This window comes from Rhipicephalus sanguineus, chromosome 1 (genome assembly GCF_013339695.2).
Source record: "Rhipicephalus sanguineus isolate Rsan-2018 chromosome 1, BIME_Rsan_1.4, whole genome shotgun sequence".
NCBI classification, from domain to species: Eukaryota; Metazoa; Arthropoda; class Arachnida; order Ixodida; family Ixodidae; genus Rhipicephalus; species Rhipicephalus sanguineus.
The window spans coordinates 250,768,518-250,840,606 of record NC_051176.1 but is presented as its reverse complement, the minus strand read 5'-3'; the positions used below and the strand labels follow the sequence as shown (position 1 = coordinate 250,840,606).

The following is a 72,089-nucleotide window of genomic DNA, read 5'->3' as shown; positions in this document are numbered from 1 at the left end:
ACGACACCACGTGCGTATCGACCTTAAAGAATTCAAAAGTCCCGCCATGACGTATGCAGTGACGCGGCACTAAATAAAAGAGAATCAAAGAGAAACAGTACACACGCCCCGAGACTGTCGCTTCCTCCTCAGTTCGCAGAAAAGAGAGCGCTGTGTGTCGCGTTATCTCGACGGCGACGACTGGCAATGAATCCGCAGTTTTCTAGACGTGGCCACGCCAATGTCTGGCCGTTATAGATGCGCCCGCGATGCATCAAGAGAATCGTGCTTTTATTTGTTTGTGTTAGTTCCTTGCGCTGCCGTACCGGGTGGGATATTGAAGCAGCATTGCTGCTTTCCGAGTTTCTTTTTTCAGCTAGCGGGAACCATTATGTTTGGGTACGAACAGGATATTGTGGTTGCATAATAACCAAATTTCACTTGGGTGCTGCTTGTTCGCTCCTTGCGTTTACCTCAAATTAAAACTGGATAAGTTTGAGAACGCTAGGAATGAGATTAAAAAAAAAAGTTAAGAGATAGTTTTTATGTTGTCTTTCATTTAGTTCTTATTGAAATGTGACTGCCACCGGCAAACTTGCGCCGTCTAAGCGGGTGTGCAAAAATGATACAGTCGTTGAAAGATGATCTTGTACACCGGAAAATGTGAACTTGGTTAGTTTTTTTGTTAGGAATGAACGTATAGTAGAACATATACGACTGACGTGTTGTGTAATAATCTCTAGATCTGCCGTCTATCCCGCTAAAAAAGGCACTTATCTATCATAATTGCATTTCTTCTTTCTCTTTCTTTTTTTTTCCCTTTTTTTCTCACGGTCGACTGACTCATATGCTCGAGGTGATTGTCTTGAATCCTGTTGGCGCAGATACACCAATAGGTTACTCTAATGGGCTGGAAGTTCTCCTGAAGCTCTCCTTTCATGTTCTGTAGGCGCAGTCTCTTTCATCTTGGCACTACAGCAAGCACAAAGTCGATCATGAATCACCTACTGGCCCAATCGTCCACTTTGATCAGCACAAAGAAATTCAGAAGAGCGAATTTTGGCGTTTTTGCGCTGACAACACGATTGTTAATGCAACATAATATAGTAACTATTCCTACAATCTCTCAAATCACTTCTTTATTCTGTATCACTCCTGATGTAGAATACAAAATGCATTTGACTTGCTCAACAACGGGTCACAAGACACATCAGAGAAAAGCGAACCCTTTAATTCCCCTTCTTTCGTTCACCCAGCATATGAAAATTTCTTCAGTTGTGAGTGAGCTCCTTCTGTTGCCACGAAAATGTGCAGGCGTTCCAAAGGAAATCTTAAGCCTTTCTTTCCAGGAGGTTCCCTTAAGAGAACAATGGTGTTTATGCGCACAGGAATTTTGATTAGTAGTTTTTCGCTCGTAGCAATGACTGAAAATACCAGTCTTCAGCCAGATAAAGCCTAGCGAAATCTGCTTTTTCCCTTAATATCTACTGCTTTTCAAGCAGTAGTCTTCTTCCTCTGAAAGCCCAACGGAAAATGACCCATGTCGAATAGAATGATTACAGCTCCGCTCGAGGGTCTTCAAAACCGGAGCTTTTTTTGTACTTCATGATGCAAAATATCAGCCGCGTATTGAATCCTGGAATCTTCTGCTTGATAGGAATGTCAAAGCTGCGAAGACATTCCTGGTTGGGATTCTTTTTTGGCTCAGACGTGTAGGCCCACCTTGAAAGTCCCTTCCACTGTATCGGGTAGTTTTTCTCTATTGTAGATAAGGAAATCATAGTAAAATAGATAGTAAGAAATATATAATTCAATATATAATTTTACTGCAACATAAAAGTTGGCAATAGAAATACGCGCGAAAGCGACTAAGAAAAATTAATATATTTCAGAAGACACGATAACTGGCATGTAGCCTCGACTTTAATAATAGGGATATCTGCACACAGGTGTGAAGTCTGGTTAATGCGCATCAATAGCACAGTGCTATCATAGATGGATGCGTTTTAGAAAACACCCTCTAGACATGGTATTCCCTCTCAGCTTTTTCTGAGTGGAAAATAGCTCAAAGAATTGAATTCCTGTCAATCTGATAACATGTTATTTTTTTTCTTAGATTAGGCTCTAAATCTGCCCTAAATGGTGGCTCTGCGCTGTACAGCGCACACGTGTTCTGTACAGCGCAGAGCCACCATTTAGGGCAGATTTTGTAGTGACGCGGAAAATTACCTCCTTGATAGTGAGAAAGTTCAAATATGTATACACAATAACCTTCTCAATATATACTTATGGACAATATTTGGGATCGTGGAACATGAGGTGAGCATGAGTGAGGTCACGCCTTTTAGAGTAATACTTCTCTATCACTATATATATTCGCGATGTGCTTTCTTAAAGGGACTGACACCGATCGAAATGTGTCACAAGACCCTGGTTGTGAATTACAGTGACATAAACGAGCTTTTTTTTTTTCACCATGTGATTAGGATTTGCATGTTGAATTGCGCTTTGAAAGTCACAACGGCATGTCGCGTTGCCTGACGGGCAAGCCTTCATAGTGCACGAATGAGATGTGCAGAATGCTGTACGCAGTCCGCTGCTTTTACTAAAGAAAAAATGCGTTTAAAATTAATCCGCACGTTATTAGGCATTCTCGATTTATTCTGTGCTTATAAAAGAGTAAAAGGAGTTGACGTTGAGAGGTGGCGTTGCCTTCGCGACTACTAGTGAACGCATGTCGAGCAACGGCGCATGCGCGCGGCGCTTTCTACATTGAATGAACTTCCATGTAGCACACATCAAAAACCGGAAAAAAGGCATTCCATACCGCTGGGGCTGTGGCATGGGCTTCGCAAGACACTGACCTACGTAGGCGGTGTCACGGCTGAAACGTTAGTAAAGGCATTTTTCTTTTTCAGTGAGTACTACCCGCAAGGCATTCTCACACACACACACACACATATATATATATATATATATATATATATATATATATATATATATATATATATATATATATATATATATATATATATATATATATATATATATATATATATATATATAGTGCATTACCAACCACGTTAGTCATAAACCTGAGGCGAACAAGCAAGACGAGCTTGATCTGTTCATTAGTTTGATGAACCTTAATTAGGCTTGGCTCGGGAACACAGTGCGGAGGGCAATCTAGTAGCAGTCGAATACTTGGCTCATTGAATCGGTAAGCAGAACTGTAAAGCGAAAAGCGCTTGTTAGTTTTTGAAGTCTTCTTCCTCGCTGTTTTCATTCACTCTGTTGTACATTGCTGCTAACATGGGTACCTGTTAAGGGAAAGTCATAAGTAAAGACAACATGCATCTGTCCATGCCTGGACTTCCTCTTAGTTACTCCCTCTTATTACTCTTTCAACGGCGTGAAGTGGCGTTGCGGCAACAAAGGCAGTGTGTAATCGGCTAATATTCCTATGAAATTACCTATGCTTTTCAGGAAAGCAGCGTACACTAAGAACGTGTTGAAAGGGTTCGTTTCGCCTCACAAAACAGTCCTGATAGCGTGCATGCCTCTCGATTGCATTATCGCCGCGCGCCCGGCACTTCCAGGTCACAAATGGCATGCACGTTATGAGCGTGAGACAGCATTCTTCATAGGAAGTGGCGATGCCGAGAATTCAAGAAAGGAAACGCAAGCCAGCAGCAAGCAGCCGGTTGAAGATCTCTCCATCGGTTGCTATGGCAACGGCGCGCGCGGGCCCGCGCTCGCTTCCGAGTCTGCTTGCCTACCGTTTCCGCGTCTGTTCCGTGCAACCGCTTCCCCGCCGCCGGCCTGCGCCAGACAGCGAGGGGGGGGGGGTGTTGGGTAAAGGGAGGGGGCACTTGCTGAAGGCCTTGACAGTTTGAGAGAAACACTTATTCTCCATTATTCTTGTCAGTAAACACCGCCTCCGTCAAACTTTTGGGAGGGGAGGCGGGCCCTTGGGACATACCCCCTAGTTACGGGCCTGGCCTCTGGACTCCTAGGTGGCCCCGGTCGGTTGAGGTTAACTAAAATCTGGGTTCCTTTTCTTCGTTATTAAGTAATGGGTTGGTGTGGTAATAAAAAATAAAACATTAGAAGCTTACTTGCTCTATTTCCAAAAGCGAAACCGAAACGCAGCAAATATCTTGGTTGCAATGCTCCAGCGAAAAAAACAAGCAACTAAATCTTCAACAGCTTTGGTACTAGTAATAATAATTGTTGGAGTTCTACGTGCCCAAAACCATAATATGTTTTATGAGGCATGCCGTAGAGGAAAGGCTGCGGAAATTTCGACCACTTCAGGTTGTAACGTGCATTGGGATTCGAACAAAGGCCCCAGCGATTGCGCGCAAACAGCCAGCATGGATTATCACCCATTCAGCCACAGCGCGCGGCGGCTAGGCCGTGATACGATAACTATTATAAGATACTACGGTCAAACTCTCCTTGCAACGCTCCTTGCAAGTGTCCCCACCTTCCAAAGAGCAGGAACGGAATGCAAAAGTGAAAAACAGCTGCTTCTGTTTGCAAAAATGCGCTGTAGACCATAATTCGATGTTTCACAGCGCAAGGAACGAGGACGACATTGGAAAACACACACAGCGCTGAACTTAAAGTCGATTATATTTTCAAACTTACAGCAATATATATGCGCTCTTCACCAGGAAAGAAAAAAGAATAGAGCAAATGAAGCATACAAAAAATTCCAGAAAAAATCGTAGAAGCCCAACACTTTGAAACGTGATAAAAAAGTGCACGAGTGCAGCTTCGCTTGCTTTTCGAGCAACGAAAGTGAATTTCTCGTAATCGTAAAATATATGTGAGTATCGATTGATGGGTTGTTGTTTCCTGCGTAACGAGCGACTACAATTTTTTGTACACTAGGCCTGCATTGTCGCGTGACCAAAATCACGTAACATGCACATCTACTTATGTGACTACAATCACGTGACAACAAGCCACGTGACTAAAAAGTCACGTAAAATCAAGTATTAGTCTCTCGCCCTAAATCCCGTAACGTCAGGTAACTATTGACGTGACGTGTTTGGCGCCAAAAAACTTCGGAACAGCCGGGTGGCGCGGGACACAACCTCAGCGTCCTGCACTGGACTCTAATAAAGATGTATCTTCTCTCTCACGTGACTAAGATCCCATCCCGTAACTACTAGTGACGCGATATTTCCCCTTCAGAACCACACAAGAAGTGCGTATATCTGGGGAACCGACACCGAAACCTGAGAGATTGGTTATCCAAGCCTAGCCATATCCTATAATACTATACTAGCAAAAAACTTTGCACCTCTAGCAATAGCTTGGTATTACTAGCAAAACTTAGAAGAAGCTAGGTCGAACGCTAGCTCCGCTTCAGAATTCCAGCCTTGCGCAACCAGCACATGCTGCGCAACATTTTCATTTACAGATGTTTACAATGGCATCTTATTGCGGTACGTTTAGGTGGGCTGCGGGTGCGTGCGAAAAAGCTGCTGAATCACAGGATTTTTCGTTTTGTAACTGGAAGCACCAGTCCCTGGACTTCCCGAAAGCTTTGATCCACACACGTCATATCACACGGACCTATCCGATGCAGCGCACAGTGCTATGTGATGTTAAAGGAGAAGGCATGCTGGTTTTTCTGTTCACGTAGGGACGATAGATATGACAAGAGATGAATAAAAATCCCAGTTTCACCACAAGACGATGCAATGAGTGCGATAGCAACAATGAAGTAAAGCTGCAGGCAGCTAACTCAGATGCAGTCTCGCGTAACTCTACAAAATGGTGCTGTAAGAGAACACAGCCACTCCAGGTAGGAAAGGGGATTTCGCACAGTCCTCTTCGAGTTGAGAGCGCAGCATATAGAAGGGTATATGAGCCGTCCGCTGATGCTTGTCGAGATAGCGATTTTGATTTCATTTAAGTTAGGGCGAAATCATTGCACTGCTGTTTGAAAAAGAACAATAATTTTCATATTCTTTGATTGGCTTAACTATCTGTTGGTTTCGTTAGTAGTGTCTAACAAAAAAAACAAGAACCCTCGATAAATTCCACCTTCGTTCGTGAAGATTACGACAGACACTTTCGTTAGCCTAAAGTAAAAAGCAACTGCAAGAACGTCTAACATTGTCATTTAATTACTATGCTCGCTTGTCTAAGCTTAGTTCGCTCCTTTACGTTGCTGAATTGTAGGTAACTGAGAAGGTCGCAGCGACGTCATGAGAAGGGAGAAATAAGTTTCCACCGCAATACGCGTACAAAAGTTCGAAAGAGCTTTGTTCACCATAACTTGATCGGGCGTTCTGTTCCTTAGGACGTTTATAAAAGAGCAAAGTAAGAATTACAAATGTAGATCTGAACGATGTGATACGCGTGGAGGTGTTTAAACATACACTAAAAAAGTCATATAATAAAGAGAAAAAAAGAAACGGCAGCTCAAGATTACAGGTCAAGAACCGAAACCAAAACGAAAGCTCCTTTTTGTTTCGGCGGCGACATCCTGTGCGAAGCTGCAGAACTAAGTCACTGGCTGAAAAAAAAAAATGCTGATCCGTCGCCAGGAATCGAACCTATGACGGCGCGGCTATGCCACTTGAGCGATTAGCTCGCTCGGCCATGGTGGATGCCTTGTCGCCGGTGGTAAGCAAGGGTTTATCAATTTACCACAAACATTTGACGAACCGCGCTTCATAAAACGCGGTTAGGGAACAATGTTATGCCAATTGCGGCAAGTTGAGATTGGCCTTCAAACGAAAGCTGATTGTCAGGACTACATGTGATTTCCTGACCATTACCATACCTTGCTTAGTTTTACGACAGTGACCGTTTTTGTCTCGAAAAACAGGCCACATTTTTCGCCGTTTCCATAGACTCCCATTGTACAATCTTTAACTGCTCTGGGAACAAAATTGAAGCTTACTGCAACATGATCGCTGCAGTCTTCTCGTCCGTTTACGTTCCCAGAAGCGCTCTGTGGTCTGCGTTTTTCAACATTCACCCTCTACACTTAATTATTCGGGAAAAACTCGCCAGTTCCATTGAAAACGCGCTAGCTTCGCGCCGGGGCCGCCAGGGGCGCTGGCTGTGATGTGTCCACAAAAGCTGGATATGAGACAGGAAGAGAGCAGAGTGGGTCAGGGAACAAACGGGGGTTAAGGATATCATAGTTGAAATCAAGAAGAAGAAATGGATATGGGCCGGGCACGTAGCACGTCGGCAGAATAACCGGTGGTCATTAAGGGTAACTGACTGGATTCCAAGAGATGGCAAACGCGTGAGGGGGACACAGAAAATTAGGTGGGTAGATGAGATTAAGAAGTTTGTAGGTATAACGTGGCAGCAGAAAGCACAGGACCGGGTTGATTGGCGGAACATGGGAGAGGCCTTTGCCCTGCAGTGGGCGTAGACAAGCTGATGATGATGATGATGAATTCAGCTCGAAGTGGGTGAATATCCAGCTGGAGCTTTGCCAGTTTCCGGCTGGAATTCGGCCATATTCCAGCTAGATATAGCTATATAGTTCTATATAGCTAAATTATCGAACCGGAAATTTTCCGGCTGGAAAGGTTCAATAACCTATCTGAAAATGGAACATTTTTTCATCTGTAAATGCGTTTCAAATTTTAAAGATAATGAAGTTCTGTTCAGAGAGGGTAATGAAAACGGTGTCATGTTCTGCAGGCGTACTATATCATTTATTGGTTTAGTAAGTGAGTAGAAAAGCCTACTATTATCCCTGATAAAATTTGTCACACCTGAGCCAATAATTGTCGAGATATGAACACGCGCGCTCATGATTTACGGATTGGCGCAGCCTTCTGCATAACAAGCGCGCAGATATATATATATATATATATATATATATATATATATATATATATATATATATATATATATATATATATATATATATATAATATATATATATATAACGTATGCCGTTATGCGTTCGCAAAAACTATCATCATGAATGGCCTCTACTTTTCTAGCGCGTGCAACGCAATAACTCAGCCGGCGCGCGTCCTCTTCATCTTCTGATCTTCTGCTTCGCTCCCCGAACATGTGCGCCCGGCGCGCTCTCCCGCTGCGCCGATCTGTCCGGCGTGGGATTCAATAACTCTGATGGGAGAGAGAACGAGTACAGAGTAGTGAGATAAAGAAATAGAGAGAAAGAAAGAGAGAGAAACAAAGAAAGAGATAGAAAGAAACAGGCACAAAAAAGAGATAGAAAAAATAGAGAGCAAGACAGACAGAGACAGAAAGAGGAAGTCATAAATAGAGAGAGAGAGAGAAAGGGAAGAAAGTGAAAGAGAGATAGAAAGAGCGAGAAAGAGATAGAAAAAAAGCAGAAAAAAACAGAGAAAATAAAGATGTAGAAAAAATAGAGGGAAAAAGAAAGAAAGAGAGAAAAATCCATGCATCTCCACGAAGTGAATCTAGACGAGTGGGCGAAGCTATGGGTATCGTGTGGGTGAGTAACCGTACGTTACCCGAGCGTTGCCCCTCATAATGTAAACTGAGGGACATAAAGTGACATAAGGTGACATAAAGAGTCGACGACAAAGCTAGGTCCTAAGGTCCATAATGTCTACGTTGAAGTCACCAACTAGTATAAAGGTGTGTGCTTTCAGGTGTTTTATACTGTCTCATCACAATTATGATTGCTATTAGTCTATTGTTAAACCTGATGTTTCGATTTTACACGGTGCTGTGTAAGCACGGACACGGACGTCAAACGGATGGACGGACAAGCCTCGGCGTTAAGGTGCTTCGCCCCTAAAATAAGGAGAAGCAAGGAATACCGTCCAGCTCCGTTACATGCTTCAGGCTTAGCACCACTAGTGCGAAGCTGCCTGAATTTTTATTTTCTATTCTTTCTCTTTCCACCACAGAGCGACCTTTTAAGTTGATGACCGGCGTTCGTGGTATTTCTTTTGTTGCTCGTGTGACCGTGCTTTTTACGCCAAACGTTCTGAACCATCAATTCTTACCTGTACAAAAAAGGAGTCATATTGGTCCGAAACTTATGTATGGAAACTCGTTGTTCTGAAACTATATAGACGTTGGTTTAATAATCACTGTCGCAAGATCACAGTTCTAGGTTCGCACGAAAAAGTAAGCACAAACGAAGCAGTTCGGGGAGACAGAGGTAGGGCACGTGCTTCGAATTGCGGGGAGCCCAGAAGAAAATTTGCCATAAGTAGTCGACTGAGGAATATGAAAGAAAATGGGCGGAAAACCGAGGCGTAAGTGACGGGGGAGCAAGGATGCGCTCCCCACCTCCACGAACGTGCCCACAAAAAACTTCGCCCCCCCCCCCCCCCCTGCCCTCCGCCAGGCCGCATATCCAAGCAGGCCTAATTAGGGACTGCACTTGCTCCAGCCTTTTGTAGACAGTGGCGCAAATCCAGTTCAACCACAAGGGGGGACACACATCTTGCCATAGCGACCATAATGTTTTTATTTTTATTTATATAAATATTAAAATCATGCTTTGAAATGAAATTTAAAAAAGACTAGCATAGGCTCCCAGCTCATGTCATTGATTGTTCTATTGAGTCTTCTCCGAAAGTGGTCAAGCAGCAGTTGCGATTTCAATGGTCTCACATAGCTGAAGTGTATTGAACACAGGCCTACACACACTACAAAATAAAATTTTTCTGAATTATTTTTCTTTGGGACTTTTATATATATATATATATTATATATATATATATATATAATTAGATATATATATATATATATATGATATATTATATATATTATATATATATGTACACATACTTATACATATACGGTGCATGACGGCGGCGACGGCAAAAACCAGCCGAGACTGTCCATATAATTGCTATCGCAATAAAAGCGCCCTTTCTGTCGGTGGGATCCGAACCCACAACGTTACAGCGCACACAACCGGCGACCGAGTGAAGAAACAGTACACACTTCACTCGGACCCCGTCCGTGCGCGCTGTAACCGCTTCTGTGATGCAGTACCAACTATTGCCCACCGAGCCATCCTCTGCGTACTTTACTCTCAATGCACAATTGGTCAGACTTCAGTTTCCACCCCCGGAAAAACTGGAAACCAAGCTTCCGCGGAAAACAATATATCTACCTGCAAACGAAAAATGTTGATTCAGTGGAAAGAAATAGAAACAGGAAACTAAGAATTATTGCGTGCACGTAGAAACAAATGACTAGACAGGCACAATGAAGAGAACGCCACCCGTGAAGTTACATCGATAAAAAACATTAAAAATTTGCGCAGCTTGCACTGAGTCGCGCAAGGCTGGGGCAGAGCAGAGCTGGTCCGCACTCGGCTGGTCCAGGCTTGACTAGGCACACGTGAATTCATAACGCCGATGCACGAAGTGTTCACGTGATCACAGTGTAAATCACGAGTATTGGGTAAGTGTCGATCGGGTTCGATTGGGAATCGCCTGGCAATGACAGCACCGAGCAGCCTAATTACGTTAATTAGCCTAATTGAATAATTTGCATATTTGAGGCTTGTTCTCGATTATCTTGCATCCCAAGTCAACGTAATAAGCGCATAATTAGCTAATTAGCCGAATTAGCATAAACTAGGCTGAGAATTAGTCTTAATCTTGCCGCTAATCATGGCTGGGTACACCAGAATCTCAACTCGGCTTAATTAGGAGTGATTAGGATTTTACTTAATTAGCTTAATTGCGCTGAGCTAATTACACACCACACAAGGCTTAATTAGGATGGCCATGATTAACTTGGTTTGACGTGGCCGCGTCGGCATGATGATAATTTCTTGCCTACATCGCGAACCGGACAAACGGCGGGCATAAGCTCTGCTGTTCGCCTAAGACGACTCGAAGACAAAAGCCATCCGATGCGGCTATTCCACCGTGCACTTGAGATCACGCGAACGCTACCTTTCTTTTTTTAAGTGCATAACACTTTAGGGGCCCGGCTTGTCGTCCGTAGATCTCATGTGGCGTGTCACGCTCACAATCAAGTGTTCAATACAGGCCCAAAACAAGACTAGCAATGCTCAAAACCGGGTTTAAATAACGAACAAGGTCTGAAATATGATATAATAACATGAATAACCAAGAAGTAATCGCAATAATTAACTTAAAATCGATAAAAACGCTTCGTAAACATGCGGCTGACACCCACGCCGCGCAAGAGAGGGCACCACCGCCTCGCCAAGCGCGCGATTGCTCCTCCCAACGGCGCTTCGTCGCTACATCTAGGGAGAAACAACCTGACGGAACTCGCTGCAGATGACACGTATCTTACCTTCCGTAACAAGCAGGAAGTCGATAAGCGCACCAAAAAGTAGCGTGCATGTCGCACATAGAGTTTGCGAATCTCCCTAACAAGATTCTACTCGTGCCGGAGCAACCGCACATATTTACCGCAAACATAGACGTCATCGGCAGTTTCGTAAACGCAGCAATGGGAACTCTACGAACGGGAACCGCTGGGTGTACGTGCTGCGCACTTCCTCAGGTTTGTCAGTAGCGGAGTTGCATTTAGCGCAGGCTTTAGAACTACACCAATCGCTGCCCAAAGATTTTATTTTAGATGCGTAGCAGCTCTTTGACTGCCTGTGTAACGCTGTCCGTCCGTCCGCACAAGGGCGAAACAACGCGCTTCCCTCGGCGCAGGTGTTGGAGCGGGTGCCAAGTAGGTCACGCCGCAGCTGGGCGTTGACGTCACGCCACCCATCGCACGCTTCCCTCGCAGGTGCGCGCGTAACGTCACTCTCTCCCTCACCCGCCGGAGCGCCGCAGCTGCCGGCTCCAACGCCCGCTCGCCTCCCGTGCTGCGTTTCAAACAAACGTTTACACCAGTAACGCTACACCGAGTTTCGCTTCAAACGAATCTTCCAGCGCTCACCGCAGCACCCGCGTTAGCGCCGTTCAACCCGTGACGCCACCCGTGCGCAACGCTGCTGCTTCGCATCCCATCAGCGTTCCCTTCGGGGAGATGGTCCTTTTTTTTTTTTTGCAGTCTCTCGAAAGTCGGGAGCAGTGGAGGCCAAGTTATCGGACCCAGACATGAAGAATCGGCGGAGCCTGGTTCACAGGCACGAGAGATGGCGAAGGCCCGCGGCTACCTGGAATAAAGGGCGAGACAGACGGTACTATTTTCCATGCGTTGCGACGTCCGACAAGGCGGAGGGGAAACCGGAATGGTGACCTTTCATAGTATCGGCAGCCACCATTCCCTCTCCCCCACCGCCGCGCCGGCCGGCACATCGCAATGGAAAATCGTACCGTCTGTCTTTAAGGAGGCCGCCCGACCTTGGGCTCACAGTGCGCTGGCTCAAAATAAACGTTTATTCTCTCTCTCTCTCGAAAGTCGCAGATAAAGTATAAGCTAGAGTGCCTCGATGTCCTCGGGCGAGGACATCGAGGCACTCTAGTAAAAGCGCCGCTCACGCCCTCCAGCTACAAGGCACGCATATGCGGTCATGTGACCTAGGACCGAGTCACGCAAACACCGCTAGGACGTGTGTATATATTATATATATATATATATTATATATATATATATATATATATAATATATATATATATATATATATATGGGAGGGGTAATACCACTCGCTTTTTGAAAAAAATATCGTTTGGGCACAGGCAGGGTCAACTACAGACAGTATACAGGGCGCCCCAGCTATCACGCAGCACAATTTAGAATAAGAGGAACGACGTTACGTGTAGCTCACCTAGTGCATAGTGTTACCAGTATACTGTAGTAGCAACTACGAATTCTTTCGTTAATGTTAAGTTAATTGGGTCATAATTATGTTCTAACTCACATGCGCTCCCCTAATTATTAAAAAGTCAATGAGGCATATGTAGGCATATTCAAATGACATCTATAACTGCGCTATTTTCAACAACGTACTAATTGCGTGCTCGCTTTTTCTTGGTTATAAGAAACCCCGCGAAATCTGCAAAGTGCCATTGAGTAGACTGCAACGCGCATTACAGCATTCATGATTTCCTGTTACCACGTGTCATTCATGTTCGTAATACAGTTACGCCGCACAATACTAATTTTGGTGTATATCAAGCCAACGAACCGACCATGATGCACCACGAGCATGACATGGTAAATCATGTCTTACTGACATGCATGTCATGTTTTTCATGTTATCACCTGTCATTTATGTTCGTCATACAGTCACGTCGCGCAGTACTATCAAGCCAGCGAAACGGCCGCGAGCGTATCATGAGTGCGGCATGTAAGTCTGCCGCACATGATATGCAAGTCATGATTTTCACGTTACCACCTGTCATTCATGGTCGTCATGCATTCACCTCACGCAATACCAATTTTGGTATAGTATATCAAGCTAGAGAACCCGCCGCGAGCCCACCATGAGCGTGGCATGTAAATCATGCCGTGCCTGATATGCAAGTCATGATTTTCATGTTATCGCTGGTCATTTACGTTCGTCATACAGAAATCTCTCGTCAAAGCAATTTTGGTATATATCAATTTAATTAACCGGTCGTGAGCGCCCCGAGACCATGTCATGTAACGAAGTTAAGGAAGCGGCCGCAAGAGCACCAAGACAGTGGCGTGTAAATCATGCGGTTCATGACTTGCATGTTACGATTTTCATGTTATGACCTGTTATTTATATTCGCCATACAGTCATGCTATTCCACACCAATTTTGGTATACATCCCATTAACGAAACAGCCAGGAGAGCAGAAAGTCGTAGGCAGCTAGACAGACAGACAGACAGACAGACAGACAGACAGACAGACAGACAGACAGACAGACAGACAGACAGACAGATAGATAGATAGATAGACAGACAGATAGATACGTTTAATGTCGCAGAAGTCTGCTAAGAAATGCTTCACATTTAATACCCGCTTGGAATAGCAAAAGAGGCGCTTTGCCCGATTCCCGCCGTGGGCTGCATCCAAAAGCGCAGTACCAGGTATTCTTCGATGCCTTGACAGGCTTGCGATTAAGCGTCAAGATATACCGGATATTGTTAAGTTCCTGCGCGCTTTTCTCAGGCTATAAAACACAATCGCCCTCCAAAGCGCCGTGCATCGGCGGCCGTGCCGGGCGAGCGAGCGAGCTGACCATTCATGTGGCGAAGCCGCCGGGAAGCGCGTGGCGGCGAAGAGAAAAGGAATTTAAACGGGTAGGAGCGTAGTCACGTACCTCATAAAGTTTTCCTCTCTCTCTCTCTCTCTCACGTGCTATTTTTCATATTTCGCGGGCTTTATTTTCAGCCGGAAAAAATGAGCACGTATAATTAGTACGTTGTGAAAACAGCGCAGTTAGATGCATTTGAGATTAATTTATTAATATACTTCTTGAGGTGAAGTTCCCTCGCCAACTTTGGTTGATTACTCTTCATGCCAAGCTTGGATTTGTTTTTTATCAGCAATAATCTCATTCACTAATATCGCTGATGCTGACTGAAATGTGCTATATGAACATCCTGCTCTTTCAACCCTTAGTTGCATCCAAAACAGTACAGCAATTTTCGAGAAGCAGTGTGTAGCACTTAAGGCCACAATGCCATATGGCAATGGAGTATGTAAGTTGGTTATAAGGTTTTTACATCCAAAAGTGACACAGGCCATGAGAGACACCGTAGTGGAGGGCTTCAGATAATTTTGACCACCCGGGGTTTTTTAACGTGCACTGGCATCTCACAGTACACGGGCCTCTAGCATTTCACCTATTATTGAAATGCAACCACTGCGGCTGGGATCAAACCTGCATTTTTTGGTTCAGCCGCAAAGCACCGCAACCACTGAGCCACCGCCTGGCTTATGCGAATACACAGAAATTACGAGAATACATTGAATATTTGAGCACAAACAGAATCACCTTGATCTCACCCAGCCTCTAGATTGCAGTGCATATGTTAGTTCTAGCCAACGTTACTAGAACAAACCAGGGGCGGATCCAGGCGGCAACTTTGGGGGGGGCGGTTCCTTCGTCTGACCGGGGGGGGGGGGGGGGGGTTGGGTAGGGTAGGGGATGAGGAGAGAAGACAGGCACTACAGGCTGGGGGGGGGGGGTGACACATGCTTGGGGGGGGGGGGGGGCGATCGCCCCTACCTTTGTTACCCCGCCCCCTCCTCCCCATTGCCTTTTTTTCTGGCCGGTCGTGTTGCCAGAAAATGCCCTTTCTATCTCCGCAGCCTAAGGACGGTCAAACGGAGCTTTCGGAGTCCGCGCTCGATTATACCCCGCGCACGTGCTCTCGGAGGCTTGCGCGGTACTTCGGCGAATATAATTCACAGCACCCTGCCTGCCTTCCTTCTTTGTTTTTTTTTTTTTTGACCAGCCGCTGAAGTTGACTAAAAGGTAACTTGTTCTGCACGCTTTGTGGGACCACGGCCGGGCTAGACTGCACGTGCGCGCTCAAGCGCGCACGTGCAGTCTAGCCCGGCCGGGGTGGGACGAAAGATGCCAGTTTGAATGACACAGAACAGACCTCCTGTCTCTGAGAAAAAGATGGGGAGAATTTGAAGACCCCTCGCTTTGCTGAAGAGCTGATGGCCCTGGGAGTGGGGAGGAAACTTTAGCTCGCTTCCATAAAGGCAGCAGTTGCTTTAGCAAAATAGTTGAGGCTTGTGCTCGTCGGTGCCTATTTGAAAGATGCAGGACGCAGAAGAAATCTTTTCTAGAAAGCCTGTTTCGCTCTTAACAAAAGCGCTGGGCTGTGTGAGGGGTGGCTTCCCTAGTCACGGATTGGATGGACACAGCGATCACCTGAAAAAATTCTACGTTCTGAAAAATGGCCTTCGGTGAGGTGAAAAAGCGGGGGGGGGGGGGTTGGGTTGGCTTATAGCTTTGGGGGGGGCGATCGCCCAATCGCCCCCCCCCTGGATCCGCCACTGGAACAAACTCAGTTTAAAAGCTCCACCGGAGAGGCGGTCCGCGTGGCGGTTGTGAGAACTAGTGGCGCTGCAGTCACGTCTAGCTCCCGCGGCTGGCGCTTGTTGTGATCGGCGCCGCCGATGTACGAGCGCACGTGGGTTACAGCGTCGTCTGGGCTTTGTTAGCTCGTCATTTTTGCGATTGTTCTTGACCAGGCTTGGCGTCTTGTACGAAGACACGTGTAGGATGTACGAAGCGTAACGACGGCGAACAGATTCACAGTGCGGTATGCCGTCTTGCTTTGCGCCGGGCTGTAAGAGCGGCTACCGCAACGACGACTCCGCTTCACGACACTTCTTAGGACCTCCAAAAGACCCTACGCCATTCAAGCTTTGCATCGCGAAGATAGAAAGCTTACTGCGAAATGCAAGGTCTGTGACGTTCATTTTGAGAGTGACGACATTGTAAAGCATTATCGTCATGTCGTTGCAGGAAAAGAAATTTTGATCCCACGTGGAAAGTGGGAACTCGCGCCAGGTGCCATGCCGCGCTTGTTCCCAGCACTTCCACCCCACATTTCAAAACCAAAATGTTCGGGGTTTAGGCGCAAATCCCCCTCAAAACGCACGGCGTCCCGCGAAAGCCCGGTGGCCAATTTGGAGGAGCCGCCAGAAATAGAACAGCAAAACGAAAGGCAGGCGATTACCTATATACGCTACCGAGACTGAGAGTTGCATCACACTGACATTCAATCAGTTGTCAGCTGTCGCTATGCCTTCAAAGTAGTGGATTTTCGAGAGATTTTACGACGAGGTATTCAACAAGATGTGCGGAATATTTTACACTCACCAGCTCGGGAACGGGCTGCTCAGCGCAAATATTTGACACGGTACACATAGAACAGACGATGACCCGCGCTGGTCCTCGTCTTTTCTATGTGTACTGTGTCAATTTTATTGCGCTGAGCAGTTTAATAATGGAATACCAACTAGCCCAGTCCCACACTTTGCTTCGGGAATGGAGACTTACTTGTGCAAAAGATAATTGTAGTTGACGAGCAGTTTAACTGCGTAGTGAACGGCTACAGCACGAAACGCAAACGGCTGTCGTACAGTGTAAGAAGTGCTGCGGGCATGGAACATCTGCTCGGTGAAGTTGAAAGACTGAAGTTGAATACTGACGACTCTTCTAGCGACAGAGTACGGGCGAATAACTGCTCGGTGCTCACATCACGGCCGCTCTGTTCGAATTGTTTAAGGCACCGTAGAAAGATGCGACGTAGAAAGATCAGACACCGAAAATACAACTATCCGCTGAAAAAAATGCTCACAGGCGAAAAACCAAAAAGACGCATACCAACAAGAAAAAAGTAAGGACGATGGTACGCGTCTTTTTCGTTTTTCAGTAAGCATGTACCAACTAGCCCAACAAAAAGTTCTATTAAGCTCACAGACGAGACGACATCTACTCGATGTAATCGCATACTGAGATTTCATTTACCGAGTTCTCGTAAAATTTTCCGATTTTGGGTCAGTATCCCTTTAACCGTCGCGAAAAGGTGTCTTGTAAACATTGCAAAGCATTGGTGATGTTTTTCGAGAAAGTTTTTTTTCAATAAATTGTAGAAACATGAGTACTGTTTTATTGGGATAGCAATTATATGGACAGTCTCGGCTGAATTTTGCCGTCGCCGCCGTCGTGCACCGTATATGTATAAGTATGTGTATATATATATAAAAGCCCCAAAGAAAAATAATACAGAAAAGTGCTTCCGAAGCGCGGAATCGAACCAGGGACCTCTTACTCCGCAGCGAGTAGCGCTAACCACTACGCCACGAAACGAATATCCTCCACGTAGCTAACGGCAAGTGTTATATACAAACACTTTACCGCTGGAGGGACTCGGAGACGCTAGGCGCTTATAAGCGTTTCTTCATTACCAGCGAGATGGTGCTAGGAGCGCGACGGGCGGATTTAAAAGTCGTCGGCTCGCTCGCTCGCTTCTTCTTATATGTGCGCAGAGAGAACCTTGCCCTTCCGCTGTCTGCTCGCGCGGTTTTCTCGTGGTGAGGGGAAGAGGGATGTTTCGAGCTTTCACCGTGATGTCCGCGCTCATGTTACAGAGCGTGCGAAAGTCGCTCGAGCTCAAGGGGCGCCGCTAAACGAACAAACAGAAGATGAGCGCGAACTATCAGGTGTCACAGCTCGACACTTGAAGCACTCTAGTTTCCTTCGCTGCTTTGGCCGCCTTTGCAACAGCAGCGCTGTTCAAACTGGGAGTATCTATCTTTATAGAACGTTTTTGTATCTCGAGTAAGTACGCTTCTTTGTACACTTAAAGGCTTTTACAAACGTGTTGGGTTGTTCTTGGTCTAGATAAGACGGCAGCGCTAAAATTGTGGTGGTAGTTATAAGAATTACGCTGAAAACCCTCATTCGCTTAGAAACTCCTATGCTTGGAAGTTCAGCGCAATGTAGACAGCTCAAATATTGTCACAGGGTCGTGACGTCGACGAAGGCAGCCGTCAGCAGGTCCGAGATGAAACTCTTTATATAGCCGAACTTGTGTTCGGGAAACTGAAAGTCAAACTACAGCAATACACTGATAGCGGCGAACAGAGCGTCGACCGTCGATCAATTGACAAACGGTCAAGCGCGTCGGCTTTTATACAGGCGCTATCGAACTTCCCAGCGATATCGCTGGTGGCGGCGTTATCTCTCGACAAAGCTGGAACATTCGCGTGCAGCGCACAATCTTACCAAAACGATCTACTACAATCGTGAAGCTTCTCGAACAGTGCTTCGCGGACAGCGTCGAGCATTGATAACCATCCTTGCTGGTCAAACCCGAATACATAAAAAAAAACAAGAAGTGGACGTGGCAGTATAGACCGAACATCGATTCTTAGCCAATTAATGAACAACGCACGCGGGCCAATGCATACAGACGACCTTATGCATATCCACCTAAGTATCCACCTAACTAGTACAATAAGAAAGTTGCCGCGCAGTTGCCGCGAGCAACTGCGCGGCGGACCGCAGCGTTATGCCGTGGCAGCAGACGACGCGCCGACAGTGGCGCAAGACGGAACTGCAGCGCCGCTAGTTCTCGCGACCGCCGTTCGGACCACCCTCCTCCGCTGGCGGAGATACGGAGCTTCAAAACTGAGTTTGTTCTAGTAACGTTGGTTCTAGCTGCATATGCCAATCACGACCTTAGATCTTAGGCAAAGTTGCGTTCACTGGCCCTTTTCAGTAAAAAACCAAATTTCTAAAGAAATATTGGGCACATTTATTCTATCTTCAGTTGAAATTAAACATGCTTAACTCTAACTGTAACTGGAGTGAATATTGTACACCTCATGAATTGCGAATTCTTGCAGTTTCAAAGAACATCTTACAGCATATAAATGCAACAACTGTTAAGAGATTCATATGCAACCATAATTTTCTTTTGTTTAGCCATTACATGCCATCCAGCAGAAATTGTTGCTGCAAGACAAACACATACAGGATGTCTACAAACAGCAGGAAGATAACTTTAATGATGAAATATTATACAAAACATATATATTAAACAATGACATGATTGCAACAGAACAGTGACTAAAACTTCTCACTTTAGAAAAGCTGCTTCTTGGCTTTTGATATTCAATGACAGGATTGCATGGAACAGTGACTAGAACTGTTCCATCTTTTCTTCTTTGTCTTTTCATAACAATGACATAATCACACAGAACAGTGAATAAAACATGCACCTTTTGGCAAGCAATTTCTTTGACTTTTTACAATGATGACATGACTGCACAGAATGGTGACTAAAGCTTTGCACCTTTCAGAAAGCAGCTTCTATGGCTTTCATAACAATTACATGATTGCATAGAACAGTGACTAAAACTTTTCACCTTTTTTCAAGTTGCTGCTTTAGCTTTTCAGAACAATGTCATGATTGCACAGAACAGTGACTAAAACTTTCCATGTTTCATCAAGCAGCTCCTATGACTTTCATAACGATGACATGATTGCATAAAACAATTACCGAAACTTTTCACCTTTTCCCAAGCTGCAGCTTTAGTTTTTCAGAATGATGTCATGATTGCACGGAACAGTGCCTAAAATTTTGCATCTTTCCTCAAAAGCTTCTTCGGCTTTTCACAACAGTGACATCATATCTTAGAACAGTGACTAAAACTTTGCATGCCTTCATGAGATAATTGGCAGTGCATGAAAACAGGAACCTTAAACTAGAATATTAAATGCAAGACAAGTAGGCTTAAATGGTAGCCTTAAATGGGAATGTGAGCACTTGGGATGGAACCGGGAAAGTCAGAGGTGGGAATGGGGGCACCTGTAAAAGAAATATGAGTGTTGAAACATAGGATAGGGGAAAAAAAAACAATGCTTTCATTGGAGAAGTGAAATATAACCCACCTCCTCCTGTCAACTCTACCTCTCCGAAATCGTCCATCTGCCAGCCACGAACAAACAGATATGAGAGAAAAATAAAATGCAAATACCAGCAATTTCAAACTCCTCAAGCTGGCAGATGCCTGCCTTCAGGTAGGTAACCATGTTAATTCATATACAAACACGAAAACACATTTACACACACAGCCCTACTACTGATTACTAGTCACATCCATACAGCAACAGCAACGACATTGTCGAAATGGAAATATAACACAGTTAACGAGTATCAGGGCTTTTGATAATCCGGTTTGTATTTTCAGTAAGAGCTGTGAGATATCAAGTAACTATTAATGTATTTTTTTTAATGTGGCCATTTTAGTATGCTATACTAATAAAAAATGTGAAAAATGTGATGTCTATCAGTAGAAAAAATGCAAACATGTGCTGAAAAAATTGAGGACCTCAGTTTGACTATGAGTCCATGCCATTTCTTTCCAAAACAATGAAAAATGTAAGAGCATTCCTCAAACAGTGAAGCATTCATCTATCCGCCTACGACTTTGTGCTCTCCTGGCCGATTCGTTAATGGGATGTATACCAAAATTGGTATGAAATAGCATGATTGTATGAGGATTCAACAAAAAGCAGATGTCAAGACGCTAGATTATAAAAACTGTGAGTTCAAAATATTCAATGCACTTAGAGTAACGCACAAGGTACACTGCTGCCTTAGTAAAATACTGGTTTTCAGCAACTCTGTATGGAACGTAGGTAATTAAAAAATGTGCTTAGTACAACAAACCCCTTTATATACCTTTTATAAATTGCGAAAAGGCATTAGACAGTAAAGACATTGATGTCTTTACTGTCGAATGAAGTCTTGGAAGCAGTATGCCACCAAGGAGTGCTTGAAACTAGAGCTGTGCGAATAGCAAAATTTCGGGTGCGAAGCGAATTCAAATATTGAAGTGTGAGTGCGAATCGAATCGAATATTTCTAGAATATTTTTTGAATACTTCGAAGTGAAATTGCAGAAAAAAAACTTAGAGAGGATTCCTAAGCATATTCTTATGAGATAACAACATGAAAGTGTTCCTTTTCGCTAGGTTGATGAAGCACTGGCGGGGTGGTGTTTCATAGTTGTCTTATCAAGAATGAGGCAATGTAGAGGCCGAATTGTATTATGTACATGATTTGGTGCAATCAAAGTGTTGCCGACAACACTTTACACGTGATAGGCAAAGATACCATTTCCTCAGCCTCTCCTCCTCTTTCTGTGGAACTTCTGTGGAAGCCCAACTGATGTGGCGGACAAGGGTGTGCTCCCTTCAAGTCCGGAGTTCCAAGTGTGCCTCGTAGACGTCGATATATAAGAACATCTGAAATTTTGGATGCTAAAAAGCTTCGGCTTCCGATTTTTCGGGCTTCCTGCCCAAATTTCAGGTCCAAAACAGCATTAATTGAGCCCCCACCTCTGCCACATGTTGGAACCAGCGTTTTCTTGAGTTAATACATTTTCGAACGTAGCAGAGCTTGAAAGGCAGCTTTGCCGCAATACCAAAGTGTAATGAGGTGAAGCATATTGAAAATCTAGGGACCACTTCCAATCGGACGTTGACTGTGTCTTGACAGAGTTCGACCATAACGGAGCTTGAAAGGCAGCTTTGCCGCTATAACCGGGATGTAATGAGATGAAGCATATTGAAAATCTAGGGACCACTTCCAATCGAACGTTGACTGTGTATTGGCCAACTTCGACCGTAACGGAGCTTGAAAGGCAGCTTTGCCGCAATACCGAGGTGTGATGAGGTGAAGCATATTGAAAAATTGAAAAATCTAGGGACCACTTCCAATTGGACGTTGTCTTTTGGCAAAGTTCGACCGTAACGGAGCTTGAAAGGCAACTTTGCCGCAATACGAGAGTGTAATGTGGTGAAGCATACTAAAAATCTGAAGGGGTCACTTTCAATCGAGCGTTGACTATGTTTGTTTTTGGGAAGTTCGAATAGTAAAATTCCAGTGCGAATCGAATCGAATAGCAAACACTATTCGAAAAATATTCGAAATTTCGAATATTCGCACACCCCTACTTGAAACACATAAAAATACCTTAGCGAACATCTACAAAGGCTCCGCAGCTACCTTGCTTCTCTACGAAAAAAAAAAAAAGAACTGAACAAAAAAGTTTCAGTAAAGAAAGGGGTAAGACAAACAGATATGATATATCCAATGTTGCTCACTGCATACTTAAAAGAACTATTCAAATGACTGGATTGGGAAGAAAGATCAGCAGGGAATACCTCAGCAACCAATCGTTTACAGATGACATAGTGCTCTTTAGCAATTACGGTCATGAATTGCAAGAAATCACTGAAGTCCTAAACTGAAAAAATACTAAAGTAGAGCTAAAAATGAATATGCAGAAGACAAAGATAATGCTTGATTGCCTGGCAAAAGAAAATGAGTTTACGATTAGCAAACAGCCTTTACAATTTGTAGAAGGGTACATATATATAGGTCAATTACTAACAGGGGAGCCCACCCGTGAAAAGGAAATTCCCCAAAAAGAATAAGGATAGGCTAGAGTGAATACGGCAGGAGTTGCCAAATAATGACAGGCAATTTGCTGCTGTCCATAAAGTGCAAGATTTATAATCATTGCATGTTGTCAGTGTCAACACATTGTGCTGAAACTTGGAGGATAATAAAGAAAATTGAGAGGAAGTTAAGGACTACACAGTATGCGATGGAACGGAAAATGATAAGTGCAACCTTCAAGAGATTGAACGACAGCATTATGGGTCAAAGAACAAAAAGGGGTAGTTGACATTAAGCACAAGAAATGGACCGGGGCTGGTCACGTAAGTCACAGGATAGATAATTCTTGCATATGGTAAGAAACTTTTCCTAATTTGTAGCTGAAAACTGTTGTTAACATCAGAGTATGGTATTCCACTTCATTCAGGGGACTATCATGCTTAACCCCACCGCTTATGAAGAACTATCCGTAAATACGTCAAATCGATGCAATGTTATTTCAAGGCACTCGATATTCTATTGCAACAAAAATAATGTCATAATAAGCTAATTTATGCCTGTTATAGTAATTCTAATCAAACTGTAACTCAATATCTATTTATTCTGAAGTCTTCATGATCTGTTTTTACATAAACAGAATCAAATCTCAGGCTAGAAATATAGAGCAAATTCGTTTTCGGTTATGTCCATTTTGAGCAAAAAAAAAATTATACTTTTGACGTGGCTTGCGGGAAGCAGAACATCAACGATTCGTCTAACAAGGTAGTACCTTCAGCAAAGTGATCATATGCGACAGTGTAACTGCAAAATGAAGTTAAATGAAGACAAATTTACTATACAGGAGATTCAACTCATCCAAAGCTCAATGTATCTTGCTCTTTCATAGCCCCTAGTCGACACAACTAGCAAAAACAAGTGGTGTACACAATTGTGTACGTAGCATCTCAAAGGGTTAAGTACAGGGTCTCATTATTAACTGCAGTATTGCTTAAGTACAGTATGCTTAAATACAGCATTAAAGCCATTAATACAAGAACATTTATTCTACTTCCTCAGGGAAATGCTTGTTATATGAGGTCTTATTATGGCACAGGGGCGGCGACAAGATTTTTTTACTTCAGGGGGGCAGGGAGGCGGAGAGCTTTTGTGCGTTCTGTTTTGACAATGTTTGCTTTTAGGAGGGGGGGGGGGGAAGCAAAGGTGGGGCAGATCTTGGGGGAACTGCCGCCGCTCTCGTGGTATCGATAAACAATAATTTTTCTAACTGTGTGTTAAGCATAAGCTTCTATGAGGTCTTGAATACTGATGAGGTGTGCACCTTAGATGTGGACTTCTCTGTACATTACCAGCTCTCTCCTGTCGCTTTTTGAAACCCCTGCTTTATTTTGGCACCTCATCTAACGACAGACTTGACACATGAAGCGTGACAGCCCATAGACAAAAGCCACTGTGTACATGCAATCACAAACTTCCAGTTTAAAAATTGGTGACAGTTGTTAACATGTCCTGTTCATGTCACTGCTTTATTGATGCCCTTGTGCACCGCATACATATGAAAAGAAAGAGCCAAGAAAGGGTGATGTATCATTATCACCAGTGCCCCAGCTCAAAGGGACCAAAACACTGAAGGGCAATGTGAACAAAAAGCAAATGTTGAACTGATATTTTCATTCGCATAAGCTTGGTCAAAAATGCATTTGGGAATGTTTCTTGAAATGTATCACACTCATCCCAGATGAAATGCAGCTCAGATGAAATGGTGTTTGAGTGCCCTTTGAAGAGGAGCTGTGCATATGCAGACCTAGTACGTGGTGCTTTTGCTACACATGTCTTTGGTATAGGTTAAAGTTCCCATATGTCGTGTGTAAATTATAGCCATCAATCTATTAATGCGCTACTGCAATTCAATGTGAACAAGAGAGCAATTCCCAGAGCATCTGCAATGTCAGCATTTTACCACATCAACAGAAAGAAAACCTTTCTAATAAGGGATGCCAAAAGCATGGTTTCTGACAATTACCCAGATTGAAATCTCGCACTGCGACATTGTTGTATGCATGGGAATGCTGTAATGTGTTGGATTAGGATTGGCATTGTTCACGAAGAGCCCGGACACCTCGAAGATGCATCTGGCTAGAAGCATTCCTTGCATAACAATGGTTGATTTTGCACTGAACCAGCACGCAATGCACTATTTTTTTCTTAGAGAGCTTTTATTTAGATTTAACTTCTACTTGGACATACAGTTTTATAAAATGTAAAAAAACTACTGCACTGGCCACTAGGTCGGAAAGACGACAAGGTTAGTGTTTACTCTGCAACACTTTGTCATCTGTTTCTTCTTTTTGTGGCTGGATTATGCACTGCACGTGAGTAATCTTTTACTGTGAGATGCAAGATGGATGAATTAGATCTGTTTTATGAAAGTTTTGTTTTAATTAAGCTTTATTTGTGCAGCCATATCCATGTTTTAGGCCAAGCCTCACTCCACAGCACAGCATCCCTTAGGAAACTGGCACAGATGGTGGCACAAGATTTTCCTCTAGACATTGTAGTGAGAAACCCTATCCCTAAAGCATCCAATAAAGTGATGTTTCTGAGTATACATCGTTTTTTTATAATTTTTTTTCTTTTAATGGCGGCTGTTTTTGGTGGTTATAACCTTATATTCAGCCTCTGAACCACACTCAATAACTTTAAGAAAGATAAAAAGACTTCAAGAAATTTTAATAACAAACACATCCATATTGAAAAAGCATTTAGGAAATTCTTGTATGTGCTTTAGAAAAGCAGTCTATCTTAACACTCTGCCATTGTATTTCACAGATGGTCATAAAAAACATTTAACGTTTTTCATTCTATCAAACCATAACAACAGTTGTCGTTGCTGTTTTACTTTTCTAACCTAGATGTGTTAGGGAGTTAGAACCAGAAAACTGTACTATGATATTCAAATGTGCTAGACAGACAGTGATTAAATTGCACTGCATCTTTTCTGGTGAATACAATTACCAGCGTAAGCTTGAATAAAAAGTGAACATTATGAACGAATGGGACAAGCAGGAATATAGACAACAAAAAGCTGTCATCCACATTCTTTCAAGCTGCTTTGACTTCAAATGTGTAACAACTATAGCCCATACCAACAGTCTTATAATAGGTGGGACTTACCTTGTACCAGCAACGAACATGAGGAGCCATCTAGAAAGAACATAAAAAGTATTAAAGCAATTGTAAACAGACATGGAAGTTGTGCACTTTTGATTTCAACTATAGAGCACTTTTTCACCCTATGGTATTTACTCAGGACGTCTCTGGATATGTGTTTATATGAGAAGAAAGCCATTTCTAGCTCAACCATCTTTTGCCTCATGTGGTCTGAAGACATATCGACAATGAAGAATGGCAACAGAGGGCAATGTTTAAGTAAAATTATTTTGCTACCATCCTCATGCTGGGCAAGATATGTAAACGGTTATCCTTTGGTTGTGTCTCATTCTCAAGAGAATTTTGGCATTTTCATTTTGGCAATTTTCACGTAAAAAGACATAAAATATATTTCACTGCATTTTACTGCCATTCAACATGCCACTACACATAAATATTTTGCAGTGAGCCCACATTAGCAAAAAGCCACATGAACTGTAAATTAAAGCGGCCCTGCAACACTTTCTCAGCATGGTCAGAAAACGCTGCTGATCGGTAGCTAAGGCTCCCGAGAACATGGGAGCGGGGGCCAAACATTATAGCGCAGCACGTGGCCTGGGATTTACAATAAATTCTCAGTCAGCTAAAAAGCACTTCCTCTTCTCTCAACAAAAATGATTCTCAGTCAGCTAAAAAGCACTTCCTATTCTCTCAACAAAAATGATGCTTATGGCGTCACTGCCACAGGCCACGCCAGTGGCTGATTTGAACATGGCGCGCTCGGTAGTTGCTGCGGCTGCTGCGGGAGGCCGCCACCATGCCCACGGGTGTGCACGGTCACAGTGAAAGTATGCCGCGCGTTCGAAGAAAAAAAGAAGAAAAAAAAAAGAAAAAGTGCTCAAGGTCACGATGCACGCGTGATGTACCTTCTTCCCCCATGCCACCCCTCCCTGCTTAGCTTCCAGCGCTCTCGTCAGGACGAGAGACGTAAGAAAGCAATTACAGCGTGTGACAAATCTTTGTAGCTACATTCGTACTGGACGGATTCTAAAAATTTTTGTGGTGGCCGATCCGTGAGGAGATAAGCTACCTTAACAAAGCTATTCCATGGCTACTTGGAAAAGTGTTGCAGAGACCCTTTAAGCTGATCCTTCAGGGTCCTGTCTACACAAATGGACGTGGGTGGTCTGATCACAATAACAGTGCACAAAATAGACTTTTTTTTTCAGATAATACAGATTTTTCAATAAAGATACTATGACAGTTGGGTACTTGTTGTATTTGCACAAAAACTCTAGGTCAAGGCGGAAATACTTTGCTGCACCTAAAGTTACACTGAAATGAGTAATTAACAAAAACTCATTCGTTAACATTTTCATCCGCTTTAATTCCTTTCAAGTGAGCTCGTAATCATTACATTACAGTTAGGAATAACTGTAGTGTCGCCGCCGGAGGTACCGTCCGGCGGGCTAGGAAGGCGGCTCAGCGCCGGAGCGCCCGCAGTTGCGTCAGGACAGCCGGAGAGCGGGAATGGGACTGAAGTTTATTAACAAAGAGATTTGGTCATCCGATTTTGTACAGGGAATACCCGTTGTGTGGCGCTCTGCGTCACACAATCAAAACCGAAACTGGTAAGGCGCGACACCACATCATCTCCCCCTAAAAAGGAAAGGAGTTGCACTCTGTACGTGACATTATACAGTGGTAAGGCACTGAAAAGTTTGTATGAAGTAACACGTTGGCACACAATCCTTGAACATCTTGTAAGAAAATGTGCAAAAATAAGTAACATCATTATACAATAGTTATCACATGTAGGAATGTATTCTTTATTAGGACAATATGTATGTGACCAGAGTTGACGTAGTTTGACTAAACTTGATGTAATGAATTTGTATTGCATGAGCCCATTTATGAACTAGTATAAGTAGTAGTTAGGAACTTAATGTCAGTCACATGTTCCCCAAAAAGGATTATGTAGTAAGTAATATATGAAAGTAGTATATAAAGTGGTATATAAGCAGTATAGTTGTATGTGAAACATGAGTATTATGAAAAAATGTATATATATATATCAAGGAACATAGTCCTTGTATCGAGATGGCTTTCTTCGGTGCCGTTTGGGACGAAGGGGACGGTCAGTAGAGGAATTTGAGCCTTGGGGCTCACCTACACGCTCATCGGAGAGCGAACGCGGCAAAGTTTCGAGATTTTCCGTAGTCGGCATGTTAGTCGACGTATCTATCCCCCCTTCGAGAAGAGTTGCATTGGGGCTGGGCACATCAGCCAATTGTTGTGAAGGTGCCTGCAAGGTGGTTAGTGGAAGTCGCACTAACTGTGGAACTGCAGGAGAACATGGAGGTGGGGAGGAATTATGTTGATGCATGGACGATGTGTTAGGTGGAGGACATGAATTCTGCTGTGGAGTTGCATTCTGCTCAGCATGAACAACTACCAGCTTTGATGCATTCCAGACGTTGCCATCACTAAGGCGAAAGGAATTGAATCCAGTTTGACTAAGGATTGTATAAGGACCTCTGTATTTATTCTGCTTCCCTGGCAGACGAACTTTGACTCTGAGGCCCACCTGTAGCTTAGGAGGTTTTGCTCCACGCTTAGAATCAATGCGTTGCTTAGTTGCCTGTTGCTTGTGGAACACTCGTGTTCTCACAGGATCCAAACTTGGCGAAGGAGCGGGAGAGTTCGGGTGTAACCCTGCAATGTCAATTCCAGAACGCGGTTGGCGGTTATGCAGAAGTTGTGCAGGCGACAAGCCTGTAGTAGCTTGAGGCGTAAAGCGATACGTGCCTAAGTACTCTGTTACAGCTTGTTTCAGTGGGCGGCATTCAAGTTGAGCGAGCTGAATTTGCTCTTTCAAAACACGGTTGAAGCGTTCAACTTGACCGTTAGATTGCGGATAGTAGTTCGAAGAGCAAATATGCTGTATGCCTCTGTCGGAGAGGAACTTCTCAAATAGTTGAGATTTAAATTGTGGACCGTTGTCCGTGACGATTGCTTCTGGGAAACCTTCCCTACTGAAAAGTGCTGACAGAAATGTAATTACTGCGTCTGAAGTGACTGCATGGGTAAAGCAAACCTCAGGCCACTTAGAGTGGTAGTCAACTAATGTGATTGCAAATTTGCAGTCGAAAGGAGCACGTTCGAGTGGACCGACAATGTCCATGCCTAGCTTTTCCCAAGGTTTGTCTGGCCATGGGACAGGCTGTAAGGGTGCAAAAACTGGTTTAGCAGATTTATCTGCTGTTTGGCATACGACACAGTCGCGAACTGCACGTTCAACTTGGCTATCCATGCCAGGCCACCAGTATCTTTCTCTAAGTCGCTGCTTAGTCCTGACAATTCCAGGGTGACTTTCATGAGCCAACTGTACGAGTTTATTGCAGAGTGAAGCAGGAATGCTTACTCTGTCTGCACGGAAAACTAAGTTGTCTACATAAGACAGCTCATTTCGGATTGCAAAGTAGGGCAGTAGTTCTGGCTGAAGAGATTTCTTTTCTGGCCATCCGTTCGCAATGTATGGAATTACTTGTTGCAAAGTAGTATCCTCAGCTGTTGCTGCCTGTAGATCAGCTTTACTGATGCATGGAGTGACAAGTGAGATTATCTCTTCTTCCAAGTCTGGTGAGACTGGAAGTTGCAAAGGCAGACGGGAAAGTGCATCTGCTACAACATTATTTGAACCTTTGCAGTACTGTACAGTGAAGTTGTAGTACAAAAGTCTGGCGCACCAGCGTGAAATGCGTAATGGGCGTCGGCCCTCTGATCCAGCAGAAAGTAATGTAGTAAGTGCTTGATGATCAGTGCGTAATGTAAAATGTCTACCCCAGAGGTATACATGCCATTTCTCGCAAGCAAAGAGGCATGCTAAGGCTTCACGCTCACCAGTAGAATATCTGCGTTCAGCAGGTGACAAGGTTCTCGAAGCAAAAGCAATTGTAATTAACTGGTCACCTTTGTGTTGTTGAAACACAGCACCCAAACCTATGTTGGAAGCATCAGTCGTTATGACTATCGGAAGCTTCTCGTCAAAGAGTTGAATGACTGGGTTTTCAGCCAGTACTGCTTTGATACTGTTGAATGCCGAATTGGCTTCATGCGACCAATGAAATGTTTGGCCTTTGCGCAGCATGGAGCGCAGTGGTTCAACAACGTCAGCATAATGAGGAATGAACTTTGAGTAGTAGCCAGCGAGACCAAGAAATGAATGCAAGGATTTACAATCTGTAGGAGCAGGTGCATTAACGATAGCATGCACTTTGGACTCAAGAGGAGACAATCCTCTGGCACTGACATTGTGTCCTAAAAATTGGATTTCCTGGACAGCAAAGACACATTTGTCGTTGAGTTTCATTCCTGTGTTGCTTATGCGGCTTAGTACTGCTTGTAAATTAGCATCATGTTCAGCACGCGTTCGACCCCAGACCAAAATGTCATCTAGGTAGCATAGTACTCCAGAACAACCTTTCAAAATGTCGGACATCATTTTCTGAAAAACAGCAGGGGCAGATGCAAGCCCGAAGCAGACTCTACGGAATCTGAACAAACCATCATGCGTTACAAAAGTGGTTAAGTCCCTACTTGATTCTGACAAGTTAACCTGATGGTATGCTGATGCAAGATCTAGCTTTGAAAAGTAAACAGCACCTGTAAGTTGCTGGAGAAGTTCTTCGATGTGGGGCAAGGGAAACCCATCAATCACGATAGCTTTGTTTGGTTCACGCAAGTCCACACAAAGTCTTAATGAACCGTTCTTTTTCTTCACCACGACCAGTGGAGAGACCCAATCTGATGCTGAAACACGTTCGATGACGCCTGCATTTTCAAGACGGGAAAGTTCATCGGAGACTTGTTGTCGAAGCAGGAATGACAATCTGCGAAGCTTGGCAGCTACAGGTTGCACACCTGGGCGGCGTTTCACTTCGTGCATGTAGCCTTTCACCAGGCCAAGTTCCTGGGTGAAGAGGTGATGAAATTCGGACGGAGCATTAGCAGGAATTCTTGGAGTTGCTGTACTTGAAACTTGTGAGCAGGACAATGTAGCGCCGTCGATGTGTATGTGGAGGCTTCGAATGGCGTCCAAACCGAGAAGTGAAGAACCTTCTTTGGTCACGTAAAATGTGACAGTAGCAGTGGTATCGTTGTACCGGACGTTTGTAGAGAAGTATCCGACATGGGGAATGCATTTCTTGGAATAGTCCTGAAGGACAATGTAGGAGTCAAGGAGTCTGGTCCCCGGAAAGTACTGCTTGAAATCTTGTAAGTTCAGCAATGAGACGGTCGCACCGGTGTCAACGAGGAAAGGAATGTTGACTTGGCCAACTTGAACAGAAATCTTCAGTGGCGAAGGACGGCTGGAGCGTTCATCAATGTTGAGAATAGTAACTGTATTTGTTACTGCAGTATCTTGCACTTGAGCTACGTTTTGTTGCGAAGTTCGGACATTTGATGAGCGGCAGACAGCTCTGAAGTGACCTCGTTTTCCGCAGGCAGAACAGGTGCGGTTGCGGGCAGGACAGTTTGCAAAATTTGCGTAATGTTGAGACGATCCGCATCTATAGCAGAAATTCGATTCGGATCGGTGCGGTTCATTCTGCTGTCCCGAAGAGTCCGATGAAGAATGAGGACGGGTGTCATGTTGCGAGCGGCCATGTTGGCTCCCTCCCGAGTTCTGTCGGGAAGGCCGGCGGCCATGATTCTTTTGTTTTGGTGGAAAGGAATGTGAAGTGCTTTGGCGGCCATCTTGCGTACCCGCTTGAAATCCGACCCTCTCAACTTGCGCGTTCGCGAATTCCTGCATTTCGAGTTCGGTACGCTCCTCTTCTTTGGCAATCTGTATTGCTTGATGTATAGTAAGGGTAGGTCCCAGCTGCAGAAGTCGTCTGCGGACTTGTTGTGCGGTTATTCCGCTGAAAAGCTGGTCGCGGACCATGGCATTGACGGAAGTCCCGAAATTGCATCTGCTGGCCATCGTCTGTAGTGCAGAAACATAATCAGTAACGGATTCCCCTGGTAACTGTTTGCGCAGTTTGAAATAGTGACGCTCTAGAATTTCATTGCTGGGGGCCTTGAAGTGATTCTCGAGCAGCGTGAGCGCTGCGATGTACTCATCTTGCGTGCCTTCGTCCCGAGTGCCATCTCCGCTCCCCGCCTGTTCCTGGGCAGCTTGTAGCGTCCAGTAAACATCCAGGCCTTCAACTCCCAGTGCATTCAGCAGGAGGCTCTTCTTCAGAGCGGGCCGGGCGGTGTCTCCGGCGGCAACGTCGACGTACGCCTGAAAGACACGGCGCCATTTAGCCCAAGGCACGGGAGGAGTGCCCGGAGTTTGTAAAAACGGCGGAGGAGGAATAGCGGCACTCATGCTGGAAACGTGGTTCACTGTTGAGTCGCAGTCGCCAGGATGCGTTGGCGAATCACCGGTGCCAGCAAGCATTGGCAATACGTGCACAGGGTGTGGCCGCAGTAGGGTGTGGCCGTAGTCCGTGCAGCTTGCAAGTGGGGTGGTGCCCCGTAATGCGGCGGAAAATGCCGGCGAAGCATGTAGAAGGCTTACATTGTTTTCACCTCGTCGCCACTTTGTAGTGTCGCCGCCGGAGGTACCGTCCGGCGGGCTAGGAAGGCGGCTCAGCGCCGGAGCGCCCGCAGTTGCGTCAGGACAGCCGGAGAGCGGGAATGGGACTGAAGTTTATTAACAAAGAGATTTGGTCATCCGATTTTGTACAGGGAATACCCGTTGTGTGGCGCTCTGCGTCACGCAATCAAAACCGAAACTGGTAAGGCGCGACACCACAATAACAAATAATGTATCCTATGCTTTCACTGGCTTAATTGTCTGTTGGTTTCATTGCTTGTGTCCCCTCTATGTCACATGCTAAACAGCTTCGCTGGTCATCGATCTAGGGATAATCGATAATTTTTTTTTCAAACAGATAAACAATTAATTATTCACGAGTTTTGATTAATCATTACTGATGAAGGTTTTGCTGTTGATTAATCAATTATTTGACATTTTCAATAGATGCTTACACAAAGGCTGATAGTTCATGTTTGGTAGGTGGAACAAAGTTGAAAAACAAGAGTGCGTCACAATTTGATAAATGATGTCATTTGTTTTGTTCAATACTAAATTGGTGATAATAGCTAGCTAAAAGACAAACGCTATATATTCGGTATAAAACAAAACAACGCAGAAATCAAGGGAATAATGGAAATTTAACGCTACGATTGTTGAACAGGGAGTGTTTCTAGAATGTTGTGGAACATAGAATGCCACAGTAAAATGCCACTTACTGAGTACATATGTTGAGGTTTAGCACAAAGAAACGACGCAGGATGATAGAAAATACAAACACACAGCACTATGGCATTCTCGCGTCTTCCGTTGTCCTGCATAGTTCCACTGCAGTAAACTTCAAAATATGCAGCACCAACTAGCCCACCAGTCTGCTTTGTTGAACTTGTTGAGTGGAACACAGCAGAACTAAACAAGAATTAAGAAAAGAAAATGACACTAGAGAAAGCTGACGTCTAACAAAAACATGCAAAAAGTTCCGAATTTGTAAAGCAAGGAAAATAAAAGTTACAGGTTTTGGTTTTTCGAACCACATGCCCTTTTCTACAGAGCTAACAAATATCAATTGGCTGAGATGTTTTATACGGCACGGTCGTGCTTGAAGAGTAGCACTGTTGTTTGGGTGACAACTAACACCACTGGCCCTCACAACTAGCTTCCGAGCCCTTCCATCAATATGGTCCGTGCCAAGGGATGATTGTCTAAAAAAAAATGAACATGCCGGCAAACCAACTGGCAACTTGAGAGGCCAACAAATCAGCACATGTGAATTGTTGCTAGGACCCTGCAGATGTTCTGCGATTGAGAACTCCATTGCTATTCTATAGTTGTGCGTACCAGTGGGAAGGGTAAAAGGGGGTGCCAATTCTTTTTTTCAATTTAAGCTTTTCTCTTTTGCAAGCAGCACATGGAAGCTCTTATATTTCATGAAATGATTACAAAGTGCCCTTAAACCACTATGCATCTAACTATAGACAACCATCCCTTCGCTAGAATCCTGGCCCAGAGTCTGACATGGCCTAGAATTCATGATGCCTCGCCTGCACCATTAGAAGCAGCAGTCCACCAAAAGGACTTCATCACCAAAACCTGTTACAGTTGAAACTCAATTTAACGAAGTGATGACTGCGCTCAAATTATATCATTAAACTGGGAAGTTTGTAAAATCTAGAAAGTGATTTTTCAGTCCTTTGTAATGTCACCCGAAAGACATGGCGGCATTTCATTTGCCACTAACACATGCCAGCACATGTGAGAAGTCCGCAGGGCAGCTTGGACATGGAGCCTTCCGCTTCACCCGAACATGAAGCCTCTAACATACGGGCAATACAGGCAAGATAGACTGTCACTTGAAGCCGTGACAACTTGCTGATATGCAAAGACGAGGAGAATGCAGTGATTGTGTGAGCAGGCAGAGCAAGATAGTTGCAAGGAGACGATCAGTGCCATCTATTGCATAAACCATTAAATAGTGAAAGCAACCACCGTGTTCCTTTGAGAGAATTTACAGGGACAACAAACCAACAACACCAGTAAGTAAAAACGCTACCGTAAAAACGGCAAGTAAAAACGCTACCGATCTGTTCCGTGCACGGGCATGGTGTGCAGCTCGCCAAAATAAAAACTGGGGTTGTGATTAGGGCAGTTAGATGTTTTAATACGATGTCGTTGCAATGCACACCCGAAGAAAAGCCCATCTGTGCCAAAACTCACTGAATTTTCAGTCATCTATTACCGAAGAGGCTTCATTAAATCAGGTTTAGTGCCATAATACTTTCGCTAATTTGAGTTGAAGACTACATTCAACCCTGTTGGTACCCGTCAGCGAATGGAAATTTTTTCATTAGACTGGGTTTTAACTGTATATACTTTGTATTAGGCTCTTTTATTAAATCCGTATGGATTTCGTTGTAGACCTGCACAACAAACGGATGGAAAGCAAATTTCCCCTTTTAAAGGACACCTTCAAGTTGATTACGCAGGATAGAAATAACACGCACAAATTGTACTGCAAGCAGGAAACACAGCATGTTGGTCGCTTTTTGTGAAATTATTTTACTGTTTATACAAAATGCATTGTATATCAACTTAGTAGAAGCACTTATAGTGCAGTAAAAATGGGCTCAACAAAGTGACCAATGGGCAGTCCAATGTGGGACCCTGCGTACCTGCCTATGTCGCTATGTAAAAAAAATTCAACCTGGAAAGTCTCCAGCGAGCCAGGGTCAACGCAACATTCAACGACTCAATTATAGTATGCCTTGAATTACAAAAGCATCTATGACATGCCAACCCTCGATCTGCTATACCAGTGCAATTACAGCAATCTAATCTTCAGAGAGAACTGCGCTGCACAGCACAGTTTGTTGACACTTGGTATGCTCTTCATGTTATTTTTTATAATTATTTTAATAATAATAATTGCTAAGGTTTTACATGCTAAACTGCAATACGATTATGAGGCACACCGTATTGAAGAGTTCTAGATAATTTAAACCAGCTGGGTTTCTTTAAGGTGCACTGACATCACACAGTATGCAGGCCTCTTCCATTTCACAAATGAAATGTGGCCGCCACGACCAGGATTGAAGACATGTCTTTCGGGTCAGTAGCTGTGCACATGCCATAACTTACACAGAGTTACACAGCAGTGGCTACACTTAATCATACTTCGGCTTCACACGATTCAGTGACCGCAAAAGTGTATCATCAGATTGCATAACTCTAGAGGCACTGGAAGTTCCATTTACAAGAGGGAATATACAGATAAAGTAACTGAGCAAAGGCCTAGGGGCGTACACAGGTGTTCTTACATTTTGTCCCCAGTGAAATGTAGCCACTGTTGCTGGGAGCCAAAGCCACATCCTTGATGTTAGCAGTGCAACACTTTAGTCACCAACCTACCATGATGGGTTGTAGTTGGCTTTTAACACTGCAGCTACTCCAAAAATAATACCACATATAGTATGTTCATACTTTTTTCATAAACCTGTATTGTCTAAATAATTATTAAAGAAGCACCCTGCATGGTTTCAAATGTCTCTTGGAACCAGCGCCATTGCAGAATTACCTGTGTACAAAAGAGCTCAAATTCTTCACACGCATATGTCGCATCTTGCTGGTCTTCAAATATGGGCTTAGGTGGTTCACTCCATGTACTGCACGGGCAGCAGCAAGGTGCATAGGAAGTTTTGTGGATGTAACAATACTTCACATGACTTAAAATGCCATCTCTCATTTGCTGCTTCAAGCGCAGCCTGCGTTTTGTGTCATCCAGCACTGAAAAAACAAAAACAATTTTTATCACACTTTGCAGCTGCAGAGCAATTTGCATCAATGCATCATAACAACTTATGTAGTTGAGAGTTTGACGAAAGTTCATCTGGTCAGGTAACATGATGATGAAGACGCTGCAGTGACTGACCAAGTCAAAATGAAAAACACGAGAACCCTGCAAATTTTTGCCTTGACTTAGTCAGTGACCACAACTCCTTGACCATATAACAACTATGAAAGATAAAAATTACCATCTACCTGTTCATAAAGTAAAGCTACAAGGAAATCCATACAGAGTATTCTGAAAAAAAAAAAAGAAGCTTCATAGACGACGTAAAACTGGTCAGCTCACCTGGTACAGTGACCACCCCAAAAAGGCACTAGTCCTGAGTTTGCACCCCGGACCAGAGTTAAGAAGCTTTTCTTTCGGAGAGTTCAGCACGACAAATGGATGGACAGCAATTATCCCCTTTTAAAACCCTTCCTCCCCCTTGTGATATTCTGCAAAACTGATCTCCCATTATAATGATTTCATCACACTTAGAATCTCATTAGATGCTATTCGTATTATAATAGACACCACTAGTGCATAGCATCCTAACATAAAGAGACGAACAACACAGCATGTACCTTAAAGGGGCCTTGCAACACTTTTTCAGCATGGCCAGAAAACGCTGCAGAGCAGTAGTTGAGGCTCCTAAGAACATGTCAGCCAAACATTATAGCGCAGCAAGTGGTCTGAAATTTACAGTGAGTTCTCAAAGTCAGCTAGAAATTGCCCGCTCTTCTCTTGACAAATGATGCCATAAAGCCAAATGACTGCACCATAAGCATGAAGTCCATGGTCATTGGCTGATTTGAGCATCGTGAGCTGCATATTTACCGCAGCCGCCGTGGGATGCTGCGAGGTGCCTGCGCGCTTGCCCGCGATTACACTAAAAGTAAGCCGCGCGTTTGAAGGGAAAAAAAGGAAAAGAAAGTGCTCAAGGTCATGACGTGCTGACGAATGGACGTAGCTTCCTGCCCCCTTGTCGCTCCCCCCCTTCCTACGTAGCTTTCAGCAAGCTCGCTGGTCCAAGGGAGAGAGAAAGCGCTTAAAGCATGCGACAAATCCCTGTAACTCCACTCATATTTGACTGGTTCTAAAATATTTTGTGGCAGTCAGTTGAAGAGGCAATAAAGTCTGTTAATGAAGCCATGCAATGATTACTTTAAAGGTGTTGCATGACCCCTTTAAGGTATAAAAGCCAGCATGCAACTCTGCCCTACTCTCTCATGCCATTTATTTATATACATACATACATTATATATATATATATATATATATGTATGTGTGTATATATATATATATATATATATATATATATATATATATATATATATATATATATATTGTAATGAACAAGACAGAGACAGCACCTGTTCCTGGGCCAGCTGTTCTATATTGTCCTCTTCTTCCTCTACCTCTAGATAGCCGCTAGATGTCCCCGCGCACCAGAGCCCCGGTGTCGATCTTTGTCATCACACTCGGCCATGACTGCAAAGCGCATGGAGTCGTCGACAATATTTCAGGTGGACAGTGCTGGCTGAATTGCGCTGGTCGGACGCGACCACGCGGCAACTCAGTCAGGAGATCCGCCAGAAATGTGTCCGGTGGATGGCACTGGCTGTTTCGTGGTGGTCGGCCCCGACCCCGCTTCAGCATGGTTTGGTGGTCTGCTAGAAGTTTCTCTGGCGGGCGACACTGGCTGTGTCGCAGTGGATGATGACCCCGGCCATGCTGCGACTTTGTAGGGAAATCTCTCCCATTGGCCTGTCGTGCACGAAATCGGCAGTGTCAAACTACTCGAAGTTTCCGGCCAAGAGACTTCTCGCGAAATATTGGTAGTTTCTTGGGTGGGTGGCAATTACTGTTTCGGCATGGTGGCAGGCTTATCCCGAAACGCTGACGTTGATCCCGCCACAGCTCTGAAGATAGTACAGCATGCGTAACTGTCGCGTGTCAGACTACATGAGGTCGGGTGCAGTTGTCAAGCTGAGTCGAGCTGGCGCTTCCTGATGAAGGGTCACGTGAACGGCATGTGTCCCTGGAGCGAGCAGTGTCGTCAGCAGGGCAGTTGGTTTGCAGTGCCAAGTCTCTGATGATAATGACCTCTGGCTGGTCAGGCATCTCGTTTGCGACATCGGGATGGCCTACTTTGTGAAGTGGTATGGCGTAGGTCGTGTTAGTGGCGATCGTGGTCTCCTAGGGTTCACGGACGTGTCGTTCATCTGGCACGATAGGGGGGAGTGCCTGTTTGTGCTCAGACGACGATGAGCGCGAGGGCAGTTTCTCAGTTTGCAGAAGGTCTGGTGGCGATATGTTCATTTCCGTTACCGACGCAGAGTCCTTGACCTGCAGAGGAGGAGCAGGCTGCTCCGGTAAGAGCCAAAATGTACGACGTACACCATCGATGGACTGCAAGGCACCATTGCAGCCTCAAGGTTGTAGCCCTCCGGAACTCCGTTCTTGGTGGAGGTCTTGGACACACCGAAGGTACCGGGCATCAGGCCGAAAGCGGCAATCAGGGCTGCACTCCATGCTGCCCAGGACTGCTGCTCCACGCCTTCGTATTTGTGCCACGCCGCGGCACGATCCCGAAGGCGGTCTACCGCCGTGGACCATTTCTGCGCCTCCGTTCAGGCTTCGCGAGCTCCTAGGGCGTTGACGGTCGCCACCCATTTTTCACCGTCATCCTGGAAGCCACGGAACTCATGCGTACCATCACTCAAATGACGCAACAACTAAACCGCTTGGCGTCGTTGAGCTCCTGCTTCCGGCCTGCCGCCTTACCACATCCGGCTCTTTCGGAACTTCCGGAATTCTCCGGTTCGCAGGACGATGCCGACACTTAGGTAGAGATGGTCAATGTGCTCGGCTCTCGTCACGCCTGGCCTGACGATCATAAACGGCTCGTTGCCATAGACCGTCTCTGAGGCGCAGCCAAGGCATGACACAACTACGACGGCATCAAGCGACAGTCATGGCCGGAATAGTGTGCAGCTCTGATTGATGCTTTCGGCCCGATTCCCTATGACGCCACCAACGAGTCTAACGCATCTGTTACCGTCTCGAGAAGGCCATCTCCTCGGGCCTGAAACTGCGCACTGCCGCTCACCGGCAGACAGCTTCGCAGCTTGCCCAAGTGTAAGCAGCGGACCGAGGTCGTGCTCACCGCTTCGTGTCTTGTACTCAGCATACGTGTCGGACACGACACCGTTGGTACCAGAGGCCAAGGCCTCCTTGCATCTGCAGAAGTCTGCACCAATGCCCTCGAGAACGTCTTTGCTTGAAGACATGAAGCAGCCTGTTCCTCTCCTACCATCGATCCAGGTAACAGACCAGCCAACAGATTTCGGTAACCGTATGAAATGCTACACCACTGTCAGCGGCCGACAACATTTTTCATCCGCCGAACTCGCGAATGCCACCACCAAGTTCAGCGTTGTTACAGCACACAGAGGCAATATGGCTCCGCTCGCCTCTGATGCGCCATACCGGGACGCTGACTTACCTACGGATATCAGGAACGAGAGGCTTCGTGAGCCGTTGATGCAATATCCTCGGTTGTCAGCGCAGGCATGGGAGGCACCAGGAGACGGCCATTTCATGCTGAGCAAACTCTCAGTCAATGAACCCCAGGTGAAAGACCACATTATTCCCACAAAGGACCTTCCCATACCGCCTGCGCCTCCTTCCTATGACATCGCTTTCGACTCCAGAAAGGTGGTTACGGAGGTCAACGAAGCCATGACGACGAGCACGGCTAAAGTCATTGTCAGCCGAGAACTGGCCACGCAGCCCAAGTATCTTTCATCTGACACGGCTTCTGACCCCTTTTGGCATGAAATCCTCGGCTTGAATTCATGCGGAATTTACTCAGCACCTACTGCTTGCCGAAACCCTTGGCGCACTGGCCCAATGGCAGTGGAGCTGCCAGAGCACAAGTCCCGTGGCGCGCCAGCACTGAGTGTGGCTCTCGGTTCGTCGATACTACCACACCAGCACATTGTGACCAGTCGTGATCTGGACGACAGATTCGTTTTTGTATGTCGTCTACAGTCTCACCTGCCTTGCTCTTACATGCAGCAAGACGGTCGTCAGCGAGGCCTACGACTTCGATGGCACAGCCAATGGCGCCCCCCAGAGCCGCCATCGGCAGCTTTCCCTGCCGGATACCATAGTGCCTGAGAACTTCGACCACAACGAAAAAGTCGATTTGGCCCGCCAGAGTATGCTGCGACTTCTCAAGCCAAGTCACAATGTGTCCAGGACCGACCACCGTGATGGAGCCAGTGTCTTCCTCCAGAGACACTTCTGGCAGGCCACCAAACCATGTTGCAGTGTGGTCGGGACCGAACACCATGGTGCAGCCAGCACCGCCCACCAGAAACAGTGTCAGCAGCTCGGTGCGCTCGCAGTCATGGCTGAGTGTGATGACGAAGAACGACACCGGACTTTGGGCGCACGGGGAGGTAGGGTGAAGGAGAGGAAGAGGAGGAGAACGAAGTCAGATTAGAACAGCTTGCCCGACAAAAGGGCGTTGTCTCTGTCTGATTCACTACAATATATATATATAGAAATTAAAAATTATTGCTTAAGGGTTTCATCCCTTATTTATTTGAATATAAGGCTATAAGTGTGGTGTCGCGCCTTACCAGTTTCGGTTTTGATTGTGTGACGCAGAGCGCCACACAACGGGTATTCCCTGTACAAAATCGGATGACCAAATCTCTTTGTTAATAAACTTCAGTCCCATTCCCGCTCTCCGGCTGTCCTGACGCAACTGCGGGCGCTCCGGCGCTGAGCCGCCTTCCTAGCCCGCCGGACGGTACCTCCGGCGGCGACACTACAAAGTGGATGTCCTCCACCTAACACATCGTCCATACATCAACATAATTCCTCCCCACCTCCATGTTCTTCTGCAGTTCCACAGTTAGTGCGACTTCCACTAACCACCTTGCAGGCACCTTCACAACAATCGGCTGATGTGCCCAGCCCCAATGCAACTCTTCTCGAAGGGGGGATAGATTCGTCGACTAACATGCCGACTACGGAAAATCTCGAAACTTTGCCGCGTTCGCTCTCCGATGAGCGTGTAGGTGAGCCCCAAGGCTCAAATTCCTCTACTGACCGTCCCCTTCGTCCCAAACGGCACCGAAGAAAGCCATCTCGATACAAGGACTATGTTCCTTGATATATATATATACATTTTTTCATAATACTCATGTTTCGCATACTACTATACTGCTTATATACCACTTTATATACTACTTTCATATATTACTTACTACATAATCCTTTTTGGGGAACATGTGACTGACATTAAGTTCCTAACTACTACTTATACCAGTTCATAAATGGGCTCATGCAATAAAAATAAAAAATCATTACATCAAGTTAGTCAAACTACGTCAACTCTGGTCACATACATATTGTTCTAATAAAGAATACATTCCTACATGTGATAACTATTGTATAATGATGTTACTTATTTTGCACATTTTCTTACAAGATGTTTAAGGATTGTGTGCCAACGTGTTACTTCATACAAACTTTTCAGTGCCTTACCACTGTATAATGTCACGTACAGAGTGCAACTCCTTTCCTTTTTAGGGGGAGATGATGTGGTGTCGCGCCTTACCAGTTTCGGTTTTGATTGTGTGACGCAGAGCGCCACACAACGGGTATTCCCTGTACAAAATCGGATGACCAAATCTCTTTGTTAATAAACTTCAGTCCCATTCCCGCTCTCCGGCTGTCCGACGCAACTGCGGGCGCTCCGGCGCTGAGCCGCCTTCTTAGCCCGCCGGACGGTACCTCTGGCGGCGACACTACAATAAGGCAGTCCCAATAATGGCGTGAGAGAGTAGTTAGGGCAGAGTTGCCAGATGCCACCAAGCTGACAAGCAAATAATCCTCCCCAAAAAAGTGGCACAACTGCTGTGAAGAAGCCTAAGCAGAAGTGCAATAAATTTTCTCATTCTTGAAGATATTTTAAAATTAAAATACAAAGGGGAGGTAAACGGTGAAAACAGGCGCAACTATGAACTAAAACACATATGTATTTACTATTTAACATAACCTTCAGGATACTCTCTACTCTGTTCATTGCATGTTTGCCAATGCATGAACAATGTTATTCAGTGACTACCCCAACCTATGTTTGACTCTAACGCTCAGCTACACAATATGATCAACAAACACACAATTAGTGAATATGAGAAGCACTATAAAATAACTATATTTGTAGGAAAAATGTAAGCCTAAAAGACGCGACGAGTGGAAAATTTTATAAGAGAGTCAGTAAAAAAAAAGCCCAAATCCGCTTATTATAAGTGGAACTGGCAACTATGAGTTGAAGTACCCAAGAGAAAGAAATTAAATCCACACTGACACAAGGAAATATATGGGAAGTGCCCAGAATACTTAACAATCAGGTCCAAAAAACAAAAAGTGAATTTACCACGGCAATAATCGTGTTGATATTGCAAGTGGCCACGAAGTGGCCAACAATGTGGTGCCCTGCCCTTGTTTACATGTGACCACGTCAACATATTTTGGCCATGCCATCCATATATAGACATGGGAAATCACACAGAGCGTGCATTAAGATTTTCCCTCCAAGCAACATGGAGAAGTTTACCTCTTTCTGTAAGCAGAACAATGGCGGGTTCAAAACTTTCATCACTTAGCACTTCTCTTGCTTCATTGCGGCCAGCACCAGCACAGACAGAACAAAAAAAAAAAAAAGAGGATGACCTTATTTTTAGGTCTGGCGGTCCCATGCCGCCAATTTCCCACAGGGTGGGTGCCCTCCCAAGCGACTATGAACTTTGTTCTGCTGGGCACCAGGCCGGAAGTGCGCTTGTACCTATTTTACTGGTAGGTACCTGGTGGCAGCAATTCTCTGCCTACCACAGCAGCGGCGAATGCTCAACTGTTTCACCAAGGCTGTGGTGGTTAAGGTGCGCCCAGGGGCCTTTACAGAACCTTATGGGGCCGCTTTTCGAGATGAGTACCCATTAACAACTGAGCACCAGGTAGGTGTACTCCTCTACCCCTTTGGAAAAACCGGTGGGTCCCCAATCGACACTGGGAATCAAACCCGGTACCTCCCGCATTGGAAGCGGACGCTCAGCCATGTAGCCACCGCTGCGGTAGTTTTCAGTGACAAGAAATTGCAAAAAGAAAACAATTCACCTAAGACTTGCCTCTATATACTATTGTGATGAGCTAAAAACATTCAATGCATAATATAATATACCCATTACGTCTACGTAATTGTGCATCTTGCCAACCCCGGGACTGGATTGATTTTGCGACTTTTGGCTTTATAAGGACGCACAGGCACTATAACAAAAAAAAACACTTTGCATTTTGCTCGCATTTCATTTCACACCATCAAACAGGAATAGGCCGAAAGATCAGAAGTTCCACCATAGCACGTCTTAAATTGCAGTATCGTGGGGGCTAGTGGTGCCACCGCTATGATCTAAGAAAAATTGGTCGGTGACTGCAAGTGAGTAGGAAATTTTAGTTAATTCCTAATCTAACACAGGAAAAAAGCTGGCATGGTTTTGGCCGGTGTGCTGAGCATTGCTTGCACGTCCACGCGTTACGACGGTAACTTTGGCAAATCAAAGTTACCGTCGGTAACTTTGGTTTGCCTCTTGGGCGGTATCCAATTGATCCACTCGTATAAACTGATGTCCCTATCTGGTTTATAATCTCTCAAAATATGACCCCTTGATCCTAGCTAGTTTATTGTCTACAGGGGTGCGATTTTAACTGTTTTCAGGTGGGCGCTTGTACGTACGAATGATGCCACCGTATATGAACAATGCAACTCTGCCTGCGCGTTTTGTCTCAAGAATCGCAAAAAATTATGGTCTCTCGGTGGCGATACCACAAGTGGTTATCAGCAGCAGTTTCTCACTCATTTGGGATTAGTGACGGGTGCATAACTACAGTTTTCTTGCATCCGCTCACATACACAGCGAGGACAACATGGGCACGTGCACCAGTTTCGAGCGAGTCAAGCAGCGATTCTTTTGATCCCGGCTACTACTGCCCAAATGCCCAATTTGAATCAGAATCATTGGGACGAGAAATTGCTAACCAATTCAGAAGTGGAATCCATCCGAGAAATATCTTCCCAGAAGTGGATGCGGCACGAAAATTCTGACTGGTACAGAGGTGTGCGCATTTTTTAAAAGCCTATGAGACATGTTCATTCTGATGAGCATGCGTTTTGATTATAAATATAAGCTTCTTTCTCATTTATATTTTTATTATCCATGAATAAACAATGCATCTATACCTATGCAAAATAGTTTTAGCTCACTTTATGGTCACTCTAAAAAATTTTGGGTAAACTTTTTTTGACGAAAGAACACTCTGAACGTTTTAAATCTGCAATAAAAAAAACGACTCTAGGGCGTCACATTTGGTGAATATCTCCGAACCTCAAAGGGTTAACGAAGGGATGACCATGCTCGAATTATTTCATTAAATCAGAAAGTTCATAAAATTGAGAAAGAAGTTTTTTGGTCCTTCAAAATCTGAAATTGTAATCTAGTAACACCGAAAAGGTACCGCGGAATTGTGTTAGCCACTAACCCACCCCTGCACATGTGAAAAGTCCGCAAGGGAGGTGCAGGCATGCAGCGTCGTATTTCTGGGTGATGCAGGCAAGATAGACCATCAAGTAAAGCTATGTGACAGGCTACCGATATGCAAAGACGGGGAGAGCAAATGCAGTGATTGTGCAAGCAGGCCATGCAAGAAAGTTGCAAGGAGATGATCAGTGCTATCTGCCGCATAAACCATGAAATAACGAAAGCAACCCACCATAGCGTTCCTGTGGGCGAACATTACAAGGACAATAAACCAAAACCACCCCTAGCGCCTCAATTATTTCAGAAAAAGCTGCATTACATTAGGTTTGGTGCTAAGTTGGTTACGTTAACTCGGGTTAATGACAACATTGAGCCCTGGGTACCTGCCGGGGAATGGAAAATTTTTCGTTAGATCGGGAACTTCGTAAAATCGGGTTTCGTCAGGTCGAGTTTTAACTGTAGATTACGTCTATTTGTGCATCAATATGAAGATCAGTGTTGCAAATGCAACATTGATTTTTGCACTAGTGTGCTTCAGTAGATTTATCGCACTAATTGATCTATTAGACTAACACAATCTACTAGACTAATGCTCTATTAGACTAATATGCACACTAATAGAACCTATTAGTGTCAGTGACATAGCCTAATTACTTCTTGTATTAGAATTTTCGCTAGGGATTCCTTTCTTTGACAATGGGACACCTGTATTTTTGTCTTGACTTTTACACACAATGCAATTTATTGACTCCATAGCTGCTTGGTCCACTTCATTTCTCTTGCCCTCACTCCTCCAGGGTGTCAAAGTGATGACACGCGCCATAGCACACACTTTCTTTTCTTTTAAACATCCCCAAAACTTTATAAAATTAAGTCAATCTAAAAACTCACATTGACGGTTGTCAACCTTAAACCACCGGTAGCTTTGGTCATCCTGATTCAATTTCTCCACATATTTGGTATGCAATAAGCTAATACGAATCCGGTCCTTTGCCTTGTCAAGGTTTTTCGGGTCCTCTTCATTCCACTTCCTCAACCTAACAGACCAGTCCTGAAATCAAGCAGCACACACAAAAGATAAAACTGCATTGTCGCTGTGGTTACAAAGTGTGGTGCCAGGCTGCATAAAGAAAATTAAGCAGCCACTGGTTCTAAGACAACAGTGGTCGAACCAGTGCATTGAAGATTAATATGAATATGGCTCCTGCCTAATGATGAAAGTTCGATCAAGCATAAAAAGTAAACATCTGCAAACTTAGAGCACATCAACTTGCATCAGACAGCATGCACAGTAGTGATATACTACGGGAAAACAGAAAAACAGTGATGTTTTATTGTGTGCCGCAAGAATGTGCTAAATCAGTGGTTCTCAGCTATGGATGTTTTGGGGACTTCTTGTGGACCCGTGGAAGTGATAAGGGACCCCTTGCAGTGACAGAAAAGGAGGTGGGGGGATGATAAATTAACACAACATGCAACGGGAAATAGGCGCCTTTTATTTCTCCCTGGCAAAGAATGGTCAAACTAAAGTGCCACGCCAACTCAATCTCAACAGCTTGTCAATAAGTTGTGCGGTCTGCAGCCCCATTCAACCTGTTTCCAGCTATGTTTGTGCTTGGCTTCAAATATGCAAGCCTAGAAAAAGTATGCTTGCGTGCATATATTGTAGAAAACTGCAACAAAAGCTTAACAATAATCTTATGGAGAAGGGGAAGCGTAAGTCAGCTCTGCCGCAATGCAAATGTGTTATGCGGTCAAGCATACCAATAGTCAGAAGGGGCTGTTTACGGGAAATGTGCATCCAAAAAAATGTGTTTATTTTTATTTTTTATTTTTATCAAGGATGGGTTTCGCGGACCCCCAAAGATGGCTTCGCGGAGCCCCTGGGATCCGCAGACCCCCATTTGAGAACCAATGTGCTAAATGATAGCACACATCATTAGTGCACAAAATATGTTTTTCGGGCAGAAGGCAAATTTTGTGGATGCAAGCTGCATCCCTGTGATGGCGTCTTTTGCATTTACTTTAGCCTATGCTGTAAACAATAACTTGAAAGATCCAGAAATGAAGCTCCTATACACATAAGCCAATGAGAAAACTGATTAACATAAAACATGCATTTTCCCTTATCATGCTTGTTGCTATTTTTTTAGGTAACTTCACAAGAGACAGCAAAGAAACAAAAGAAAAGGCTCCAATCCAGCAAGATAATCAAATGCACAGTACCACCGTGTTCAAGCTGCTATTTAAGAGCCTTAACTATGTGTGGCCTTCCCATAGTACTATAAGAACACAAATGAGATCGGCTGCTAGGTGGGTTCTCTCTGCATGCATTTGGGACATTGAGTACAGAGACACCAGTAGACAAACATCTTTCTGTTCCTGGTTATAGGGTAAACCCTTGAATGTCATGGCTGATTACTGTAAAGATAACGTAAATTACACTAAGCTAAAGTTAACTTTCACTAGGAATATACAACTTTTATTTTGTGATTACCACATTTAAAATGCCTAATAAAAATCAGTTAATCTTGCATGCATAATTTTGACGTAGATAGTCACTTTTGGCTTCAATTCGAGGAATGGTCTTCTGTCTTCAGAGACGAAAAAATCCCAGGATCCAAGTCATATACAGCTTCGCTCTAAAACTCATATCCCTGTCACATCTGTACGACCAAACCCAACTTTACTAACAAACTAACCATCCTTGTCACACAAGCTCCCTCACTGAAACTATATAGTGACATCACTTGATAGCTTGTTACATTGACGAGAGCACTGTACTCACATTGGTATACTGCTTTTGAAAAGCACTGTTTAGAAATGATTGTGAGATATCAGTTAGCAGCAATGCCCTTCCCCGCACTCATAAACCATCCAGTTTATTAACCTATGGCTGCTGCGACTGGCCAGGTTTAGAAGAGCCTTGTCTGAGTCAACAAGATCAGTGTTATAATTTACTTATACAGTTAAAACTTGATCTAACAAAGAAATTTCCATTCCCCGATAGTTACCCATAGGGTTCAACATTGTTATCAACCCGAATTAACGAAACTAACTCGGCACCAAACCCAATTTAACGAAGTTTTCCTGAAATAAATGAATTTAAAAAGCAGTGATTGCTTTCGTTGTTTCATATTTTACGGGAAACATGGATTTTCTCTTCGCAACATTCTTGCTGGGCCTGCTCGCACAATCATTGTGTTAGTTCTCCGCATCTTGACATTTTGGCAGCCGGCCATATCTTCAAGTGATTGTCTACATGGGCTACATGGCCTAGACATGGAGCCTCCCATGTCCGGGCGACGAGGGAGGCTCCATGTCTGGCCACACTCGAGTTGGCTTCCCAGATTTTCCACAAGTGCAGGCAAAATGTTTCTCGATTTCACGAAATTTCTGATTTAACAAAATAATTTGAGCCTGGTCACCACCTCATTAAATTGAGTTTCAAATGAATATAGCTCTCATGTACACCGTAAAAGAAAAGTCACTGCTTGCAAATTGTAAAATTTTGGCTGCATCTTTACGCTGACACCTTATACATACAGCACAATAGAATACATGGCAACAGTGCTTTTTCCACTAACGTTTCTTTCAAAAAAGTGAGTATTATTGGCCTCCAAATATGCACACACTATATTAGAAGCATTTCTGAGGTGCTGTTTCAACTATATTTAGCATTATATTTAGCATCATATTAATGACATGTACTTGGGCAACATGCAGGGGCATAACTAGAAGTTTTTTTCTGGCCGGGGTGTGACCACTGATCTCCACTAGGAGGAGCTGGATGGCGCATCGAGCACGCGGGCGTGAAGCTACCGGAAGCCGCCGTTTTTGTCCCGGAAGAGAGCTTTTCTCTTCATTTTTTAAAGAAATACCTGCCTGTAGCACAGTAAACTGTACGAATCGACCGGAAAAGTCGTCAGGGAAGACATTTAATGCGTAAGTACCTCAAAGTTGCATTACTTTTTACACATTTTGTACGTAGCAGCACTCCGCCATATTCGGACGGTGTCGGCACGGCGTCTGTCATCTTTCGTGTAGCGATCGTCGGCGTTTAAAGTGAGGCGTAATCGCAGAGTTTCAAAAATAAAAAAGAAAAACGATCATAACAACAGCTGCCACCCGAGAATATTTGAATTGCGCGACTGAGACGGACAGAAGACACCAGCTTCCGGGACAAACAGGGGACCTTCCGGTGGCTTCACAAGCGGCTGCTTCGCAGAGCGGGGATGCGCCGTCCAGCCTTTTTAATGGAGGTCAGTGGGTGTGACCACCTTTAAGTATGTTCATGCATGTGTTTATATATGTGTTTAAGTGTGCATATATATATATATATATATATATATACATACACACATACAAAATGTAAAAATTGGGGGGGGGGGTTTCAGACCTCAAACCACATAGAAATTTACAAGTCAAACTGTTTTCTTGGAAAATGTTCAGCAACATGTGCACAAAAGTGCAGCAAGCTTGTGTTCCCTTGCAACACAGCCCCAATTCTGAACAGTCATGACCATGGATAGTGTCCTTTCTGTAATGCAGTGGTTTGCACTTTCTGAATAATCACAGACACCTTTTATTTGCTTACAAGACAATCGTAGACAAACTGAAGCACGTTGTTTTTTTTTACAGCGGAGCTGTTATGCTCGAGGTTTACCATGTGCTGTAGATAGAAATTATCATTATCATGAACCGGCAGCTGCTCTCTTCATCCTCTTCGTTATCTTCTTCCTCTTCTGTTTTGCTCCCAGAACACGTACGCTAATTTGTCTGGTGTGGGATGCTATAACTCTGACAAGCAAGAGAACGAGTACAGAGTGAGAGAGAGAAAGAAAGAGAAAGAGCGAAATTCTTGGCAAAAAAAAAATTTCTTTGTGAGGCGAGATCAAACCCGCATAACGTTAAATATCAGTTGGTGTCATTGTCTTCTAATGAAAGGCACCAAACCTGGCTGTTTGCTGTCTGCCTCAATGGCACAAATGCTATCACAGAAGGAATATTGTGCCTGTGACTGCCCCTCTGCAATGATTAATGTTTCCTGATCAGTTATTTCACAAATTATGAAATAATTGGCATGCACACCACCTTGTATCACAGAATGTGAACTCCCAATTGCACACTTAATTGTGGACAAAATAAATGACACACGATCTATTAATGATGTATTGATTGATTCTTTGACACGTGCGTTGACATATGCTCAATTTATGCTTTTGACGTGATTGATCCCTTTCACATGTCCTTCTTGCCAGACGGTGTCACACAGCACATGACATTTTACGAGCTGGCACCCAACAAAATGTCGTGATTGTTTGAGCATGAGTGATTTAATCTCGCCACAGATGACGGTGGCACGTTGTGATTGAAGCCACCCTATGGTTCAGTGTAAAAATATTTTTTTGCAGTAAACTTCACTTTTCGGAAGAAACTTTTTCGCATATTATTGATTTATATGATTATAACAATCGTTTGGAAGCATGATTTCCAGTGTTTTTGCAAGTTTTTCTAACTTTTACTACCATTCTCAGAGGATAAGATAATGAAGGTGCAGAGCTAGGAGCCTCATGCAAAAATGGTTGTTTATTATACAAAAACAGAGAAACTGCCTCAGTACCACTACTTGGAATTAACACGCATGACCTTGAAGGTCTCAGAGGCGGTGTTCTGGGGACTTATGTCATAGTGCGAACCACCAGGGTGCACACATTGCCAGGACTTCGCAGATTTATACTGTAGAGATAGCTTGCACGTGACGTGATGGACGCTGCTTCTTAACCTTCTGGTACTCCAACATGACGGCTTTGACGATGTCAAGGCAGCATAAGCACGTTGCTGTTAACCTGCTTCAATGTGATAATGACGCGACCAGATTGTTATTGGCTTCTGTGTGTGAATAACGAAGTTGCCTGCATGCGATGCACTGATAACATTAACGTCGCATCACAAATTTCACATCCCACCGTGTTGGTACGCCAACATGGCAGTTTCGGTCACGTCAGTGCAAGCCATCTATATGCCACCTTTGTAGCAAATAGAGTGACTCTGCGCATTACTCTGGGATGTCGATGTTATTTCAAGGCTGCCAACAAGACAGTCAGCCCTACGGCTTTGTCAAGGTCACTTCTGCAGTATACACTGCCCATTTAAAACAGATTTAGCCGACGTGAATTTTAACACCGTAGGACCAAAATACGTAAGTACAAGTACTGGAAAATATGCGACGCGATGCAAGTGTAGGCTGCTGCCAAGAGAATGCTTGGTTGGCCTACATTGGCGGCGGTACAGTGATGCACCGATCGTGCGCTCACCTTAAACAGTTGCACAGGAGGTTCCCTTTGAGAAATCCACGGATGGCGAGCCCAACGAATGCGGAAAATGCCTTCCTCCTCGTCAGTCCACTCCAGGTCCTGGCCGTAACGACGGTCGTAGAGACGGGGCAGCAGGAAGCGAATAAGAGACTTCTGTCGTCGCGGGGCGAAAGGCGGTGGCGGATTGGGCTCTTTCCCGTCACTATCCCTATTCCTGCAAAGCAAGCCGGGCGGCAAATTGAATCAGCCGCTGCGCGCAAGCATCGGCACCAGAGACCGACCACACTCGAGTGTGCACCGCCCGGATCTCGACGAGCTCGATCGCTACAACTCGTCCAGGCCGCTCGTGTATTAGCGGGACCGGCTGTCCACAGTAAAAGACGCCGCGCCACGGGTGCCTAATCTCGATCGGCTCGTAGCATCACGGCGCCCGGTCGACGGAACGTACAAACAGTAATTACAGGCACGATCTTTAGGACTACCAGGGCAGACCCGCGAAGAATCATTTGGAGAGGCCACAGCAGCCTCTACGACCAGTCACAGCTGCCAAGAAAGCGAATTCGACACGCCGGAGGAACTACACTGTCGACCACATTCAGGGAAACACACCATCATTAACATCCACGCTGATAAAACTTCAAAATTTACTTTACTTCACGGATGAAGCGTACCTTACGTGACATTAACGATGACGTCAATAAACGAAAGAAGAAAGTAGTTATTCGAATTTTATGCTGCAGCTGCTTTCTGTTCTTAGAAATACTGAGGCGACTCCCCTAGATGCGGCCCAACTGCACACCTCCATTAGAAATCTCATTGATTTAGTGACACACATGTATTCCGCTTAATGGACATCCGTGGCTTTTTGATCACCATCAATCAGCTCGATCGCTTCAGCTGCATGCGCAACAGCATTGTTTGCACTAAATTTATTTATTGATAATTAAAATAATACTTCACGATTTTTAATAAGCTAAGCAACACCAATTTCAGTTAAATAAAATAGGTTAACCCGGCACGTTTAATGCGTAGCATTATGTTGCGATTCGGTCGAAAACTTAAATACCTGTGATGCCAGAAAACCCGGCCTTTTGGGACCCAACCCCAACAAGAGTAAACACAACGAAAACTTTTCAAAGTTTACTTCTGGAATGTCATGCCTGATGTTCACCTCCCACCATACAAAAGCTGATCGGGGAACCTGCAGTCGCTGGGAAAGTACCGATTGTACAGAGAAAAATGAGGAGGGGGGATTGCCCTTTGATCGGAAAAAGCAGGCGGAAGGTCGCGGGTTCGGTCCACACGGCGGCACGTCTATGTTAATTCATTTCAAGGCAGACGTCCATGCTCGACTCGCACTCCAAATAACACTAACGATCGCGATCGGGACCCGATCAGGATAGAAAGTCCCGACCGCATCTTTCGTAAGTAAGCCAATCGCGATCGAAATTGCACCATGCGACACCCGTACAACAGTCATAGTCAAGCGGAATACAGCCACGGGTGGAAGTCGCACAATCGTGAGTCTGAAAATAACAGAAAAAAAAACTAATGCTGCAAGAAAGAGCACAACGAATATTCAACCGTTACACTTACAGCTTGAAAACTTCCTCCGTCCGCATGGTTGACAAGGCATATCAGGCAGAAACGGAAACCATGGGACGCTGTCAGACCCCGTTCAAAAGACACCATACATATGCGTAGCCTCCGGCGCTCTACGCTCCGCTTGCTATTATTCCCGCGAGCTCAACACGTACTGCACGCTTAGCACCGTGCTTGGGGAGCGCTCGACGCTCATTGGTCGAAGCGTTCGTCGCTTTCTCCTTCTCCGTCTCTTTCTGTCGCCTGCTTCCCTGCTTGGCTTTACCTCGTTCGGTTTTGCTCTTCATTCGGAAGGGTAGATCCGAACTTGAAATCTGTCGACTGTTCTGCACCATGAACAATGGACTCATTCAAGATGATCATAAGCGTTTCTTTATTAGAGGAGAGGAAAAAATGCGATTTGTTCTGTTTCCCATACTGGGGACACGGCTAAGCGCCTTGGGTGAAGCACATCAGGTTATAAAGGTGATAGTCAGAAAGAGGTGGAGAGGAGTTAGGAGAGTAGCAGCAGCAGGAAGTGATCCGCGCTGGCACGGGCGGGAGGCCGAGGCATCCCGCTAGATGACGCAGAGGTTTGGATGATTCCTTGCTAATCCATGCCATAGGTGTGGCAAGAGGATGAAAGAAGGGAGGGAGGTTCACTGGTGTCCCTCGCTCAGAAATTTTAGTTTGTACGTTGAGTGGTTTGCTGCAACATTAGACGCACGGAAAGAAAATCAGCAGTGTCCTCGCGTCTTTCACTACGCGCGTCTGTTTGCTGCAGTCACATACTCAACATGCAAAATTATTAACTAGCCCAGATGCAAGCCATTAAACACACACACACACACACACACACACACACACACACACACACACACACACACACACACACACACACACACACACACACACACACACACACCACACACACACACACACACACACACACACACACACACACACACACACACACACATAGCGCACAGACAAACGCACAGGCATATCGGCGGGGCTACACCTCTGTAACGTGCAGAAGCGGCGTGACGAAGTAGTCGCCACGCTCACGATTTAGTCGGGCTGGTCAGCCACAGTTGCAATGACCTTGAGAGTGGTGGACAGACTCGGCAGCTGAGGCCGAACGCGCTCGCCTATTTTTTAGGCGAAAGCCTTAGATGTCTCAATAAAACGCAAAACTGACAGGCGTCCCGCGTCGGCGGCGTCAACACGAGCGATGCAAAAAAAAAAAAAAACATCATCACGTGATGACGACCCCAAACGTCACAGATTGCCAAAATTTGTGACGTCATAATGACGTCACATGGTGACGTTATCGCATGACATCACTACTTGGTCAAATGTGGGCCAGTTCCAGAGGCAATGCAAAACAGTGTGAGGTGCAGAAAGTTTACAATGCCTCCGATGCTGGAGGCATTACAAATCCACGTTGCAAAATGCTTTCGGAGGGGGGCGCGGGAGGTTCAATACATCCAATACATCGACTTAGAAGAAAAAGAAGGTGGCTTTCGCCTTCGAGTCGACTGAGGCTGATGCATAAGGGACCCTGTGAGTTTTTGATCTCACGCTCGCGCTCGGGACGATTCGGCATCAATGGCACTGGAGGCGGCAGTTATACCGCCACAGGGCTATGAATGTCACTGTACTTTGGTGCGCTTGCACGTTGGTGCTATGTAGCCACACGTGAGATGGGGCTAATTGGCAACCTATTGTGGAAAGGAACAGCGGCGACGGACCGAGGGGGACGGAGACATGCGCTGGAGACGCGCTACATTTTAAACGGCTACGTAGGCGTTTAAAGCTAGCGGTACATTTGTGCTGCGTGGGGCGCGTCGTGGCGACAAGCAAGAGTGGTTCCGAGATAGCGGCGATCGGTCCAGCCGCTACATACTTGCCCCGAATCAAGACGGTTTTCGGCAGAGGGGCCAACGGAGGCAAAATCGTGGTTGGCAATGTCGGTGTCACGCAATCTCAGAGGGGCCCCGCCACGGTGGTCTAGTGGCAGTGGCGTACCAACTTGTTCGCGAGTGGGGGGAAAGGGGGGGGGGGGACAAGAATTTTCCATTCCATCGGCCGTGTATACTATATATGGTTATGGGGTGAGGCGAACGCTAGTGGGACACGCGCTCAGGATCGAAGACGAAGTGTGTGGGACGGCGAGGCTGGCGGCAATGGCCGTCAGATTAAAGCAGTGCTTTGTGTATATTTCTTGTGTGTGAAGAGTGCTCAGTTACATTTGGTGGCAGCTGTGGGATCAGGCACGCTTTGAACGCCCATGTCTTCAAGCAACCTTCCAGTGATGTCTTCCCTACGGCCATAGAGGCGTGCGAAGGGGGAGGGGGCAGGGGGCGGCCGCCCCCCCTCCTAGTTACCTAAGAGGGGGGGGGGGGGGCAAAGTATGTCCCATACATTGACCTAATAGGGAGGGGGGGGCGCTGCGATGAACTTTCGCCCGCCTTCGCCCCTCCTGAAGGGGAACCCTGCGCATGCCTATGACTACGGCCACTAAACGTCCTTTTGTACGACGGCACTGTTTCATGGGAGGCCTACCACATACAGTCTGCGCGGGCCAGCTACCGAACTACTGCTCAACCTTCCACCTGGTCATCCCGACGACATCGGATCACTGACTACTGACACGAGCCCTGGCGTATCGGTATGGCGACCCATCACCACCGTCTCTTCACTAGTCGCCTGCGAGATGGACGCCAGAACCAGTGGCGTAGCCAGAAATTTTTTTGTAGCGTTAGCTACAGTTGCCTAGCCGGAGCCGATTCCGCGTGGATCCTCATGAGCCGGCATCTCACGCGCTCTCCGCCACCGCCGCGCGCGGCTCGCCGCTGCTTGTCTGCGCGTTCGGGAGGAGTGGCGTCGTAGCCGCGGTAGACAAACTGGCGCCGGCGCGCGCGCAGACTCCGCCACCGCCGCCGCTCTGCGCTTTCGAGAGGAGTGACGTCGTAGCCTTGGCAGACGTATTGGCGCCGGCGCGCGCGCAGCTATTCGCCTTCGCTGTGCAGTCGCCGTCTGACACTGTGCTGGAGCCGCTTGATAGCGCCTCTGACTGGCGTTTGCAGGTGGATAACGCTATGGAGAAGGACAGCGCAAATGCTGCTCAACGGCGCCGAAGAACCGAGAAGCTTATCTCATCGGATCCCGAAGAAGTTGCCTGGCAATTAGCGGTTCAGCGGACGAAAAATGAACAGAAGAACGCTAACAATCCTAGAGAATCTGGAAAGCTAAGAATAATCAGCTGAACCTTTGCTAACGCTACGTATATCCTGGCATAGCCGAGCTGAGCCACTGCAAATTTTTTCGGGGGGGGGGGGGGGGAGGGGCTGACATGTTAATATATATATATATACAGTGAACTCTCAATTGAGTGAACTTCAAGGGACCCAAGGAAATAGTTCACTTAACTGAAAGTTCACTAAAGTGAATATTCACTAGGATATGGAACAGCATTGGGCACAGCAGACATTAGAGTCAAAAGTGTGAAATGCAATTTATTTTGAAAAGAAATCTGTAATTTTCTTTTGGACTGGTGCCCTTAAAGCGCAAGAAGAGACAAAGCTTTCCAGAGAGCCTACGTTTCTGTGCACTGCCTCTGGCGCAGCTTGTTGCTGAGACACGAAGTCTCGCAACTTTCTAACATACTCTACGACTCCTACCGCGTCGACTAGAGTTACAGGATTTGAACCTGCCTCAGCCGTTACGACTTCCTCGTCGCACTCTTCTTCTTCTGGTTCCAGACGAACACTCGAAACAATATCCAAATCAGATAGTTCTGCACATGTGACAAGATCACTGTCACACTGCACATAGTCCTCAAATGAAGCACCACTGTCAACGTCCAGCTGTTGTTTCCCGAAATGAAGATGACCGCACAATACCGATGATGACGATGAGACAGACAAAAGAAGAAGGGGCGAACTGATGCGCACGTGGCTCGCTTTCGTCACCCGCACGGCCGCTTTGCCTCGGCGGCGCCGCATGCACAAGCGATGTCGCGCCGCCGCCGATGGATGGGCGATTTAGTGGCGGCTCGCATCGGCTATGCCAGTGCTGCAGGGCACAAAACTTCGTTGAATTGGTTTAAAAAATGAGCTTGGGTCCGCGGTTCAAGTTCGTTCAACTGAAAAATTCACTATTCTGAATTCGTTTAACTGAAAGATTTTTGCATAGAATGCATAAGAAAATCGCCGTGGATTTTCTAAAAGTTCGTTATTCTGAAATATTCGTTAAACCGACGTTCGTACAAGTGAGAGTTTACTGTATATATATATATATATATATATATATATATATATATATATATATATATATATATATATATATATATATATATATATATATATATATATTTATTTATTTATCGGTGCTCAAGTGAAGCGGACGAAGGCCGCGGTCTGGCAGAAATTTGTCGATTTGAAGCGACCGCCCCGAAAAAGGTGTTGGTTCCGGGTTCGAACCCAGGGCCCAAACCATGGGCGTCGGCAGGGAGAGGAGGAATAATACAAAGGGAGAAGGCGGGGAGGTTAACCGGACTTCAGTCGGTTTGGCTACGCTACGCTGGGGGAAGGGAAAGGGGAGTGGAAAAATGAGAGAGAGGGAGGGGGTGCGAAAGGAGCACTTTCTGTTCCCCCCTCCTTTTCCCACCGCCATGCAACACGGGTTTGCATCTCCCAAAATAAAATCCTGCCGACGCCCATGGCCCGGACAAACTTTTGTTCGACCAAGAGGCTTTTCTTTCTGAGAAATCAGTATGGATTTCCTTGTAGCTTTTTACTACACAAACGGTTGAACAGAGACGTTTCCATCATTTAGCAATGATTAACAACGTTCCCTACCCCTTTCGTCGCACTGCATGCGATGCGATCAAAAAGACATATGCAGTGTGACTCTTCGAACAGTATGCGCAAATAAGGACGTTGCAGCTCTCTTTATATGTGTGTGTGTGTGTGTGTGCGTGCGTGCGTGCGTGCGTGCGTGCGTGCGCGTGCGTGCGTGCGTGCGTGTGTGTGTGTGTGTGTGTGTGTGTGTGTGTGTGTGTGTGTGTGTGTGTGTGTGTGTGTGTGTGTGTGTGTGTGTGTGTTGTGGTGTGTGTGTGTGTGTGTGTGTGTGTGTGTGTGTGTGTGATGTGTGTGTGTGTGTCTAAGCGCTCGAATCGCAATTCGCTAACAGTTCAAAAGCATATTCTTAACAGTGGCTAACTATAACAAAAGTTCAAAAATAAATAAAAGCTGGCATACGAATGACCAGGTGACGGTGGTACGTAAGTCCCGAGAGCCAAGGAGTCGCAGTCCCGCAGTGTGCTGGCGAGTCTTCTTGCGTTGGATGGGAGTGCAGAGCAGTTTTACCCGGGAGTCTAGTTTCGCCACCTATGCAGGTGTCATTCTCAGTATACACTAGCAACAAATGAACGGAGATCGACTAGTGTCAGATACGTCTTTGTAAACTTCTCGTTGGGGGCCGCGGTTGTTGTTGCAAGCCAGTGGTTTAATACGAATGAACCACAATTTCAGGAGTTTTCTTTTGCCCCAAATTTCTTCCCGAGTCAACTTCGTTGCATCGGTTCGATCGAAGCTTCATCCTGTGCACGGGTGTGCATGGGTGCTCTTGCGACTTCGGTATAGCGTGGTCAGTGTGGACACGAGTAGGCATTGTGCCCGGGGCAGTCGGCAGGACAAATTAATGGAAGAAAATACTTTATGTAGAAGTATTTACACCGTTCGATCTCAGTGAACATGCACCTGCACTCATCGGTGCGCCGGATTAAATAACGTGGTTTGGGTGCACCCCCTCTTTCTCCCCTCCATGCGCTGACCAGGATTCCACCAATCCTGCAGCACTGGTAGGTGCATCATGAAAAGCACACCCGCACTTCAAAAGTCAATGTCCAGTTGACGACGTAGCGCTTAGATGTTGAAGATTGACACTTCGGATCAGGGTTTTATGTGCCCCCCCCCCCCCCCCCGGCAGTCAGACGGTGGCACTGCGGCACCCATTTGACAAGCGCTGGAGTTGAATTTTTTGGCAGTATATAGTGCTTTGTGCGGGGAAATTATACTCTGCAATTTTCCGAATAATGATTTAATCGAATGTTTGGTTGACGGGGTGACAGCAAAATAGAAGAAAACAGGTATCGTCGTACTGCTGAATGCAATTCACTGAGACACTGAACACCAAGGGCAACGCCTCCTGAAACCACGGGTCACCACCCTGTTCAACAGAGCGTCTTGGCACAGCATACTGTTTCACGAGGCACCTGAGTGTGAAGCTATACCTGCTCGTGAATGAGTAATGGTTCGCCTTGGTCTGTTTCGTTTGCCGCTCTAATTTTCTTTCTTTTAGTTGTGCATCACAAGTCTGCTGTAATTGCAAAGGCGCATGTTTTTTGCCTACTTTATTAGGCAAGTGGTAGTGAAAATAAAATATAGTATTGTCGTGCCTGAGGTTCTAAATCCAATGAGTCAACTATTGTTACTTAGTTTTAGCTCACGTATCTTTAAGCCTTAACATCCCGAGTTATTTTTCAAAAAATCGTTCCCAAAATAATTTCATTTAATGCTTGATTTGATTGACACGTTAAATAAATGCCGGAAATACATTTGGAATAATATATGTGTTTGTATAGCATTCACAAGCATTTGCTCAGTTCTCGAGACAGTTAGCTTCACTGCACTGTGATCATCGCAAACTCCTCTCTTAACGCTTAATCTATAGCATATATATGCACAGTGGAATCTCGTTGATACGATTCTGCATAATACGTTTTTTGTTTTTATTCCCGGCCAACGTCTCTTGGAAATAATACATTTCCGTGCGTGTAATACGATCACATTTTTGCCCAAAATTACGCCTCTGCTGCTGGTCACCTTGGTTGCGCCAAAACCTGCGCTCAAGTCTCCGAACGCTTCTGGTGGCGGAACATGCCAGCTGACGATATGGGGTGAGGCGAACAATAGTGGGACACGGGCTCAGGATCGAAGACGAAGTGTGTGGAACGGCGAGGCTGGCGGCAGTGACCGTCAGATTGTGTGTATTTCTTGTGTGTGCGGAGTGCTCCGTTACAGTATATACATATACGGAGACAGAGAGAACCCCTTCATTCGCAGTCATTTTGATGTGATTTTTTTATATACAATGAGAATTTGCTTAGCTATGTTTAATGGCATTATAGAAGAAGCACAGTCACTTTTACTTAGCATACACTGGGACAACCATACATATGCTATGCTTGTTATGCGTGCAATAGTATTACAAGCAACACTTTCTATACATTAACCGCACAACTTTATGCATGAATACACTCATGTCCATGGCGGCCATCCCAGTATTAGATTTGTATGATTCAATGACATTTCGTTAATGTCTAAAAGCTGCTCACTGATAATTGGGTTTATAAAGTAGGTAGCAATGAGTGCACCTTTTCTTTTCATTAATTAATACTGCACTTTCTTGCACATATTCTGGTTTGCGTATATTATATGTTGCCTTGTTTGCTCTTGGTCAAAATAAGGTATTATTATTATTATTATTATTATTATTATTATTATTATTATTATTATTATTATTATTATTATTATTATTATTATTATTATTATTATTATACCATTGTTGTTAGCTTGTCAACCACAAGTTTCCCTTAAAATGTAGTAATTCGGGGTATTAGAGGCGAATTACATTCTTTATACTCACCGTATTTGCGTTTGCGACGTTGCTTGGAGGGCCTTCCGGCCCCTCCAAGTAAATGCGCCTATGCTAACAGTGTAAGCGTGAATCTTCTTTGAAAAAAATGCGGGCGATTGTAACGTTAACCTAGCCCGCTTTGTTTCCTTCCGCATTGGTCGTTAGCTGCTTATGATTGGTCGAAATTTTCTGGCTCATGCTCACAACACCTGCTCGGAAGGCGATGTAACAAATGACGTGAAAATGATCAGTCGCGTATTGACCACTTATGCACGACTGCGTAAAAAATAAGAGAACACACTATATTCAATGCAGCATATTTTTGACCATTGGTTCTTGGCCATTCGTCGAAAATTTTTCGAACTGCCATAATATTGCCTGTTTATTACGGGACGTGACAAATCTGTGAAATCTCGCGGCGTTAAAATGACGTATGTACATTAAGCATCGTATTATTATGGTGAACTATATAGCTAAACCTTTTTGGAATAGCCGGGAAGTGTCTCATTCTGAATGCAATTCAGGAAGGCTGCCCGCCGCTCACACAGGCAGAGGCTAATTATAGCAGCGGGCGAGATGAATTCATATAATAATAAATATTTTCCGTTGTAGTATAATGATGTTGAGTTGTTCCTGCGCGTATACAGTTCTGCGAACGCAGCTTTTCTGAGAGAAATTGGGAGAGAGTGGGAGAGAGAGAAATAAACAGCGCTGGTCGTGTGTGCTTCTTTGCCATCCGAGTTGTATTTTGCGCTGAACAAGTCAATTGAAGATGAATAAAGACCAACTAGCCCGTCTGTCAATTCAGGCTCCTTAGTCCAGAAAACCGTGGACCGTGACGATCTTCCTAGTCCGGTAGAACAAGTTGCGGGGCAAGTTTGAAAGCTGCATGGGCTTCCCAATGCGTTGAAGTCCACTGCCTTGTTCGTCGCATTTTTGTGGAGATGTGCCAACAAAGGCGTCAACGTGGGTGCGTCCACGTCAAACGGTGCTATAACCGCCAAACATCAATAGACATTGTACATGCTCTCATATAACGCTACACAATAAGCACTACTTCTGTGAAGACATGTTTCACTTTCGTGTTATACCGATTCCTATGACGGAGGGATCAGCCATGCTTTTTTTGTAAGCCGCCGCGATCGCTGAAAGCTACCATACGATAAGCAAGGCAAAGCATGCAGTTGACTGGAGACTAACGCGGAAACCTTTTTTAGCTCTCCCAGTTCGGCCCGAATAAAACACTTAACACTTCTGCATTCTCATCGACACCCAGCAGCTTGCATATAGCAGAGGTAATGCTATTCGTTTTCGATGAATTCGATGAAAGAAAATGAATATCCTGAAACAGGAAAAGCGTTTCATCGATCCATAAAGCGTTTACTGGTCCCCGCCCGTATTTGTGTCGTCGATGATGTAAATTTCAGGCCAGGCAAAGCAGAATAAAATCATGACAGAGTGTTCTCACTTTATAGTGCGGTAGCCTCCTTTGGAATGCTAGAGCGCAAGGCGCCAAAGCGTCGCACAGGCGGCCTGCACCGCAGTCTACAGTGCGTACGTGGTTGTGAGACGCGGAAGACAATTTTCACAGCAGAAGCGCAGGACAAATTTCTTTATATAATGACGTTATATTGCTGCGTTGAAGGAAAACTTCGCCACAGTTGTTCGTTTCCCAGAGTGCAGGCGACAGTCACCACTGTCGAAAGTGGGGGGCTCCGCCCCCGTAACTTTTCTCAGTGGTGGGCTAGGCATGCGCAAGGTTCCCCTTCAGGGCGGACGAAGGTTCCTCGAAGCGCCCCCCCCCCTCCCATTAAGTCAATGTGTGGGGCAGAATTTGCCCCCCCCCCCCTAGGTGGCTGGGGGGCGCCCCGCCCCCCCCCCCTTCCCCCCACCCCCGCGCACGCCAATGCTCTTCTGTGAGGCTTCCCGCCGCTGTGGGACAGCTGCTTCCCGGCTTGTGCGCACGTTGTGCTTGGCGAGGGGAAACGCGCGGAACACATTCGTGTGATGGCGGTGCCATCGTAAACAAATTTACATGAGTGTACTGCACTTTACATATCCTGCAACGGAGCATATTTCGCAATAGCAGAACGAATGGTACCAAAATTCTCGTGGTGTTAAATACAGATGTAGTAATGCCAAATTACTAGGAGTACAGAATAAAGTGAACTTAAAGGGGTCATGAACCACTTTTCCAAGTAATGATCTAATGACCTCAGTATCGGAGTTTACTGCCTCCCGAATCGATTGCCGCAAAAGTTTCTCGAATTTGTCAAAAATGAGCGGAGTTACGGGGGTTTGGCGCACGCTCTCAGCGCTTTCTCTCTCTTCTCGTGCCGACGAACGCACTGGAAGCTACACAGGGAGGGATGGCACGGGGGAAAGAAGTTACGTCAGCGCGCGTCATGAAACGCGATCGCTCTCCCGCTGTGATTCGCATGCGCGAGTGAAGCTACCGTGTAAAGTTAGCAGACTGAGGAGTGCGCCGCGGGCAAGTGGCGGCACCCCGTGGCAAGAAGCGCATCTCATCCGAACGCCGCTCTCGATTTATGTCGGCTATCGGCCAATGAGGATGCTATGTCTTTTGCGACGCCGCGAAGCAGATACGCGACGTCAACCGGCAGACGCCCCGCCCACCGACGAGAGTGAGAACCGGCCTCTGTTTGAAAAGAGGGCGCCTGAGAAAACAGCATCTTCGCGCTCCGCTTGTAGCCTTTACGCGGCGCGCACGACTGCAATATTTGGCTGAGCAGTTCATAGCCGTATCAGCTTTCCGCAGGATGTGTTTTTTCAACAAGCCCAAGGGGTGCTTCATGACCCCTTTAAATTGAATTAAGGGGAAACCACGCCCGTTAAAGTGAACCAGAGTGAATAAACGTACATTAAAGTGAATTAAGTGCGAATCAAGAATAAATGAAGCGACTGAAGCATGAATCAACATGCATTAAATTAAATCAATTGAACTAAGTGTGAATAAAAAACAAGTTAAGTGTTAATGAAAATGAACCAAGTGACTTAAGCGTGAATCAAGCGGCTTAAGTGTGAATCAACGCACATTAATGCGAATCAGGTGAAGTAAGTGTGAATCGAGAATTACTGAATCAAGTGACTTAGATGTGAATCAATGTACGTACGTTAAAGTGACCTAAGTGCGAATGAAGAATGAATGAAGTGACTAAATTGTGAATCAACATACATTAATGGGGTAATTATGAATAAAGAGTGTATTAAGTGTGAATTAAAAATGAATCAAGTTACCTAAAGGGGTCATGCACCACCCCTCGCGCTTCCTGCAGAGAGCGGACACTACTGAACAGCTCAGCCAAATCTTGCAGTCGTACAAAGCAAAAAAGTTCGGAAGCGGAGCGCGAAGTTGCCATTTTTTTCTCAGGCGCCCTCTCTTCATACAGAGGTCTGTGCTCACTCTCTTCGGAGCTGCCGGCGGCTGTTGTTTGACGTCGAACAGATAGCATGCCATTGGCCAATAGCCGGCATAAATAAAGAGCGGCGTTAGGAGCAGATGCGCTTGCCACGGGGTGCCGCCACGTGCCGGCGCCGCACTCCATAGTCCACAAACATTACATACTGACCCACAATCGCGCACAGAAATAAGAGTGGTCGCGTTTATCACACGCACCCAAACCCGCCGCGGTGGGTTATAGTGGTTACGGTGCTCGACTGCTGACCCGAAGGTCGCGGGATCGACTCCTGGCCGCGGCGGCCGCATTTTCGATGGAGGCGAAAATGCTTGAGTCCCATGTACTTAGATTAATGTGCACGTTAAAGAACCCCAGGTGGTCGAAATTTCCGAAGCCCTCCACTACGGCGTCCCTCATAATCGTATCGTGGTTTTGGGACGTTAAACCCCGACAATTATTATGACGCGCGCCCAAGGTCATGAGGCGCGCTGATGTAACTTCTTTCAGCCGTGTCATTTCTCATGCATTCCTCCCTGTCTAGCTTCCAGCGTGCTCGTCGGGACGAGAGAATAGAGAAAGCGCTCAAAGCGTGTGACAAATCTATGTAACTCTTCTTGTTCTTGGCCGATTTGAGAAAATTTTGCGGCAATCGATTCGTGAGGGAATAAACCAATAAACTGCTATGCTGAGGTCATTCGATGATTACCTGAAAAAGTGGTTCAGGCCCCCTTTAAGTGTGAGTCAAGAGTGAATCAATCTTATACAGATGGGAATAAAGAGAGAATCAAGTGACTTAAGCATGAATCAAGTGGCTTGAGTGCGAATCAAGGCACATTAATGTGAATCAAGTGAATTAAATCCAAATCGAGAATTAATCAACTGACTTAAGTGTGAGTCAATGTACATTAAAGTGAATTGAGTGCGAATCAAGAATGAATGAAGGGACTGAATTCGTGTGAATCAACGTACATTAAGGTGAATCAGGTGAGGTAAGTATGAATAAAGAGTGAATTAAGCATGCATAACAATGCATCAAATTACTAAAAGGGGCTCTGCAACACTTTTCGAAGTAATCACCGAATGGCTTCATTAAACGTGTTTATTGCCTCACAAATCGACTGCCGCAAAAAATGTTTAGAATCCGTCAAGTACGAGCGGAGTCACAGGAATTTGTCGCACGCTTTAAGCGCTTTCTCTCTCCTTTCGTACCAGCGAGTACGCTGAAAGCTACGCGGGGGGGGGGGGGCGATCATAAGGGGACAAAAAGCTACATCCGTTCGTCAGCGCGCATCATAACCTTGAGCTTTTTCTTTTTTTTTTCTTCGAACGCGTGGCTTACTTTCAATGTGATCGCGCGCGCGCGGGCACGTGGCAGCATCCCGCGGCGGCCGCGGTGACTATACAGCTCATGACGCTCAAATCAGCCAATGGCCATGGACTTTGAGTTTATGGCGCGGTCATTCGGGTTTATGGCATCATTTGTCGCGAGTAGAGCGAGCGATTTCTAGCTGACTGAGAATTAATTGCAAATTCCAGGCCGTGTGCTGCGCGCTATTGGCGGCGAGGAGTTACGGAGTCGCCCTCTATCGGATGCGCCTCGATTGCGTGCTATGCAGGATGCCGCCGGCGCGCGCCCCATAGGTTTTGCTGTCGGCGCTCTACAAAATCACCTCGCGGAAGCCCTCCGGGACATTTATGCAGGTACTTTCGAAAAGAAATATGTTCTTTCCTGTCAAAAGTATAATTTTCGACGAACAGAAAGCAAAAGACAGTCTACAGTCGCTGTCTCTCTGCAGAAAACCGAGCACCCGCTTCACGCGGTCACCGCGTTGGAGACCCCTGAAGCGGCTTCTTGCGTGAAAGGTAGTCACTCGCTGAGTGCAAAATATGTGAAATATCTCGTTAGAGTAGACTGCCTGTATAACCAAACGGAGCATAACAGAAAGAAGCCTCAAGGCAGCGACCGCACGGGTTCGCGACGACTGACGGTGCCTCTGCATGTATGAGCGCCTGCATGTATGCTCGTACTGATGGTTTAGCTTTTGCTACGAGCGCGTTTTGGCACCGCGCTGAAGTTGTTTCGCACTGCGTATTGATCGGCCTTCTCAGCGGGCAAATGCCGCTGCATCTGTTTCTTTATTCAGTGCATTCGTTTCGTTTGGTGCTCACACAAAACGTGAGCAAAAGCGACGCCTTTTTTTAATGCTCCCTAATTATCGTTACATTTGCATTCCAGTGAACTTGCCGCTCTCTGTCATCAAGAAATTCATAGACCAAAGCTTCACCACTTCGAGATTGCTGGCGGAAGAAGAAGTAGTCTACGAGACCGAGCATGCAGTAGCATGCGACGTCAAGGAAAAGAAAGAAAATACAGTAACGTTCGCCGGACTTGTTCTGGAAACGTCGGCTGTAAACTAGGACCCACGTGAACTTGAAATAGCGGAGAATAAAATAGATGTTCATTACAGCAACCAGCAGCCGCAAAACAAGATAGTAAATATTTGACGACTACCCCAGCAATTTCGGCAGCAGTGTCGTGTTTAACGCACACAGGGTGGCGTCTTTCCCACGTAAATAAATGAGGCTCCAAGAAAATACATGGGGTTGGAGAGGACCACCGTCAGTTTGAGAGTGACACAAATAAATTTGGGACATAGTGTTTGCGTCAGGGGAACGCAAGCTTGACTGAACAGATGTTAGTGCCAACATAAATGCAGCACACAGCCGCAGCATTTGACTCTCTCGCTATGTACGTCCACCAGCAAACGTCGCGTAGCTTATGAAGGCGAAAGCCAGATGCCTCTTCAAACGGGAAGATTGACCGTCGCGGCGTCAAGACGAGTGACGCAAAAAATAATCGTCACGTGATGAGGTCACCATATGACGTCATCATGACGTCACAGACCTCCTAAATTTGTAACTTCATTATGACATCACCATGACGTGACATATCGTGATGTCACATGATGACGTATTCACACGACATGGTCCCTTTGCATTGTCTCCGTGATCGGTGATGGCGTTATCATGTGACGTCACAGATCGCCAAAATATGTAGCGTCATTATGACTTCACATAACGTGACGTCACATGATGACGTATTCAACGTCAAGGTCGCTTTGCATTGCCTCCGTCATCGGTCACGGAGGCCGTGCAAAACGCTTTTGGAGGGGGGCGCGGGAGAATCAATACATCGACTGACAAGAAGAAGATGGCTTTCACCTTTCAGTCATCTTCGGCGAGTGCATAAGGGACCCTGTGAGTTTTTAATTCAACGTATCTAAACAATGACTTGCGCATCTGCAGCCGATTTTGTGGACGCTGAGCACGGGGCCGACGATCAACAGGTCGCACGGGAGGGTTCTGAGATGGTATCGCACGTGGTAAAAGGTAGCGCCTTTTCCATCCTGTGGCAGATAAGCATCATTTGCCGGCGGGAAGCGCGCGTGAGCCGTCGTCTCAGTGCGCGCTGTCTGCTACTCACCGAATATCGCAGGCCCTACGCAGTAACGAAAGTCTTCGTCGCGGAAGTGCTTTCTGCACACAAGACTCGTAGCCGATGGCTACTTGCCGGTTCTTAGCTTTACAACCCATGCTTCACGCAGTTTCTTGTCCCGCGGTTACCGGTTCAGGCTGACACTGGGCTCCGTTGCGTAAGCCCGGCACTGCGGCACCGAGTGGTAGAGCGCCTTGTTCGTCGCCTTCGGAGGCAGCCACTCTATTACAATGGTTTCAATTGAGTAGAAAATGCCAGAAAACTTCCGTATTTGAACAGTCCGAAGCGCATGTGTGACTTGAAACTCGTTTTCAAAGCACGCCGCAGCGCTCCACAAGCAGCCGACGCGGCCGCTGAGACCACGTGATCCTGCCAAGCACGTCACGCCGACGGTGGCGCCGGCGTTTCCAGTGGTGGGCCTCGAGGCCAATAATGTTTGGCTCACGCGTTCTGAGGAACCTAGACTATCGATCGGCGGAGTTTTCTGACCATGCTGAAAAGTGTTGCAGGGCCCCTTTAAGTGTGAATCAAGAGTTAATCAAGTACTTAGGTGTAATTCGGGTGTCTGAAATGTGAATCAAGGAACATTAACGTGAATCAAGAGTGATTCAAGTGAATTTGGAGTGCCTCGATTGCAGAGCATGGGCTTTCGCCTGCGATCTCCTTAGCATCAGCTAAAGGAACCCGGAGACTCATAGGCGTGCGCAGGGTTCCCCATCAGGGGGGGCGAAGGTTCCCCAGCGAAGGGGGGCGCAAGGTTCCCCCCACCCTACTAAGTCAGTGTATGGGGCAGATTTTGCGCCCCCCCCCCCTCTTTGGTGACTAGAAGGGTCAATGTACGGGGCAGATTTCGCGCCCCCCTCTTTGGTGATTAGGGGGGGCGGCCCCCCCTGCCCCCCCCCTGTGCGCACGCCTATGTATAGGTGTGCGCAGGGTTCCCCATCAGGGGGGGCGAAGGTTCATCGCAGCGCCCCCCCCCCTACTAAGTCAATGTAAGGGGCAGATTTTGCGCCCCCCCTTTCTTAGGTGACTAGAAGGGTCACTTGTACGGGGCAGATTTTGCGCCCCCCTCTCAGGTGATTAGGGGGGGCGGCCGCCACCCCTGCCCCCCCCCCCCTGTGCGCACGCCTATGGCCAGGGGTGTGTGGAGGGGGGGTTCAAACCACCTCGAAAATTTTCAATTTTGCATGTGTGTGTATACATACACGCCCACATACAAACGCACGCACGAATATACATAAAGTGTGGTTGAACCCCCACCCCCGAAAAAAAAGTCACAGTTTCGCCGCGAAGGCGAAGCAATGCATGCTATAGCAAGAAATTGGAATGCCACCCAAAGAACGACAAGTAGCTCGAAACTTGCAGCGCGCCACTGAAGCACAAAGGACGCTCGAAGAGAACGCACAGGTATACACATGACAAGCTCGAACTAACAACTGTCACAGTTTGAGCAGCGCGCTGCAAGTGTCCACTATGCGGAACCCGACCCTCTTAGATATTTCCTTTTCTTTTAAACTGCGGCGCGTGGAGTGACCCTTCTGCGTTTCCTGCCACGCGGTGGCGTTCTTTTTTTTTTTTTTTTCGTTCCACGTCGCGAGTGGGTACAGAAAGGGGCCACTTTTTCGTACGCGTCTCAAGGGCAGTTTTCAAGTGGAAAGGAAATGTAGGAGCGTTGCGTGATAGAGAACACGCTCAAGCTACTCCGAGATCTGCGTACCGCCAGCGGTAAATGGTGTATGTAAATAGCTCGCCGTTATTAACCCGGCGGAAGCATGGCGCGTGGTAGAGTTGTCAACGCGGAGCGCTGCGGAGCGAGGGGTCGCTGGTGCGAATCCCCGGTCGGGTGCGTCATAATTTTTTCTTCTGATTTATATTTCTTTGTGCCTTTTTTGTATATATGCATAGATATGCATATACGGAGCATGACGGCGACGGCCAAAATCCGCCGAGAGTGTCTATATAATTACTATCGCAATAATAAAAATTTCTGGCTACCTCCCTAATGAGAGTTGTGGGATCTCTTTCACGTTCAAGGAACCAAGGGCACAGTCCACACTGTAAAATAAACCAACAAATGGGCATTTATTTGCACCTTTCACACAAGTCCGCTAGCCGAGTCATACAAATCGTAACATGCCAATATATTTACACAGCGAGCCCGCTAGCCGTATTACACAAACAACACAACAGAATGCCAGTGTAGCACGCACAATGCAACACGATGTGGAATCGACGATGTTCGACTAACATGGCAAGGAGTCCGTAGGGACGATCCACGGAATCGCCCCACGGGCCTGTGACGCACGCGACCGTCCATAAAAAGCTGCAAGGTCCAAGAGAGAAAGAGCCGCCGTTTCCCATGGCCCCGCGTATCTTCGCCGCCAGGTAGTGCCACCGCGGGAACAGATCTCTCGCACGGTGGCGAGTACGCCGACATTCTACAGGGCACCGCGATGAAGAGCCGGCCCGCAGGACACGTGGGCGCCATGCGGTGAAAACAACTTCTCAGGGGACCCAACCGTGCGCGCGGACCACGGTGAAATGAGCGACCGCGGCTCCAGGAATCGGCTTCACAGTGCATCAGCATTTTCATGGTGCATAAGCCCCGACGGCACACGGCAAGGAATCGCCGTCGTCCCTGATAAGCGGCACACCGCGCGCACGGTTCTTTCGCTCGAAGCATGGTTGAGGGGTGCTGCAACACCGTAGAACGTGGTTTTGTTTCATATTTCGCGGTCTTTCTTTAAACGCTGGAAAAAATCACCACGAAGAATGTACGTTGCCACGAAAAATTGGATCGGTCCTATTGGAATGCCCACTACACGTAACAAAACGGCACTGGCCCTAAAGGGAATATTAACAATTTTTTGCATAATTAACTATTTCATTGCCAATATAAAAATATCCAAACAAAGCGCCACGATCACGGTCAAGAGCACTATGTCGTTGATATTTCCTTCAGTTACGATTAGGGCGCATAATTGAAAAAAAAAAAAACCATTGGTTCTTGTTACAGAACCACTCTGTACAGTCAAACCCACCATATATCAAACTCGAAAAAAAGAAAGAAAATAGTTTTTATATCTTTACAACCCGATATAAACTTTAAAGAAGTACCCGCATGTTCGGTGCAAATTTCGGTGCGCAAGTTGGCTTCACGAGTGTTGTGACTGTCGTAGAGCAAGTTCGTAAGCAATGAAAGACACGTCGACAACGTTTAACAATAACTAGAGCACAAACTGTATTACATAAAAGTTACACACACACACAAACACACACACACGCGCACACACACACACACACACACACACACACACACACACACACACACACACACACACACACACACACACACACACACACACACACACACACACACACACACACACACACAGAATTAACTCGTGTCCTTTCAGTTCACTTTCCCAGTAGCGTCTGTCTGGTTCAATGTCTGGCGAGATTCTCAAGGCCCCGTTCACTGTCTGCTAAATGTCTGTCGACCATCACACCGCATCTCGGCATCTTTTCCCAGGAGCCGAGAAACCGCGGCGGCGCCGCCAAGAACACTTGTACCATCGCGGTAATAGGATAGCCGAAGGTGAGTCCACGCCTGCCCGAGACCGAGACGCCATAATTCTTTCTTCTTTGCTTCGTTCTTTATTTCTTGCCAGCCCGCTTTCGCTATGCGCCCTCCTCAAATTGTGAAACACATATATGCAAAGAAAAGACACGACAATGCAACGAAGAAAGCTTCACGGCAATACGCGGATATTTTCTCTTAGTTTTCATTTTTCCGCGATTGGTGGTGCAGGTAATATGCAGGGGCGGGTTATATGCGAGAAATTACGCTATTGATGTAAAAATCACCTCAGCATCTTCATACGCAGCTGTGCGTATTCGTAGGGCGCCGGAGGCCTCTGGAACGCCTTGGCCCCAATGTCGGGCTTGTTCTTCAACATCCTACTCAGCGTGCTTCTAGGGATGCTGTACGGAGTGGCATGGCGGCGTCGCCAGACTTCTTTTCTCCGCGTTCGACTGTGTTGGTTATTGCCAGCTTAGCGGAGAACAGCAGGTTCTTCCTTTCCACGGCAGCCATCGCGTTAACAAGGGGAGCGGAGAATCGCGGAGAAACGAACGGCGACCGCGACCGGAGTTCTCGACGACGAGGAATCACGGGAGAAAGCTCGTGATGGTAAGAGGTAGTTTCTATTCACTCCGCACGGCGCCCTTCTAATCACACTCCCCTACCGTAGGAAAAAGGCAACGTCTTGTAAGGGAAAACCACCTTCTTAGGACGTCTTCTTAGGACGTTTCGTGGTGCTCGATGTATGAAGTGGCCTGGTCATTGTTGTTCGATGTAGGCGTAAATCTTTCTATGAATTGAAGCAGAAGCACGTCGTGTTTGAAACTAGCTCGATATGAAGGATAATTCGATTTATCCGAGTCCGATATAGCCGTGCTTGACTGTATATATTTATCGACAAAAGCGAGAGGCCATGCAGTCCAGCAAAGCTTATAAAAATAAGCTGGACTGCAGGATCGTTAGGCTTGACTACATCGCTAATTGAGCGAATACACCCTTAATGCCAGTTAGTGCAAAAATT

At 45.7% G+C, this 72,089-nt stretch overlaps 1 protein-coding gene across 1 annotated transcript; it reads right to left on the bottom strand.

The window, feature by feature from the left end:
• Positions 1–20,129: 20,129 nt before the first annotated feature.
• LOC119382343 (uncharacterized) lies at positions 20,130–71,444 on the bottom strand. The gene is made up of 8 exons (XM_037650042.2): positions 71,353–71,444; positions 51,564–51,680; positions 51,283–51,496; positions 45,857–46,016; positions 36,099–36,307; positions 25,963–25,992; positions 20,275–20,311; positions 20,130–20,191 (listed from the first exon to the last, which is right to left on the bottom strand). The coding sequence occupies exons 1-8, from the start codon at positions 71,442–71,444 to the stop codon at positions 20,130–20,132; spliced, it is 921 nt and encodes a 306-aa protein (XP_037505970.1).
• Positions 71,445–72,089: the final 645 nt, after the last annotated feature.

Excerpts from the sequence above, each read along its gene's own strand:
- LOC119382343 (XM_037650042.2), bottom strand. The coding sequence starts at position 71,444 with ATGTTGAAGAACAAGCCCGACATTGGGGCCAAGGCGTTCCAGAGGCCT. Across the intron at positions 51,681-71,352 it reads CTGCGTATGAAGATGCTGAG|GCACCCGTGGCGCGGCGTCT; the intron begins GTGATTTTTACA and ends GATCGAGATTAG. Across the intron at positions 25,993-36,098 it reads TTGAGCTCTTTTGTACACAG|ATGGCTCCTCATGTTCGTTG; the intron begins GTAATTCTGCAA and ends TGTTCTTTCTAG.